Genomic DNA, 72,089 nt, shown 5'->3' with positions numbered 1-72,089 from the left:
TCTATTCTCTCTGGGAGAAGAGAAGAGGCTTTACGGCCCTATGAAATGGTCTCTCCCGCTCCGCTGCCCCATATCCTGACAGTTTAATTGGAGAGGCATAAATCAGTCCATCTGTCAGAGAGAGGGGTAATTATTTCCTGTGTCTCTGCTACCAGCTCTTCCTCCCTTAAATAGACATGTAGGAGCACGCCCACACATACAGTAGAAGTAAATACACACTCGCTAACGTGCACACACACTTTTATAAATGTGTTGAAAATGCGTTTGTCTTAATATTGTGTTGCAATGTATTTTTAACCAATTTTCTCAGGGTCTGTTTCAGAAAACACATTTGGAATACACTTTTCAAGTTTATTGTATATTGGAAATGTACTGAAACCATAACACATTGACAAAAATACATTTTCAATGGGGCGGTTTTCACCCAGCTCTCAAAATCTATGAAAACTCAACCTCAAAGCTGTTAAAATGTAAAAGTGTAAATCCTGCATGCTTGCCTTTACCCATAAACTGACAGGAATTCAAGTCATCACAAGAGCAACACAAATGTACCCATTCATGGAAACACAACCTGGGTGCAATTTACAATACCTCACAGCTCTCTGGAGCAGACTGGAAATATAACACACAATTTCATTTGGCTACTATGTGTGGTAACACATATCTCATTCATGTATTTAAGTGTGTGTCAGGCCTTTGAACAATGGTTTTGTTTTGGCACCATTCGCTGGGCAGTAGAGGTACAAACGAGGAGATATCACTACATATCTCATCCTGAGGTTCCTACTCAACTCACTGGTGGAAAATACAAGTAGTTATATTCTCCCTCTTTTCAGGACCCCCTTCACTGTAACCCCTAATGCTGACTCAGCACAACAGGGCTGTGTTCATTAGGCACCAAATTGAATAAAATGTTCTGAAACAAGGAGAGACTACCTGTACTTGTCTAATGAGAAATGCTCATTTTCATATTATGTTGCAAAATGTTTGAATATGACCCAGGACTCCAATGACCCCTTTAAACATGAAGTGTGTTTGGTGGGTGTGTTTTTAGGTGACTCTGAAGGGGATATGGTCTCTGCATGGTATGGTTGCATGCTTCTGGTCTAAGAGAGGGCATACCACTCAGAACATGAACCATACGCTCCCAGAGACTACCCTACTATAGTAGATATCTTAGGGATTCAATAACCTGCCCTGTGACTTTTGATTTAGGCTTTAGGCTATACCTTAGTAAAGGCAATGGAATAATAAAATGTATGTGTGTGTGTGTGTGTGTGTGTGTGTGTGTGTGTATATATACATTAGTGCATTCTGAAAGTTTTCAGACCCCTTTACTCCACATTTTGTTATGTTACAGCCTTATTCTAAAATTGATTAAATAAATAAAAATCCTCATCGATCTACAAACAATACCCCATAACGACAAAGCAAAAACAGGTTTACATTTTTTGTGCACATTTATAAAAAATAAAAAAAGATACCTTCTTTAAATAAGTATTCAGACCCTTTGCTATGAGACTCGAAATTGAACTCAGGTGCATCCTGTTTCCATTGATCATCCTTGATGTTTCTACAACTTGATTGGAGTCCAGTTGTGGTAAATTCAATTGATGGACATGATTTGGAAAGGCACACACCTGTCTATATATGGTCCCACAGTTGACAGTATGTCACAGCAAAAACCAAGCCGTGGAGTTGAAGGAATTGTCGGTAGAGCTCCGAGACAGGATTGTGTTGAGGTACAGATCTGGAGAAGGGTACCAAAAAATGTCTGCAGCATTGAAGGTCCCCAAGAACACAGTGGCCTCATCATTCTCAAATGGAAGAAGTTTGGAACCCCCAAGACTCTTCCTAGAGCTGGCCACCCGGCCAAACTGAACAATCTGGGGAGAAGGGCCTTGGTCAGGGAGGTGACCAAGAACCCGATGGTCACTGACTGAGCTCTAGAGTTCCTCTGTGGAGATGGGAGAACCTTCCAGAAGGACAACCATCTCTGCAAACCTCTACCAATCAGGCTTTTATAGTAGAGTGGCCAGACGGAAGCCACTCCTCAGTAAAAGGCACAGGACAGCCCGCTTGGAGTTTGCCAAAAGGCACCTAAAGGACTCTCAGACCTTGAGAAACAAGATTCTCTGGTCGATGAAACCAAGATTGAACTCTTTGGCCTTAATGCCAAGCGTCACGTCTGGAGGAAACATGGCACTATCCCTACGGTGAAGCATTGTGGTGGTAGCATCATAATGTGGGGATGTTTTTCAGCTGCAAGGACTGGGAGACTAGTCAGGATCGAGGGAAAGATGAACGGAGGAAGGTATAGAGAGATCCTTGATGAAAACCTGCTCCAGAGTGCTCAGGACCTCAGACTGGGGCGAAGGTTCACCTTCCAACAGGACAACGACCCTAAGCACACAGCCAAGACTACGCAGGAGTGGCTTCGGGACAAGTCTCTAAATGTCCTTGAGTGGCCCAGCCAGAGCCCGGACTTGAACCCGATCGAACATCTCTGGAGAGACCTGAAAATAACTGTGCAGCAACTCTCCCCATCCAGCCTGATAGGGCTTGAGAGGATCTACAGAGAAGAATGGGAGAAACTCCCCAAATACAGGTGTGCCAAGCTTGTAGCGTCATACCCAAGAAGACTCCATGCTGTAATCGCTGCCAAAGTTGCTTCAACAAAGTACTGAGTAAAGGGTCTGAATACTTATGTAAATGTGATATTTCAATTTTGTATTTGTAATACATTTGCAAAATTTCTAAAAACCTATTTTTGCTTTGTCATTTTGGGCTATTGTGTGTCAATTGATGAGAAAATAACACAATTTAATCAATTTTAGAATAAGGTTGTAACGTAACAATGTGGAAAAAATCATTGGTTCTGAATACTTTCCGAAGGCTGTGTGTGTGTGTGAGATACAGTGGGGAGAACAAGTATTTGATACACTGCCGATTTTGCAGGTTTTCCTACTTACAAAGCATGTAGAGGTCTGTAATTTGTATCATATGTACACTTCAACTGTGAGAGACGGAATCTAAAACAAAAATCCAGAAAATCACATTGTATGATTTTGAAGTAATTAATTTGCATTTTATTGCATGACAGAAGTATTTGATCACCTACCAACCAGTAAGAATTCCGGCTCTCACAGACCTGTTAGTTCTTCTTTAAGAAGCCCTCCTGTTCTCCACTCATTACCTGTATTAACTGCACCTGTTTGAACTCGTTACCTGTATAAAATACACCTGTCCACACACTCAATCAAACAGACTCCAACCTCTCCACAATGGCCAAGACCAGAGAGCTGTGTAAGGACATCAGGGATAAAATTGTAGACCTGCACAAGGCTGGGATGGGCTACAGGACAATAGGCAAGCGGATTGGTGAGAAGGCAACAACTGTTGGCGCAATTATTAGAAAATGGAAGTTCAAGATGACGGTCAATCACCCTCGGTCTGGGGCTCCATGCAAGTTCTCACCTCGTGGGGCATCAATGATCATGAGGAAGGTGAGGGATCAGCCCAGAACTACACGGCAGGACCTGGTCAATGACCTGAAGAGAGCTGGGACCACAGTCTCAAAGAAAACCATTAGTAACACACTACGCCGTCATGGATTAAAATCCTGCAGCTCACGCAAGGTCCCCCTGCTCAAGCCAGCGCATGTCCAGGCCCATCTGAAGTTTGCCAATGACCATCTGGATGATCCAGAGGAGGAATGGGAGAAGGTCATGTGGTCTGATGAGACAAAAATATAGCTTTTTGGTCTAAACTCCACTCGCCGTGTTTGGAGGAAGAAGAAGGATGAGTACAACCCCAAGAACACCATCCCAACCGTGAAGCATGGAGGTGGAAACATCATTATTTGGGGATGCTTTTCTGCAAAGGGGACAGGACGACTGCACCGCATTGAGGGGAGGATGGATGGGGCCATGTATCGCGAGATCTTGGCCAACAACCTCCTTCCCTCAGTAAGAGCATTGAAGATGGGTCGTGGCTGGGTCTTCCAGCATGACAACGACCCGAAACACACAGCCAGGGCAACTAAGGAGTGGCTCCGTAAGAAGCATCTCAAGGTCCTGGAGTGGCCTAGCCAGTCTCCAGACCTGAACCCAATAGAAAATCTTTGGAGGGAGCTGAAAGTCCGTATTGCCCAGCGACAGCACCGAAACCTGAAGGATCTGGAGAAGGTCTGTATGGAGGAGTGGGCCAAAATCCCTTCTGCAGTGTGTGCAAACCTGGTCAAGACTTACAGGAAACGTATGATCTCTGTAATTACAAACAAAGGTTTCTGTACCAAATATTAAGTTCTGCTTTTCTGATGTATCAAATACTTATGTCATGCAATAAAATGCAAATGAATTACTTAAAAATCATACAATGTGATTTTCTGGATTTTTTTCCCTCAATTTGTCTGTCATAGTTGACGTGCACCTATGATAAAAATTACAGAACTCTACATGCTTTGTAAGTAGGACACCTGCAAAGTCGGCAGTGTATCAAATACTTGTTCTCCACACTGTATATACACTGCTCAAAAAAATAAAGGGAACACTTAAACAACACATCCTAGATCTGAATGAATGAAATAATCTTATTAAATACTTTTTTCTTTACATAGTTGAATGTGCTGACAACAAAATCACACAAAAATTATCAATGGAAATCAAATTTATCAACCCATGGAGGTCTGGATTTGGAGTCACCCTCAAAATTAAAGTGGAAAACCACACTACAGGCTGATCCAACTTTGATGTAATGTCCTTAAAACTAGTCAAAATGAGGATCAGTAGTGTGTGTGGCCTCCACGTGCCTGTATGACCTCCCTACAACACCTGGGCATGCTCCTGATGAGGTGGCGGATGGTCTCCTGAGGGATCTCCTCCCAGACCTGGACTAAAGCATCCGCCAACTCCTGGACAGTCTGTGGTGCAACGTGGCGTTGGTGGATGGAGCGAGACATGATGTCCCAGATGTGCTCAATTGGATTCAGGTCTGGGGAACGGGCGGGCCAGTCCATAGCATCAATGCCTTCCTCTTGCAGGAACTGCTGACACACTCCAGCCACATGAGGTCTAGCATTGTCTTGCATTAGGAGGAACCCAGGGCCAACCGCACCAGCATATGGTCTCACAAGGGGTCTGAGGATCTCATCTCGGTACCTAATGGCAGTCAGGCTACCTCTGGCGAGCACATGGAGGGCTGTGCGGCCCCCCAAAGAAATGCCACCCCACACCATGACTGACCCACCACCAAACCGGTCATGCTGGAGGATGTTGCAGGCAGCAGAACGTTCTCCATGGCGTCTCCAGACTCTGTCACGTCTGTCACATGTGCTCAGTGTGAACCTGCTTTCATCTGTGAAGAGCACAGGGCGCCAGTGGCGAATTAGCCTATCTTGTTGTTCTCTGGCAAATGCCAAACGTCCTGCACGGTGTTGGGCTGTAAGCACAACCCCCACCTGTGGACGTCGGGCCCTCATACCACCCTCATGGAGTCTGTTTCTGACCGTTTGAGCAGACACATGCACATTTGTGGCCTGCTGGAGGTCATTTTGCAGTGCTCTGGCAGTGCTCCTCCTGCTCCTCCTTGCACAAAGGCAGAGGTAGCGGTCCTGCTGCTGGGTTGTTGCCCTCCTACGGCCTCCTCCACGTCTCCTGATGTACTGGCCTGTCTCCTGGTAGCACCTCCATGCTCTGGACACTACGCTGACAGACACAGCAAACCTTCTTGCCACAGCTCGCATTGATGTGCCATCCTGGATGAGCTGCACTACCTGAGCCACTTGTGTGGGTTGTAGACTCCGTCTCATGCTACCACTAGAGTGAAAGCACCGCCAGCATTCAAAAGTGACCAAAACATCAGCCAGGAAGCATTGGAACTGAGAAGTGGTCTGTGGTCACCACCTGCAGAACCACTCCTTTATTGGGGGTGTCTTGCTAAATGCCTATAATTTCCACCTGTTGTCTATTCCATTTGCACAACAGCATGTGAAATGTATTGTCAATCAGTGTTGCTTCCTAAGTGGACAGTTTGATTTCACAGAAGTGTGATTGATTGGAGTTACATTGTGTTGTTTAAGTGTTCCCTTTTATTTTTTTGAGCAGTGTATATATAGTTGAAGTCGGAGGTTTACATACACTTAGGTTTTTCAACCACTCCACAAATTTCTTGTTAACAAACTATAGTTTTGGCAAGTCGGTTAGGACATCTACTTTGTGCATGACACAAGTAATTTTTCCAACAATTGTTTACAGACAGATTATTTCACTTATAATTCACTGTATCACAATTCCAGTGGGTCAGAAGTTTACATACACTACATTGACTCTGCCTTTTAAACAGCTTGGAAAATTCCAGAAAATGATGTCATGGCTTTAGAAACTTCTGATAGGCTAATTGACATCATTTGAGTCAATTGGAGGTGTACGTGTGGATGTATTTCAAGGCCTACCTTCAAACTCAGTGCCTCTGCTTGACATCATGGGAAAATCAAAAGAAATCAGCCAAGACCTCAGAAAGAATATTTTAGACCTCCACAAGTCTGGTTCATCCTTGGGAGCAATTTCCAAACACCTGAAGGTACCACGTTAATCTGTAAAAACAATAGTACGCAAGTATAAACACCATGGGACCACGCAGCCATCATACCGCTAAGGAAGGAGACGCGTTCTGTCTCCTAGAAATGAACGTACTTTGGTGCGAAAAGTGCAAATCAATCCCAGAACAACAACAAATGACCTTGTGAAGATGCTGGAGGAAACAGGTACAAAAGTATCTATATCCACAGTAAAACAAATCCTATATCGACAAACCTGAAAGGCCGCTCAGCAAGGAAGAAGGCACTGCTCCAAAACCGCCATAAAAAAGCCAGACTACGGTTTGCAACTGCACATGGTGACAAAGATCGTACCTTTTGGAGAAATGTTCTCTGGTCTGATGAAACAAAAATACAACTGTTTGGCCATAATGACCATCGTTAGGTTTGGAGGAAAAAGGGGGTGGCTTGCAAGCCGAAGAACACCATCCCAACCGTGAAGCACGGGGGTGGCAGCATCATGCTGTGGGGGTGCTTTGCTGCAGTAGGGTCTGGTGCACTTCACAAAATAGATGGCATCATAAGGAAGGAAAATTGTGTGGCTATATTGAGGCAACATCTCAAGACATCAGTCAGAAAGTTAAAGCTTTGTCGCAAATGGGTCTTCCAAATGGACAATGACCGCAAGCATACTTCCAAAGTTGTGACAAAATGGCTTAAGGACAACAAAGTCAAGGTATTGGAGTGGCCTCAATCCTATAGAAAATTTGTGGGCAGAACTGAAAAAGCGAGTGCGAGCAAGGCCTACAAACCTGACTCAGTAACACCAGCTCTGTCAGGAGGAATGGGCCAAAATTCACCCAACTTATTGTGGGAAGCTTGTGGAAGGCTACCCGAAACATTTGACCCAAGTTAAACAATTTAAAGGCAATGCTACCAAATACTAATTGAGTGTATGTAAACTTCTGACCCACTTGGAATGTGATGAAAGAACTAAAAGCTGAAATAAATCGTTCTCTCTACTATTATTCTGACATTTCACATTCTTAAAATAAAGTGGTGATCCTAACTGACCTGAGACAGGGAATTCTTACTAGAATTAAATGTCAGGAATTGTGAAAAACAGAGTTTAAATGTATTTGGCTAAGGTGTATGGAAACATCCGACTTCAACTATATGTATATAATGGAGAGCCAGGCTATAAAAAGAACGCAAGTTGAGGAAATGAATAGTTTAGGAATATTTGTATGAATGCCATAGTAACTTCCATAGGATATCAAATTATCATCAGAATTCAAATAACATCACACAACCAATTTTAATATCTCAGCATTAAGAAAACGTGTCCCCCGACTAACTCAATATCTGGGCTATATCATTTTATGACACTACTATGAAATATTTAATGTGTGTTTTTTTAAACTGTCTCCAGCCCATGTTAGTTGTGATTTTATTATTTGGAAATGTTCAACAGGAATAATATTTAGTATTGGGTTGGTGTGTAGTGTAGATAGTGAAGGAGGAAGTGTCTGTGTTGATTTTAATCTGCTGCTGAAGGGCAATATGACTGAATGTGTTTGGAGTGGGCAGTGAGTGTCCATAGATGCCCTGTTGGACATAACTGATTGGTACTGGCTCAGTCTCTCTCTCATATTCTCCTGCTTTCTCCCTGGTTGCCTCTGTCTGTCTGTGTGAGGTAGGAGTCCACTGTATGTCTATGTGTCTGTGTGAGGTAGGAGTCCTCTGTCTGCCTGTGTCTGAATGAGATGGGAATCCACCACCGGACCAATGTTAGTACTGGGAGGGATGATCAGTCCGCTGTCTTGTTAGCTGACGGAGGGGGAAAGAGAAAGAGAAGCATAGAGTGGTTGAGGAGGAGGGGGGACTTCAGTAGAGTATGTAATAGGAAACCAGCCCTTTCTCTCTCTCTCCTCCTCTCTCCCCTTCTCTCTCATCTCTCCCTTTCACTCGTCAAGCCTGTCCTGCAGGCGGTTGGATGGAATAGCAGCAGCGCTGTCTTCTCTGCCTTCTCTCTGGGAGAGTCACCAGGGAACCGTCTCAGTGGTACTTAAATACCTGACGAGGATAAGGACTGGGTCAACACAGGAACAAACAGGGAACCAGGGCTTGGGATCGGGACAGAGACAGAGCAGCAGAGGAAGCCTTATAAGGTGGGTGCTAGGCTGGGTTGTCCTAGGCTGGGTCAGGGGTGTGTGGACAGTCAATCTCTGTGACAGAGAGATCACTCACCGGGGCGGTAGTGGGAGAGAGCTGCATGGACTCTGGCTAACAGGTGCAGGGTCCCACTGGTAGACTGAGACTGAAGGGGAATAAGGGCGGCTGAAAGGGAACACATTTAGACAAGTATGACGAAAAGCTCCAAAAGACTATATCCAAATGTAACTACATTTGTGTCTTGTTAATTTGGATATCTGTTTGATGGTTCATTTTCTCCTCTCTATAATGAATGATAAGGGGTTTTCTGTGTTGAGTTTTGTCACATGATATGTCTGCAATGACATGTTGTGAGGTGTCTGAAAAGTAATGCTGATCATTGAATGTGTTTTTTATTATTCTCCATCACTGATGTTTGCAAACCATACTGTATTTATGTTATTAACATTTACATTGAGTAGAAATAAGTATAACTGTTATAGGACGTACTATTACCAATATATCAGGGTGTACACAAGTGTGGCTCTGCTCTGGGATTGAGAGACTGAGATTCATGTCAGGTTGTCTGACATTAACTATATGAGGAGGTTGTGAGTTTGAGATGATTGACTATAAACCAAACGGATAGTTAAAAAGTATTATACAATTATATTCAACAGGTTACTGTTGAGCCCTGAATCCTCTGTTTTTGTAATACAATCACTCAGTTTTTCTTAGCTTTCCCTAGTCAAGCGTGTGCTTGGCAACGTGTCCGTGTAACCGAGCCGTTGACTGGTGAGTGACAGGGTGTGGTGTGAACACTCGGAGCCCCTCTCTGTTAGATCCTTTAGGCAGAGGGAACACGCCGATACAGACAATTCACACAGAGTTCAACTCTTTAATCTCAGTATATTATTATCTGTTGTTTACCATCCATTTTTATTTATATCCTCTAGGTCTAAATAGCATCTCTGTCTGTCTGACTACAGAGAGACAGTGTAATTTATGTGTTGTAAGTACAGTGTGATTATCTCTATCTAAAGTAGGAATCTTTGTACAAATAGAACCAGGAAGAAGAGTGAATCTAGACCAAAACAATCCATTTATCAAGTCGTAATCCAGATGGGACTGATTTTTCCTCATTAAGTTCGATGTACAGTGCATTCAGAAAGTATTCAGACCCCTTCACGTTTTCCACATTTTGTTACGTTACAGCCTTATTCTAAAATTGATTAAATTGTTTTTTTCCAACTCAATCTACACACAATACCCCATAATGACAAAGCAAAAACAGTTTTTTATAAATTTTGTAAATGTATTAAAAATAAATCACTGAAATATCACATAAGTATTTAGACCTTGTACTCAGTATTTTGTTGAAGCACCTTTGGCAGCGATTACAGCATGGAGTCAAATCAAATCAAATCAAATTGTATTTGCCACATGCGCCGAATACAACAGGTGTAGACATTACCGTGAAATGCTTACTTACAGCTCTTAACCAACAATGCATTTATTTCTTAATAAAAAAGTAAAATAAAACAACGACAACAAAAAAGTGTTGAGAAAAAAAGAGCAGAAGTAAAATAAAATAACAGTAGGGAGGCTATATACAGGGGGGTACCGGTGCAGAGTCAATGTGCGGGGGCACCAGCTAGTTGAGGTAGCTGAAGTAATATGTACATGTGGGTAGAGTTAAAGTGACTATGCATAAATAATTAACAGAGTAGCAGCAGCATAAAAAGATGGGGTGGGGGTGCAAATTGTCCGGGTAGCCATGATTAGCTGCTCAGGAGTCTTATGGCTTGGGGGTAGAAGCTGTTGAGAAGCCTTTTGGACCTAGACTTGGCGCTCCGGTACCGCTTGCCATGCGGTAGCAGAGAGAACAGTCTATGACTAGGGTGGCTGGAGTCTTTGACAATTTTGAGGGCCTTCCTCTGACACCGCCTGGTATAGAGGTCCTGGATGGCAGGAAGCTTGGCCCCAGTGATGTACTGGGCCGTACGCACTACCCTCTGTAGTGCCTTTCGGTCGGAGGCCGAGCAGTTGCCATACCAGGCGGTGATGCAACCAGTCAGGATGCTCTCGATGGTGCAGCTGTATAACTTTTTGAGGATCTGAGGACCCATGCCAAATCTTTTCAGTCTCCTGAGGGGGAATAGGCTTTGTCATGCCCTCTTCATGACTGTCTTGGTGTGTTTGGACCATGATAGTTTGTTGGGGATGTCGACACCATGGAACTTGAAGCTCTCAACCTATTCTACTACAGCCCTGTCGATGAGAATGGGGGCGTGCTCAGTCCTCTTTTTTTTCCTGTAGTCCACAATCATCTCCTTTGTCTTGGTCACGTTGAGGGAGAGGTTGTTATCCTGGCACCATACGGCCAGGTCTCTGACCTCCTCCCTATAGGCTGTCTCATCGTTGTCGGTGATCAGGCCTACCACTGTTGTGTCGTCGGCAAACTTAATGGTGGTGTTGGAGTCGTGCCTGGCCATGCAGTCATGGGTGAACAGGGAGTACAGGAGGGGACTGAGCACGCACCCCTGACGGGCCCCCGTGTTGAGGATCAGCGTGGCAGATGTGTTGTTACCTACCCTTACCACCTGGGGGCGGCCCGTCAGGAAGCCCAGGATCCAGTTGTAGAGGGAGGTGTTTAGTCCCAGGATCCTTAGCTTAGTGATGAGCTTAGAGGGCACTATGGTGTTGAACGCTGAGCTGTAGTCAATGAATAGCATTCTCACGTAGGTGTTCTTCTTGTCCAGGTGGGAAAGGGCAGTGTGGATTGCAATAGAGATTGCATCATCTGTGGATCTGTTGGGGCGGTATGCAAATTGGAGTGGGTCTAGGGTTTCTGGGATAATGGTGTTGATGTGAGCCATGACCAGCCTTTCAAAGGACTTCATGGCTACAGACGTCAGTGCTACGGGTTGGTAGTCATTTAGGCAGGTTATTTTTTGTGTCCTTGGGCACGGGGACTATGGTGGTCTGCTTGAAACATGGTATTGGTTGGTATTACAGACTCAGTCAGAGACATGTTGAAAATGTCAGTGAAGACACTTGCCAGTTGGTCAGCACATGCTCGGAGTACACGTCCTGGTAATCCGTCTGGCCCTGCGGCCTTGTGAATGTTGACCTGCTTAAAAGTCTTACTCACATCGGCTACGGAGAGCGTGATCACATAGTCATCCGGAACAGCTGGTCCTCTCATGCATGCTTCAATGTTGCTTGCCTCGAAGCGAGCATAGAAGTGCTTTAGCTCGTCTGGTAGGCTTGTGTCACTGGGCAGCTCGCGGCTGTGCTTCCCTTTGTAGTCTGTAATAGTTTTCAAGCCCTGCCACATCTGACGAGCGTCAGAGCCGGTGTAGTACGATTCAATCTTAGTCCTGTATTGACTCTTTGCCTGTTTGATGGTTCGTCGGAGGGCATAGCAGGATTTCTTATAAGCGTCCGGGTTAGAGTCCCGCTCCTTGAAAGCGGCAGCTCTACCCTTTAGCTCAGTGCGGCTGTTGCCTGTAATTATTATTGATGAAGCCAGTGACTGATGTGGTGTACTCCTCAATGCTATCTGAAGAATCAGGGAACATGTTCCAGTCTGTGCTAGCAAAACAGTCCTGTAGCTTAGCATCTGCGTCATCTGACCACTTTTTTATTAACCGAGTCACTGGTGCTTCCTGCTTTAGTTTTTGCTTATAAGCAGGAATCAAGAGGATAGAGTTTGGTCAGATTTGCCAAATGGAGGGCGAGGGAGAGCTTTCTATGCGTCTCTGTGTGTGGAGTAAAGGTGGTCTAGAGTTTTTTAACATGCTGGTAGAAATTAGGTAGAACAGATTTAAGTTTCCCTGCATTAAAGTCCCTGGCCACTAGGAGCGCTTTCTCTGGATGAGTGTTTTCCTGTTTAGTTATGGCCTTATACAGCTCATTGAGTGTGATCTTAATGCCAGCATTGGTATGTGGTGGTAAATAGACAGCTATGAAAAATATAGATGAAAACTCTCTTGGTAAATAGTGTGGTCTACAGCTTATCATAAGGTACTCTACCTCAGGCGAGCAAAACCTCGAGTCTTCTTGGGTATGATGCTACAAGCTTGGCACACTTGTATTTGGGGAGTTTCTCCCATTCTTCTCTGCAGCTATTTTCAGGTCTCTCCAGAGATGTTCGATCGGGTTCAAGTCCGGGCTCTGGCTGGGCCACTCAAGGACATTCAAAGACTTGTCCCGAAGCCACTCCTGCGTTGTCTTGGCTGTGTGCTTAGGGTTGTTGCTCTGGAGCAGGTTTTCATCAAGGATCTCTCTGTACTTTGTTCCGTTCATCTTTCCCTTGATCCTGACTAGTCTCCCAGTCCTTGCCGCTGAAAAACATCCCCACAGCATAATGCTGCCACCACCATGCTTCACCATAGGGATGGTAGCAGGTTTCCTCCAGACGTGACGCTTGGCATTCTGGCCAAAGAGTTCAATCTTGGTTTCATCAGACCAGAGAATCTTGTTTCTCATGGTCTGAGAGTCTTTAGGTGCCTTTTGGCAAACTTCAAGTGGGCTGTCTGGCCACTCTACCATAAAGGACTCTAGATAAAGGCCTGATTGGTGGAGTGCTGCAGAGATGGTTGTCCTTCTGGAAGGTTCTCCCATCTCCACAGAGGACAGGTGTGTGCCTTTCCAAATCATGTCCAATAAATTGAATTTACCACAGGTGGACTCTATACAAGTTTTAGAAACATCTCAATGATGATCAATGGAAACAGGATGCACCTGAGTTCAATTTCAAGTCTCATAGCAAAGGGTCTGAATACTTATGTATATAAGGTATTTCTGTGTTTAATTTTTTATATGTTTATATGTTTGCTAAAAAATCTAAAAACCTGTGTTCACTTTGTCATTATGGGGTATTGTGTGTAGATTGATGAGGAAAATGTTTTATTTAATCAATTTTAGAATAAGGCTGTAACGTAGCAAAATGAGGAAAAAGTCAAGGGGTCTGAATACTTTCCGAATGCACTGTAAACACGCTCAATTGTGTAAAATGTTAATAGTCCATTACAAAAGACAGACAGGGGAATTGCTCTCATTCAATAAAGACATTAAGACAGAGCCAGACGATCAGATCTCCTGTTCGGCATCTAGGAAAAACAAATCTGCCTTAAAATGTCATACATTCATCGATATTAGTTTTTTAAAAGAGGGACTCCCTCTGAAGTGGTGAGATGGAAAATTCATTAGGCAAAGGGCCAAGCAACACACAATAAACCCAATTACCGTTATACCCCATCGGTAATGTATTGCTGTATTTATTCAAGTCCACCTGCTTTGTGGAGACTGATTTAATTGTCATCGCCAGGATTCCTGCCAAGGCTTCGACAAGCAGTAGTATTTCTGGACTGAGTACAGTCTCGACAGACAAATTAATGTGAATGTTTATGGCTCTCCATATGGCTTTGCACACTAGAACGTGGAGCATTGCTCCTTATAAGGCTGTTACGTATATCAATGTGGAGCTTGGTTGTGTATATGGAACACTACCATGCTGCCAGACATGCCTTAGGAGGTTAGTCAGGTCAGTTTTACTAGCTAGGTGCCAGTCATATTTGTAGGTATTGCCATGATATCACCTGACAAGGTTATACAGTATGATAGTGGTAGATTTAAAGCAGGGGAGAGTAGTCCCAGTTGTATGTGTCTAATCTTGGTGAGGTGGTGTTTCATGGCAGGCCTGTGTCTTATCTCACAGTAATGACGCCTGGCACTCCGCAGCAGTAGAGGCTCCGGTCTCCAGCGATGGCTTAAGCAGCTGTGAGGCTGACATCTCCAGTCCAGCGCAAGGGCTTCTCTCTCCGGGAACGCACCCCAGTTAGGGAGGGGTGGGCTAGGGCCATGGCCAGTTTAGGAAGCCATGCTGCCAAAGAGATCTTAGCCCTTCTGCACTTTTCCATATGCGTTCTAACGCTTCACACGCATGCACAGCCCCTCTAACGACGACCCTAGCCCCTCATGCAGTTATGGTTACATTTCAGCTCGGTGATATATTGTCCATGGTCCATCTGATCCCTGTGCCTCAACCTTTCAGTCAGCTGCATCCCAAATTGAAAGTTTCATAGATATCCCATATCCCACCCTCTTCTATATAAGCCATCAGAATATAGATCTGCCTTTGTGTGGGTGCATTTTATTGTTTCCCCCATTTTTATTTTATTTTCTATTAAACCAATATGGATACTTTGCGCACAATACATTGAGTTTCGTGGCCATGGGCAGAAGACCCTGCTCAGTTTTTCCAGAGGCAGTGAGAAGCTCAGTCTTTCGTTAGCAGTAAGATAATCTCTCTACAGGAGAAAGTCCCCTGGTAATACCTGTCTTTATCAATAATTGAGCTCCTCTTGTACAATAATGGAAGCAGGGTCAAGGCAGAGATGAGATTCTCCCCCAGCTCTTGTGTAGAAGGATCTCATCCATATTTAACAGTGAGGATATGGTAACAGATGGATTTAACAGTCATGTAACGCTCTGATCTCTTTCCTTTAAAACGGATCCTTATTATTTATTTTAAGCATTACTATTATTAGCAGTAGTAGTAGTAGCAGAGGTGGTAGTAGCAGTAGTAGTAGTAGTAGTAGTAGTAGTAGTAGTAGTAGTAGTAGTAGTAGTAGTAGTAGTAGTAGTAGTAGTAGTAGTAGTAGTAGTGTAAATGGAGGACTGCAGCACTGCTAGTTTTCATCCTACCTTTCTAATCAGGGATTGATTCAGACCTGGGAAACCAGATGAGTGAATCAATCAATTACTGGGATCTATTAACTACTTGGAAGAAGAAAAAAATCCTGCCGTGGTGTAGCCCTCATGGACTGGATTTGAGCATCATTGCCATGACTGTGGTACTGTAGTCTGACCAGTGATGTACCTCTCTCCTCCTCCCTCAGGTCATTTGGACTAGGTGTGGTTCCTGAGGCCTTGCTGTCATGGGGTGGCCGGAGGGGGTCGTGAAGACCCCACCCTGGGTAGGAGTCAGACACACCCTCCTGACTCTTTCTCTCCTCCTCACCTGTGTCTCCAGCTTCCTCCAGCCACTGCCAAGAGTCTTCCTCCCCTTCGAAGGTAAAGAAATGGTCATGTCCGGTTTACTCCAACAGTGAATCCCTAAGCATCGGACAGACATGCCCTCCATCTAACCTTCTACAGAACACCTGTGAAGCGTTACCTCTGGCTTTGTCTCATCCTGGTCTGCTGTGTTTCACCACAGCTGTGATGAGCTTACAGAACACAATTAAGCTATTAGTTTATGGTGTTAATGTCTCACAAATGGCCAATAACCGATTGATGCCCAACCAAAGGATGTACAATCCTCTTTGTCATTTTGAATTAACAAGAATATACTCTATAATGACCTTCTCTGCACTGTCTGAGATGAGATTATAATAATAATGAATAAATAATAATGTTCCCTTAGACGTTTGCGTTTTGATTGACGTTTAACCAGCATTCTGCGTCAGATAGTGTGAGGGCGTCTCTAACCTTTATAGTACCCATGGTGCTTAGACCCTGTGGGCCTTAACATTGTCATGTCCTTGGTTTGGGCCTGCGAGACCCTGAGATCGTGGCTCCATTGTTCAGTTCTGTTCCATGTCAGTGAGGCGGGCCAGAGCCGTACCTCTGTGAGATTGTACTGTACTGTGTCATGACTGACTGCCCTGGCTCAGCCTGTTCCTGGTTAAACTTTAAACACACACAGCGGATGGAGGCAGTGTTCCCTTTGCCTGTGAGTGTTGTTACAGCCTCTGGGTTTGATTCTGTTTTATTTAATTTCCTTGACACATGATGATTGGGTGAATTATTAACTCTCTGAACTAGGAAAGAGTTTGCGGGGGAGGAGGCTGGAGGGGTTGTTTCTTGTTTCTCATGCTTTCAGGAACCACCCACCCCTCCTCATAAGTGGTGTAACTGTACACTGGTGTTGATGTTGTACAGGGACTGCTGGGTATGTTTGATCACCTTTCAGTACCTCCAGGCCGACTATTTTGCCCAATGCAGGAGAGACTGTGTGGCTGTGCTATGTCTGTGTTGCACATGTGTCCGTGCGGCGTCTGAGTGCTCAGACAGTGTGAAGAGGTGTTGTGACTGTGAATCATTGTCTTTGGAAAGGCTGTGATATACTGGGGTCATCTTTTTCCTTGACTCCCAGCAACTTTCTTTTCCTCTCACTGTCTCTCGCCTCTCTCTGTCCCTTTTCTCCTACTATCTCCTTCTTTCTCTCTTCTTCCCTGACTCTTTCTCTCTCCTCTCCCTCTCTCTCTCTCCTCTCCCTCTCTTCTTCTCTCTGTGTTTCTCTGTGATTTGTCTCGTATACCTCCGAGTGCTGTAGCCCAGCTGTCAGACAGAGACAGGCAGTGAAACACCCCACTCAGCAGAGCTGCTAACAGACAGGACCCAGACTGTATAGACTCTTGTCTAGGGGATGTGTGGAGCGTGGCGGGTGGCTTGGAAAAAGCCTGCTCACTCACTGCAAACAGACCAAACCACTCAAATACCTCTGTGGCTTTTACATACAACCACGGAAGGCCTATTCAATCCTGCCCTGTTAAAATGGCTGACCTCCAGGATTCAAGGTCAACATGCTGGGAATGAATCTATCCCTATTGCTGATCATGGGATTGGTTAATCCCTTTTCCATGTGTGGATTTGATTTGTCCCCATTTCCTGCTTTAGTTCTGTTCTACTGTATCTGAGTGAAACGTCGAGGGGAGCTATTATCAGTAAAAATAGTTTATAAAGTGGTTCTTGGTTGGGTAGCTCTGGTTTTGTGGTGGACCGGTAATAGCTCGGTCTTCAAATTTGAAAAGTCAGGTGTGTGTCTGTCACTTAGGATGATCTATGTGGGTGCTTCGCTGTGCTTCGTTCCCATGGGACTCATTGGATTGAATTAGTGGGAAAACAGAAGCGGAGGGGATTTGGCAGTGACTGGAAGGACATTTCAAGGTAAAGAAAGGAATGGAGATTTGATTGGGAGCCAAGATTGCAGGTGTGGGTTAGCTTCCATCCTGTGATTTTAGAGCTATTCTGTCCGGGATGTTAAGCAAAGGGGGAGTTGAGCTGAACTGATCTTTGATGGTGGAGATGGAAATAATTTGCCGTCGGGGCGGACAGGCTCCATATTTCTCCCTGCCTTCAGTGGAGCTTCTGTCTGGGAGAGATCCAGATGTAGGGAGCTGGAGACTCCTCTGACCCAGGGAGAGGGCTCTTCTCTCCAATAAACTCCAGTGTGGATGTCCTCACTGAGGGAAGTATTTGGGGTGCATGGTGTCTCTCCAGTGCCAGGGTGGGGGAGAGGAGAGGTGCAAGGCCCAGAGAGGGTAACAGGTGGGGGGTCCAGTCAGCAGCAAGTGTAAGGGTGTGTGTCAAAGGTTCTGTACTGGAGGCGAGAAATACTGTAGTTCCCTAGGGTAAAGACTCTTTATTATTACAGCCTAAACTCACTAAACCAAAACAAGAGAAAATAAACTCTGGGAGGAGGCTTGGGTCAGTACACAGTATCTCACTCTCTCCCTCCCTCTATCTACCCATCTTTCTTTCCCTTTCTCCTGAAACTCTAGCTGAGGGTAAGGCAGGTTCACATGGCTGAGTGAGTCAGCTCTCGTCTCCAGGAGAAGTTGCTGTCACTGACATTCCTGCTCCCTCACACTGCTTAATCTTGTCTTGGAGAGGCAAATGCAACGGGACGGCAACCAAAACACAATAATAAACCGTGAGAAACACAGGCCCCAGAATGCAGCCCTATATAATAAACAGTCAAATATGGACATACGTTTCAGTAAAGCTGGAAAATAAACGGGGGGGGTTCCATTCTTAGCAGAAATCATTGTGGATTTACCAGCATGATAAGAGATTTGTTTTTAAACTTTTGTTTTGAATCACTTTTATTTTCCCCAATATTTATTCTAGTGTCCCCTTTCATTTAACATATTCCAAACCACAAACTCCATCTGTTGTCTCAGTGAAAGTTAAAATAATGAATTGCGGAGCGCTCCGAAGTCAGTGTTTTGTCAACCACGGATAAAAGAAGATTAGGGCCATATTTCCCCATGAATCATTCAAATGTGGGAATGGCACAAAGCCCAGGACTAAGGACTGAATAATAAACCACTAACAGTCAGGCATCCTATAGCTTTCTCTGAGCAGGTGAGGTGTAGATTAGACTGGACTAGGTCTAATCCTATGGCAGGATTCAGTCAAACGCAGAGAAAATGTAATAGCAAAAAAAGACTTTCAAACATACAGTATCTGGAATTCATCTCAGTTTATTTAGCCAAATGACTGAGCATAGAAGAAACCTTGGATCATCAGTTTCTTCGTCAGAAAGACTGAGGGCCTTGTGAGGCCTGTCTCACATGATAGCATGCCATGCTGATACTCTCTGTTGTTTGACCCAGGTGAAACAATTCCCAACATTTCACAACCTTTGTTAGGCTGCGTTCAGCACCTGCCAGTGAGTTTACAAGCCAATACGACAATGTTTTAGCCCTGATCTAATTGTTAGGGGGCCATTTTAACGAGGTGCCTGCCCAGAGCTATGGCTGTATGGTACTTACCACACATCTAAGGCTGTCTGTATATGGTCTGGTAGGATGATTTGTATTTTGTTTCTCTCTGGGTGATTGTGAAGAGGATTATACACTAACACAGTGGGTCATGGTCACTGTCACCGCTGACAGGGTACGTGTGGCTCAGGGTGGTTGGTGGTCTTTGTTTAAGATGTCATTAATGTCCTTCTCTGTCCTGGTAAAACATTGCTGGTGGTCAGGGTGTCACTGTGTTTAAGAAAAGATATTAAAGTATTTTGTAAAAAATCAAGTGTGTGTGTGTGTGTGTTTATAGCAGGTGTCTATTTGACTCCTCCAGTCTAGTCCTTGGTAGAGAGCCTTGGTCGCGTAGCTGCAGTTTGAGACGTGTGGGAGATTGATTAAGGTAGTGTTCCTGTAATGAGTGTTCCCTCTCTCTGGGAGCTGCTCCTGTTCTCAGCCAAACCCTGAGCGGAACCAGACGTGTCACACACACAGCCATCTGTCTCACAGCCTTTCACCTTAGAACGGATGCTCTGATTCCCCAGCTTCCACGGATTAGTTCTTACTTTTATCATGCGTCATTAGAATCTCCTCTTGCCCCTCATTATTCATAAAGGATGAATATCAGGTGGTCGTCCAACTGTGAAGTATGTTTATTTAATTGTGGGATGGTGTGTGGGTGTGTGCGCATGCAAATTCTTCACATTTGATTACTTTCTGGTGGCATAACTTTCTGCTGAATCCCCTGACTCTTTTTTTCCGTCCCTCTTTATAAAACAAATTTAGCCTGTGAGCTGTTAAGTGAATGTTTGGAATACTTCAGGTCTCCTGGAAAAGTATGACCCCTTTCAGATTTAACCCTAAAGACACTCCTCAGCGTTTTACTGAGGAAAATCAAGAGTTGCATTCAGTGAAACTGAAACACAGCCAAGGTAAAATATTTTCTGCATTCCTACGTGAAGGGATCATTTGGAAGATAAACAACAGAGCTTTGACAATATAACATTCACCTCCTGTAAGATAATGTCTCAAACTTTACATCTAATGGGATGGTCAAAGCCAGTGATTTGATGTTCAAGGTTTTATCCTTGCTGAATCTAAACCTCTAAACCTGACCATAAATCACCTAACTTGCCCCAGATCTCATGGTAATGTATTCTCTATGGGTTTGCCCTTCTGTCTTCTATCCCTGACCCCTCCGCCATTATGGGACCTGGATAGGTCAAACAGACCGCTGCCTGCAGGGTCGTCAGCAGGGTCAATAGGAAGTTAAAGGTTGTCAAAGGTTATGGACAAGGCTGACACGGGGCAAAAGTGGACCAGTGTGTCTGCATTAGTGCTCAGGGGTATGGAAGTAAAATGCTTATAATTTGACAGAGCATCCCATATCTGCTTTACATTCTACATTATTTTTACCAGAGTGCATCTAAACTTGTAATTTTCAATATAATTTGCCTTTTGAAGTGAAATCACAAATCCGTGATGGTATGCTCCAGGGAGTTCAAGGCTATACAAACCAGAGACCTGTCAAGACTGTCGACGGAGAGATATTTAGACATACAAATAACCAGGATGACTGTGTTAATTTTTTTTTGTGTGTGGTTGTTGTGTCTCCAGGCATGTGTCCTATTGCTAGCCAAGCTAATTGATTGAGTTAGAACCTGGACCTTATCCAGTAAAGGTTAGGCTAAAGCAAAGCCTACAGCTGCTGTGTTTGCAGAATGTGTTTGACAAGCCTTCTGTCAGTCATACCTTTTCTCTCGTTTCTCCTCGTTTCTCTTCCTGTATCTGTGTTTTGACATTCCTGTCTTTGACCTTACCGCCCCAGATGAATGTTTTAGTGTTCATCCCGTGCACTATGTTGAAAGGTAATCAATGGCCATCAATATGAAAGAGACAGTGTCTTTCTGCAAGATACACAACTTCAAATGGAAATGGTGACAGTTGGTCTTTGGGAATTTAGGCTATTGATTCGGTGAAATGTATTCTCAACGTTGTTTTTCTGTCTTTTTTACAGCTGTATCATTAAATATTTTATTTTGCACACAGAACTATTCTCATAATGGCTTTGAGCTTTAAGTGAGTTTCCATAGAAAAGGCCAAGGTTCTCTACATAACAAAAGGGAAAAAGTTAGACTATTACATACAGTGCATTCAGAAAGTATTCAGACCCCATTTCTTTTTCCACATTTTGAAACGTTACAGCCTTATTCTAAAATTCCCAAGAACACAGTGGCCTCCATCATTCTTAAATGGAAGAAGTTTAGAAACTGAGCAATCGGGGGAGAAGGGCCTTGGTCAGGGAGGTGACCAAGAACCCGATGGTCACTTTGACAGAGCACCAGAGTTCCTCTGTGGAGATGGGAGAACCTTCCAGAAGGACAACCATCTATGCAGCACTCCACCAATCAGGCATTTATGGTAGAGTGACCAGACGGACGCCACTCCTCAGTAAAAGGCACATTACAGCCCGCTTGGAGTTTGCCAAAAGGCACCTAAAGGACTCTCAGACCATGAGAAACAAGATTCTCTGGTCTGATGAAACCAAGATTGAACTCTTTGGCCAGAATGCCAAGCGTCACGTCTGGAGGAAACCTGCTACCATCCCTACGGTGAAGCATGGTGGTGGCAGCATTATGCTGTGGGGATGTTTTTCAGCGGCAGGGACTGGGAGACTAGTCAGGATCAAGGGAAAGATGAACGGAACAAAGTACAGAGAGATCCTTGATGAAAACCTGCTCCAGAGCAACAACCCTAAGCACACAGCCAAGACAACGCAGGAGTGGCTTCGGGACAAGTCTTTGAATGTCCTGACTTAAACCCGATCGAACATCTCTGGAGAGAATTGGAAATAGCTGTGCAGCGACGCTCCCCATCCAACCTGACAGAGCTTGAGAGGATCTGCAGAGAAGAATGGGAGAAACTCTCCAAATACAGGTGTGCCAAGTTTGTAGCGTCATACCCAAGAAGACTCGAGGCTGTAATCCCTGCCAAAGGTGCTTCAACAAAGTACTGAGTAAAGGGTCTGAATACTTATGTAAATGTAATATTTCATTTATATATACAGTGAGGGGGAAAAAAGTATTTGATCCCCTGCTGATTTTGTACGTTTGCCCACTGACAAAGACATGATCAGTCTATAATTTTAATGGTAGGTTTATTTGAACAGTGAGACAGAATAACAACAAAATAATCTAGAAAAACGCATGTCAGAAATGTTATGAATTGATTTGCTTTTTAATGAGGGAAAGACATATTTGACCCCTCTGCAAAACATGACTTAGTACTTGGTGGCAAAACCCTTGTTGGCAATCACAAAGGTCTGACGTTTCTTGTTGTTGGCCACCAGGTTTGCACACATCTCAGGAGGGATTTTGTCTCACTCCTCTTTGCAGATCTTCTCCAAGTCATTAAGGTTTCGAGGCTGACGTTTGGCAACTCGAACCTTCAGCTCCCTCCACAGATTTTGTATGGGATTAAGGTCTGGAGACTGGCTAGGCCACTCCAGGACCTTAATGTGCTTCTTCTTGAGCCACTCCTTTGTTGCCTTGGCCGTGTGTTTTGGGTGATTGTCATGCTTGAATACCCATCCACAACCCATTTTCAATGCCCTGGCTGAGGGAAGGAGGTTCTCACCCAAGATTTGACGGTACATGGCCCCGTCCTTCGTCCCTTTGATGTGATGAAGTTGTCCTGTCCCCTTAGCAGAAAAACACCCCCAAAGCATAATGTTACCACCTCCATGTTTGACGGTGGGGATGGTGTTCTTGGGGTCATAGGCAGCATTCCTCCTCCTCCAAACACGGCGAGTTGAGTTGATGCCAAAGAGCTCCATTTTGGTCTCATCTGACCACAACACTTTCACCCAGTTCTCCTCTGAATCATTCAGATGTTCATTGGCAAACTTCAGACGGGCCTGTATATGTGCTTTATTGAGCAGGGGGACCTTGCGGGCGCTGCAGGATTTCAGTCCTTCACGGCGTAGTGTGTTACCAATTGTTTTCTTGGTGACTATGGTCCCAGCTGCCTTGAGATCATTGACAAGATCCTCCCGTGTAGTTCCGGGCTGATTCCTCACCGTTTTCATGATCATTGCAACTCCACGAGGTGAGAGATCTTGCATGGAGCCCCAGGCCGAAGGAGATTGACAGTTCTTTTGTGTTTCTTTCATTTGCGAATAATCGCACCAACTGTTGTCACCTTCTCACCAAGCTGTTTGGCGATGGTCTTGTAGCCCATTCCAGCCTTGTGTAGGTCTACAATCTTGTCCCTGACATCCTTGGAGAGCTCTTTGGTCTTGGTCATGGTGGAGAGTTTGGAATCTGATTGATTGATTGATTGCTTCTGTGGACAGGTGTCTTTTATACAGGTAACAAACTGAGATTAGGAGCACTCCCTTTAAGAGTGTGCTCCTAATCTCAGCTCGTTACCTGTATAAAAGACACCTGGGAGCCAGACATCTTTCAGATTGAGAGGGGGTTAAATACATATTTCCCTCATTAAAATGCAAATCAATTTATACATTTTTGACATGTGTTTTTCTGGATTTTTTTGTTGTTATTCTGTCTCTCACTGTTCAAATAAACCTACCATTAAAATTATAGACTGATCATTTCTTTGTCAGTGGGCAAACGTACAAAATCAGCAGGGGATCAAATACTTTTTTCCCTCACTGTGTATATGTGTGTGTATATACACACTATATATATATATATACACACACACTACCAGTCAAAAGTTTGGACACCTACTCATTCAAGGGTTTTTCTTTATTTTTAAAAAATTTTTTATTGTAGAATATTAGTGAAGACATCAAAACTATGAAATAACACATATGGAATCTTGTAGTAAACAAAAAAAGTGTTAAACAAATCCAAATATATTTTATATTTGAGATTCTTCAAATAGCCACCCTTTGCCTTGATGACAGCATTGCACACTCTTGGAATTCTCTCAACCAGCTTCATGAGGTAGTCACCTGGAATGCATGACAATTAACAGGTGTGCCTTGTTAAAAGTTAATTTGTGGAATTTCTTTCCTCCTTAATGCGTTTGAGCCAATCAGTTGTATTGTGACAAGGTAGGGGGTATAGAGAAGATAGTCCTATTTGGTAAAATACCAAGTCCATATTATGGCAAGAACAGCTCAAATAAGCAAAGAGAAACAACAGTCCATCATTACTTTAAGACATGAAGGTCAGTCAATCCGGAAAATCTCAAGAACTTTGAAAGTTTCTTCTTGTGCAGTCGCAAAAACCATCAAGCACTTTGATGAAACTGGCTCTCAAAGGAAGACCCAGAGTTACCTCTGCTGCAGAGGATAAGTTCATTAGAGTTAACTGCACCCCAGATTGCAGCTCAAATAAATGCTTCACAGAGTTCAAGTAACAGACACATCTCAACATCAACTGTTCAGAGGAGACTGCGTGAATCAGGCCTTCAAGGTCGAATTGCTGCAAAGAAACCACTACAAAAGGACACCAATAAGAAGAAGAGATTTGCTTGGGCCAAGAAACACGAGCAATGGTCATTAGACCGGTGGAATCTGTCCTTTGGTCTGATGAGTCCAAATTTGAGATTTTTGGTTCCAACCGCCGTGTCTTTGTGAGATGCAGAGTAGGTGAATGGATGATCTCCGCATGTGTGGTTCCCACCATGAAGCATGAGGAGGAGATGTTTTTATTTATTTTTATTTAACCTTTATTTAACCAGGTAAGCCAGTTGAGAACAAGTTCTCATTTACAACTGCGACCTGGCCAAGATAAAACAAAGCAGTGCGATAAAAACAACAACAACACAGAGTTACATATGGGGTAAACAAAACGTACAGTCAAAAACACAATAGAAAATCTATATACAGTGTGTGCAAATGTAGTAAGTTATGGAGGTAAGGCAATGAATAGGCCATAGTGCAAAATAATTACAATTTAGTATTAACACTGGTGTGATAGATGTGCAGAAGATGATGTGCAAATAGAGATACTGAGGTGCAAATTAGCAAAATAAATAACAATGTAAATAACAATATGGGGATGAGGTAGTTGGGTGGGTTAATTACAGATGGGCTGTGTACAGGTGCAGTGATCAGTAAGCTGCTCGGACAACTGATGTTTAAAGTCAGTGAGGGAGATAAGTGTCTCCAGCTTCCGAGATTTTTGCAGTTCGTTCCAGTCATTTGCAGCAGAGTACTGGAAGGAATGGCGGCCAAAGGAGGTGTTGGCTTTGGGGATGACCAGTGAGATATACCTGCTGGAAAGCATACTACGGGTGGGTGTTGCTATGGTGACCAATGATCTAAGATAAGGCGGGGATTTGCCTATAAGTGATTTATAGATGACCTGGAGCCAGTGGGTTTGGCGACTAATATGTTGTGAGGGCTAGCCAACGAGAGCGTACAGGTCACAATGGTGGGTAGTATATGGGGCTTTGGTGACAAAACGGATGGCACTGTGATAGACTACATCCAATTTGCTGAGTAGAGTGTTGGAAGCTATTTTGTAAATGACATCGCCGAAGTCAAGGATCGGTAGGATAGTCAGTTTTACGAGGGCATGTTTAGCTGCATGAGTGAAGGAAGCTTTGTTGTGAAAACGGAAGCCGATTCTAGATTTAACTTTGGATTGGAGATGCTTAATGTGAGTCTGGAAGGAGAGTTTATGGTCTAACCAGACACCTAGGTATTTGTAGTTGTCCACATATTCTAAGTCAGACCCGCCGAGAGTAGTGATTCTAGTCGGGCGGGCGGATGCAAGCAGCGTTCGATTGAAGAGCATGCATTTAGTTTAACTAGCGTTTAAGAGCAGTTGGAGGCCACGGAAGGAGTGTTGTATGGCATTGAAGCTCGTTTGGAGGTTTGTTAACACAGTGTCCAGTGAAGGGCCAGATGTATACAAAATGGTGTCGTCTGCATAGAGGTGGATCTGAGAGTCACCAGCAGCAAGAGCGACATCATTGATATACACAGAGAATAGAGTTGGCCCGAGAATTGAACCCTGTGGTCCAGACAACAGGCCCTCCGATTTGACACATTGAACTGTATCTGAGAAGTAGTTGGTGAGCCAGGCGAGGCAGTCATTTGAGAAACCAAGGCTATTTAGTCTGCCAATAAGAATGCGGTGGTTGACAGAGTCAAAAGCCTTGGCCAGGTCAATGAAGACGGCTGCACAGTACTGTCTTTTATCGCTCGCGGTTATTATATCGTTTAGGACCTTGAGTGTGGCTGAGGTGCACCCATGACCAGCTCGGAAACCAGATTGCATAGCGGAGAAGGTACGGTGGGATTCGAAATGGTCGGTGATCTGTTTTGTTAACTTGGCTTTCAAATACTTTCGAAAGGCAGGGCAGGATGGATATAGGTCTGTAACAGTTTGGATCTAGAGTGTCACCCCCTTTGAAGAGGGGGTTGACCGCGGCAGCTTTCCAATCTCTGGGGATCTCAGATGATTATACGAAAGAGAGGTTGAACAGGCTAGTAATATGGGTTGCGACAATTTCGGCGGCTAATTTTAGAAAAAGAAAGGGTCCAGATTGTTTAGCCCAGCTGATTTGTAGGGGTCCAGATTTAGCAGCTCTTTCAGGACATCAGCTATCTGAATTTGGGTGAAGGAGAAGCGGGGGGGGGGGGCATGGGCAAGTTGCAGAGCTGGTGGCGGGGTAGGGGTAGCCAGGTGGAAAGCATGGCCAGCCGTAGCAAAATGCTTATTGAAATTCTCGATTATTGTAGATTTATCGGTGGTGACAGTGTTTCCTAGCCTCAGTGCAGTGGGTAGCTGGGAGGAGGTGCTCTTATTCTCCATGGACTTTACAGTGTCACAAAACTTTTTGGAGTTAGTGCTACAGGATGCAAATGTCTGTTTGAAAAAGCTAGCCTTTGCTTTCCTAACTGATTGTGTATATTGGTTCCTGACTTCCCTGAAAAGTTGCATATCGCAGGGGCTGTTCGATGCTAATGCAGTACGCCACAGGATGTTTTTGTGCTGGTCAAGGGCAGTCAAGTCTGGGGTGAACCAGGGGCTATATCTGTTCTTAGTTCTGAATTTTATGAATGGGGCATTATTTAAGATGGAGAGGAAAGCACTTTTGAAGAACATCCAGGCATCATCTACTGACGGAATGAGGTCAATATCCATCCAGGATACCCGGGCCAGGTCAGTTAGAAAGGTCTGCTCGCTGAGGTGTTTTAGGGAGCGTTTGACAGTGATGAGGGGTGGTCGTTTGACCGCGGACCCATTACGGAGGCAGGCAATGAGGCAGTGATCGCAGAGATCCTGGTTGAAGACAGCGGAGGTGTATTTAGAGGGTAAATTAGTCATGATGATATCTATGAGGGTGCCCATGTTTACGGATTTAGGGTTGTACCTGGTAGGTTCCTTGATAATTTGTGAGATTGAGGGCATCTAGTTTAGATTGTAGGTTGGCCAGGGTGTTAAGCATATCCCAGTTTAGGTCACCAAGCAGTACAAACTCTGAAGATAGATGGGGGAAAGCAATTCACATATGATGTCCAGGGCACAACTGTGGGCTGAGGGGGGTCTGTTGCAAGCGGCAACAGTGAGAGATTTCTGGAAAGGTGGATTTTTAGAAGTAGAAGCTCAAACTGTTTGGGCACAGACCTGGATAGTATGATAGAGCTCTACAGTAGATTGCAACTCCGCCCCCTTTGGCAGTTCTATCTAGAAGGAAAATGTTGTAGTTCGGGAACATCAGGGTTGGCAGAGTGTGCTAACGCAGTGAATAACTCAAACTTGGGAAGGAGGCTTCTGATGTTAACATGCAAGAAACCAAGGCTTTTACGGTTGTGATGGTGTGTGGGTGCTTTGCTGGTCACACTGTCAGTGATTTATATAGAATTTAAGGCACACTTAACCAGCATGGCTACCACAGCATTCTGCAGCGATACGCCATCCCATCTGGTTTGGGCTCATTTGTTTTTCAACAGGAAAATGACCCAACACACCTCCAGGCTGTGTAAGGACTATTCTACCCAGAAGGAGAGAGATGGAGTGCTGCATCAGATGACCTGGCCTCCACAATCACCTGACCTCAACCCAATTGAGATGGTTTGGGATGAGTCGGACGACAGAGTGAAGGAAAAGCTGCCAACAAGTGCTCAGCATATGTAGGAACTCCTTCAAGACTGTTTGAAAAGCATTCCAGGTGAAGTTGGTTGAGAGAATGCCAAGAGTGTGCACAGCTGTCATCAAGGCAAAGGGCTACTTTGAAGAATCTCAAATATATTTTGATTTGTTTAACACCTTTTTTGGTTACTACATGATTCCATGTGTTGATACATAATTTTGATGTCTTCACTATTATCCTACAATGTATAAAATAGTACAAATAAAGAAAAACCCTTGAATGAGTAGGTGTGTCCATACTTTTGACTGGTACTGTACAGTTGTAAACATTTCTAAAAACCAGTTTTTGCTTTGTCATTATGGGGTATTGTGTGTAGATTGATGAGGGGGAAAAAACAATTTAATACATTTTAGAATAAGGCTGTAACTTATCAAAATGTGGAAAAAGTCAAGGTGTCTGAATACTTTCCGGATGCACTGTATTCAATAACAATAGAACAAGGCTCAGAGTGACTCTTTGGAATAACTTTTTATTATACCATTGAAAATGTTTGCATTTTATTGTCAGGATCAATGACAAAATGTTAGTTATTTTAGCCTTTTGAGTTCAAGATCATTTCTGACATCCTGGTCATAACATATAGGTTTTGAGTGAAGGTTAAAATAAACTGCAGGTCTGTAACCAGCTACTACTCTCTGTACCCTCACCATCATTTAACAGCACTGAGATTACCGTTTGACTTGCATGATGTCAGCCAGGAAATATTGACTTTTTAATCCAACTAAACGACGATCTCAACGTCACCTCCGCCCCATTCGCCTAAACTTTACTCTGCTTCTCTTTCAACTCCATCACTAATACATCAGAGATTCCCATGGCCCAAAACTGTCCAATAAACCTGCCCTAGACCTGACAGTTTCAAGTTTTATTAGTCGTATGTACGGGATAAACATGGTATAAAGTCGTGGTCAAAAGTTTTGAGAATGACACTAGTATTGGTCTTCAAAACGTTTGCTGCTTCAGTGTTTTTAGATATTTTTGTCAGATGTTACTATGGTATACTGAAGTATAATTACAAGCATTCCATAAGTGTCAAAGGCTTTTATTGACAATTACATTACGTTTATGCAAAGAGTCAATATTTGCAGTGTTGACCCTTCTTTTTCCAAAACCTCTGCAATCCGCCCTGGCATGCTGTCAATTAACTTCTGGGCCACATCCTGATTGATGGCAGCCCATTCTTGCATAATCAATGCTTGGTGTTTGTCAGAATTTGTGGGTTTTTGTTTGTCCACCCACCTCTTGAGGATTGACCACAAGTTCTCAATGGGATTAAGGTCTGGGAAGTTTCCTGGCCATGGACCCAACATTTCAATGTTTTGTTCCCCGAGCGTACTTAGTTATCACTTTTGCCTTATGGCAAGGTGCTCCATCATGCTGGAAAAAGCATTGTTCGTCACCAAACTGTTCTTGGATGGTTGGGAGAAGTTGCTCTCGGAGGATGTGTTGGTACCATTCTTTATTCATGGCTGTGTTCTTAGGCAAAATTGTGAGTGAGCCCACTCCCTTGGCTGAGAAGCAACCCCACACATGAATGGTCTCAGGATGCTTTACTGTTGGCATGACACAGGACTGATGGTAGCGCTCACCTTGTCTTCTCCGGACAAGCTTTTTTTCTGGATGCCCCAAACAATCGGAAAGGGGATTCATCAGAGAAAATGACTTTACCCCAGTCCTCAGCAGTCCGATCCCTGTACCTTTTGCAGAATATCAGTCTGTCCCTGATGTTCTTCCTGGAGAGAAGTGGCTTCCTCGCTGCCCTTCTTGGCACCAGGCCATCCTCCAAAAGTCTTCACCTCACTGTGTGTGCAGATGCACTCACACCTACCTGCTGCCATTCCTGAGCAAGCTCTGCACTGGTGGTGCCCCGATCCCGCAGCTGAATCAACTTTAGGAGATGGTCCTGGCACTTGCTGGACTTTCTTGGGCGCCCTGAAGTCTTCTTCACAACAATTGAACCTCTCTCCTTGAATTTCTTGATGATCCGATAAATGTTTGATTTAGGTGCAATCTTACTAGCAGCAATATCCTTGCCTGTGAAGCCCTTTTTGTGCAAAGCAATGATGACGGCACGTGTTTCCTTGCAGGTAACCATGGTTAACAGAGGAAGAACAATGATTTCAAGCACCACCCTCCACTCACCTGTGTTAACGAGAGAATCACTGAAAAAATGTCAGCTGGTCCTTTTGTGGCAGGGCTGAAATGCAGTGGAAATGTTTTTTGGGGATTAAGTTCATTTTCATGGCAAAGAGGGACTTTGCAATTAATTGCAATTAATCTGATCACTCTTCATAAAATTCTGGAGTATATGCAAATTGCCATCATAAAAACTGAGGCAGCAGACTTTGTGAAAATTAATATTTGTGTCATTCTCAAAACTTTTTACCATGTCTAACTAAATGCTTACTTGCATTCTCAACATTGCAACAAGAATAAGATATACAGTTGAAGTCGGAAGTTTACATACACTTAGGTTGGAGTCATTAAAACTCGTTTTTCAACCACTCCACAAATGTGTTGTTAACAAACTATAGTTTTGGCAAGTCGGTTAGGACATCTACTTTGTGCATGACACAAGTAATTTTTCCAACAATTGTTTACAGACAGATTATTTCACTTATAATTCACTGTATCACAATTCCAGTGGGTCAGAAGTTTAAAGGCACAGTCAACTTAGTGTATGTAAACAGCTTGGAAAATTCCAGAAAATGATGTCATGGCTTTAGAAGCTTCTGATAGGCTAATTGACATCATTTGAGTCAATTTGAGGAGTACCTGTGGATATATTTCAAGGCTTACCTTCAAACTCAGTGCCTCTTTGCTTGACATCATGGGAAAATCCAAAGAAATCAGCCAAGACCTCAGAAAAAAAATGGTAGACCTCCACAAGTCTGGTTCATCCTTGGGAGCAATTTCCAAATGCCTGAAGTTACCACGTTCATCTGTACAAACGATAGTATGCAAATATAAACACCATGGGACCACGCAGCCGTCATACCGCTAAGGAAGGAGACGCGTTCTGTCTCCTAGAGATTAACGTACTTTGGTGTGAAAAGTGCAAATCAATCCCAGAACAACAGCAAAGGACCTTGTGAAGATGCTGGAGGAAACAGGTACAAAAGTATCTATATCCACAGTAAAACGAGTCCTATATCGACAAACCTGAAAGGCCACTCAGCAAGAAGAAGCCACTGCTCCAAAACCGCCATAAAAAAGCCAGACTACGGTTTGCAACTGCACATGGGGACAAAGATCGTACCTTTTGGAAAAATGTCCTTTGGTCTGATGAAACAAAAATACAACTGTTTGGCCATAATGACCATTGTTATGTTTGGAGGAAAAGGGGGAACGTTTGCAAGCCGAAGAACACCATCCCAACCGTGAAGCACGAGGGTGGCAGCATCATGCTCTGGGGGTGCTTTGCTGCAGGAGGGACTGGTGCACTTCACAAAATAGATGGCATTATGAGGAAGGAACATTTATGTGGATATATTGAAGCAACATCTCAAGACATCAGTCAGGAAGTTAAAGCTTGGTCACAAATGGGTCTTCCAAATGGACAATGACCCCAAGCATCCTTCCAAAGTTGTGGCAAAATGGCTTAAGTACAACAAAGTCAAGGTATTGGAGTGGCCATCACAAAGCCCTGACCTCAATCCTATAGAACATTTGTGGGCAGAACTGAAAAAGCGTGTGCGAGCAAGGAGGCATACAAACCTGACTCAGTTACACCAGCTCTGTCAGGAGTAATGGGCCAAAATTCACCCAACTTATTGTGGGACGCTTGTGGAAGGCTACCCGAAACGTTTGACCCAAGTTAAACAATTTAAAGGCAATGCTACCAAATACTAATTGAGTGTATGTAAACTTCTGACCCACTGGGAATGTGATGAAATAAATAAAAGCTGAAATAAATCATTCTCTCTAAAATTATTTGGACATTTCACATTCTTAAAATAAAGTGGTGATCCTAACAGGGAATTTTTACTAGGATTAAATGTCAGGAAATGTGAAAATCTGAGTTTAAATATATTTGGCTAAGGTGTATGTAAACTTCAGACTTCAACTGTAGATGTTAAGAATACGACTGCAAAGTAAATGGCCGTAGAATAGAATAAACATTTTAGCATAAGTATAATACATGAAGGCACAATTTATAGTCCAATATTGACACTCCCTCTGGTCTCATGGGGCCTGTAGTCTGTAGCTGAACTGACAGTAAAAATACATTGATTTAGTATCTGCGGGCGGGGTGAAGGGGTAACTGGAGGACTGGTTAGTTGAAAGGTCGTGAGAGGCCCTGGGGGGGGTTGGTGGGATGCTGTGGCAGGTGAAGAAGAGGCCAGGTGCTAATTAAGGCTAACGCTAGATAGTGTGATGGACAGGTTGGTTGGCGTCTCCGGTTTCAGACTCCTGGAGGGAATATTACACAACTCCGCTGCAGCGCAGGTCATCCGTGTAACGAAGACTGCTCTGACGCTGGTGCTGGTGCTGAGTAACCTCACCCTGCAGAGTCTCAGAGAACCACACTCTCACTGCCAAGGAGAAAGATTACTATATACCCTCCTGTCATTCCCTTGTGTCCTACCCTTGTGTCCTACACAGTGAAGATGGAGTGGCCTCTGCATAAAAAGTCAATGATAGAGAAGTCATACCAAAAGCTAATAGGCGAATAGGCATCCTACATATGACCGTGAGATTCCCATGACATTATGTCTGGAGACTGGTAGATAATGCAGTAACTTATAGACAACTGTGGGAAGAGGATGATGACATTGGATGGGATGAGAGTTAGTCAGCCGAGTGGTTGTCCCTCTTCCTGACAAGCAGTCACTGTATGTCTATGGAGAGGAGTGTGTTGACGCTTGAGCGGTGAGAGTGTGTGCTCCTGCTCCTCTTGCCTGGCCGAGAATGTGGAAAATGTCAGTTAGACAGACAGCCAGACGACTCTGTCGCCCTGCACTGACCACTCTGGGTGGTCCCTCTCTACGGGGGGGGATGAGGAGGAGACCATGCGCTGGCACGATACCCAACCCATCCCCTCTGCTTTACCTGCCTATATACCACCTGCCAAATCACTGTATACAGTAGAGGTACTATAGTCTAGGCCTATATCCCCATGGAGATGGAAGTAATGTCCTAGTGCGAGTCAGCGCCATTTTGTGTCCCCAGAGCCAGATCAAAGTTTTTAGTTGCCAGGATAAAGGTTGTGAGTGGCGCAGTATGTGTGAATGTACCAACATTGTATTAGAGGAGTGTAGCCATGCACAACTGAACCCAAGGAGCTGTGGCATTGTCCTCACAAAGAGCACCGACATTTGGCAAGACGTCTAAAGTCAGACCTTTATAAAGAAACCCACTCCATCTTCAGTCGGTACATGAATCAGTGGGCGGGGGTGTACTAAGCCCATGCTTCAATATTTATCAAGGCGAGTGATTGGGGTTCGCCAACTCCTGCCCCTGACAACAGTTGAACACAGGTCCTATTTGCCAAAAATAGACGATGCCTCATTTGCATGTGGTTAATTAATTCATGATGGCCTTTGAGGGTGCGGCCCATTGAAAAGGACTGCATTGAATCTGAGACACAAAGGGAGGTTTGTGATTGGCCGCCTGCCCAGCTCTGTGGTGTTAATGGCGTCTTAAGACCTCTGGGCCTTTGGCTGAGGTAGCCAACATCCAGCAAGAACTCACACTCCACAAGCCTAGTTAACCATTTAACCTAGTCTAGCTTTTCAGTACTCCTATGAGTAGAGTGGATTAAATCTTGGTTGAGTAGACTTGGTTCTCTAAACGGCCCCAGATAAAGCCTTGGCTCGAAGCAACCTGTACCATGTACAGCATCCACATTAGGAAGTTGTCAGTTGTCACAATGCCGTAATCCTGATCCTTTGATACCTCTCCTGCCTCTCTGTACACCTGACCGTGCCTGGACACAGCTGGACTACAGGTGTCATGGCTCAGTACAGTCTGAAGGTGTCAGTCCCCAGCTGGTGCCCCCCACAGAGAGAAAGGGAGAGTAGAATGAGCCTGTCTGGGTGTCTATGTGGACCAATCAGCACAGACTGCTAGCTCCACGTCCTTAAACCCAATCTTGGAGGGGACCCACATAGTCATCGCTCTTGTAAAAGCCAGAGAGCGTACTTTCCAGCAGCGCTGAATCTCTCTTTTTACGATCCTGCAATGTGATAAACCGCTTCTTGTATGGCGAGCCAAACCCAAAACACCACTGGCTTGTTTACTGGTGGGGACCATGGTGGAGGCCCGCTACTTTGATCAGCCAAACAAATGGGAGAGTTAGTCTGTCATTCCGTGTTATGGGTTTTCACTTCGCCGGAGGGAAACTTCTTATTCTCTGTGGTGGCACCATTCCCGTCTCCCTCCCCCTCAATGTAATCACAGCACCATGAAACAAGACAAGGCCTATTCCATCTACATTTTAAAAATTGCGAAATGAACACTGCAGTCTCTTCCAAGATTTTAATTACAGTAAAAACCATCATGGGCGGAATCACAAGTCCCTGCTGCTGCCCAAATCGTTCACTTAGATTCTACAGACTGACATCACAACTGTTTTGTTCCTTTTGTACAGTACTATGTGGTATGCAGGAGGGTTGTTGCCTTTCTCTCCTAGCATACAAAGACGTGTGTTCTTGAACGATCAACTCCTCCCTTAGTTTACAGAAGACTCATTTATAGGGAATTATGATCAAAGCTTGTAATCGAGTCATATCACGAGACGTTCCTGGTGGGTACATTTTAGACTAGATTAAAAGTTTGCTGTCTAAAACAGCCTTGGATTTGCCCTCCGTGCAGGGTTAACTGGACAGGGGATCAATGCAAATGTGAATCGAAGGTGTGTTAATAAGATAATGAAATATAGATCATCTGAGATCCTGCTGTAATGTCAAGGTGAATGTGTATTCATTAGTTACATTATCACCACCGAGGATCTCTGACCTGCTGTCTTGGGTGACCTCTAGTATGGATTTATGTATGGGTTTTAGTCTTGCATGCGAAATATGTAGACAACACTCAGACTAGATAACATCTGCGGTTGCTCTGCGGCAGTGTACGACCATGCGAAGACCGCAACCCACCACCACTCTTAAATATTGAATGACCGTTGTGGTCTCTTGGCCCCTACAAAAGGTTTTTGTGCCGGTTCCGCTTGACCAAGCTCTCACAAATGAAGCACTCTTCAAAGGGGACTAGAGGTATTACGGTGCAGTCACCTGCAGCGGTCGGCTGCTCTGCCAACCTGCTGTCCACTACATGGATGACCGCTCCTGGTCAGAATGCTATACCTGCACAGCGGAGCCCCCATGGGTAAACGCTCACAGTTAAAGTGAACTCGGGAGTCCTACCAGGAGGCACATGGGGGAAGGTGCGGCCCACCTGCCCACATAAATAATAGACTACCCACTATCCTCTACTCTGTCCTCACCACTGTTCTGCGTTCTCCTCCTGTGTTCTGTAATGAGGGCAGACATGTTTTTGTATCCTGTCCATGATGCCTAAACAACAGGGGATACACCATTTCATCATCACAGTCATCACCACAGCAGCTCAACCTACATACCAGACCTCCCCAATGTCTAACTGTTAAGGGTGGTGTCCTCCCATTTTACGATCCCCTGAATACTTAAACCGAGCCAATAACACTGACCAACATTCTTACTCATTTTGTTTAACAGTCATAGCCAGTTTATCCTCAAGCCACATCTGAGTGTACATCAACGGCACCACCCATAGCAGACTGGACCGACAAGGACGCTTTAGCCAATGATATCCACAAACACTTATGATATACTCAGGATCTCTGCTGGTGATGGCATCACAGTGGAACGCAGGCTAAACCCATGACTAATAAATCACATGTGGCTAGTGAATATTAGTACAACCTCATGGATTTATAATTCATTGTGATGAGAGAATATGGGAGCTCCCATTTCATATGTTGGTTTTGAATAAAGAGCATGGGTTTGTCAACCAAATGATTTATATGGCAACAGACAGTACTGTACATGTATCACCCACTGTCCTCAAATGCTTTATAATAATAATAATAATATGCCATTTAGCAGACGCTTTTATCCAAAGCGACTTAGTCATGCGTGCATACATTTTTGTGTATGGGAGTCCCCCAAGCAATACTTCTGGGACTCATTATTACTAAAGTATGACAGCCATTATATTGCTTAAGGATTGCTTTGATTAAATAGCATTCTTCATTTTTCTCAAGAAAATAATTCCACAGCTACGTATTAATGTTATGGTGTCAAAAGCTTAACTCGTCCCACAAGGATGACCTCCGATCCCATCAGGTCAAAGGTTAATGGCTAGTAGAATAAACATCCACAGACTTGCCTGCCACCATCTCTCTTTGTAAGCCTACCTCATTATAAATTAGACACATGTTAAATTGTGCAAATCCAATGTATCTCAGGCAGCAAATGGTAGAGAAAACACTTGAAGTGAGTCTTGATGTTTCCCTCAGAGAGTGCAGGTTCACTACACTAACTGCTATTGTGACATTGTGATAGAAGGCTGTAATGCTTACCCAGGCATGACTCATGTGTTTCCTGCTGGGGTCATGATGAGCAGACAGACACTGGATCCCATGGTATGCACCAGAGGCTCGCCTCACCGTGGATCAGCTGGGTGGCGGGGTCATATGACACACGCCTGCCGCGCTGTTTCCCCCCAAAACAGTGGACTTAGTTAGGGCTTCCACCCACGGGAGGAAACATGAGTCTCCAATTCCTCCACTGAGAAAACAATAGAGTTAATGATAATAATAACAGTTATTTCACCCGGGCCGCCTCAACCCACACCCCTCTGAACAATTTGTTCCCCTTGTGGAATGTTCCAGAGGGACAATGTGGATAGAATCAGACTGTACCAAGAGCATTGACTTTAGGGGGGATTCCAGATCCACATTAAGCAGAGCTACAATAAACCCTTCTGTAAACAGGCATAATTAGTAAGTGAGAGTCAGCACCTTTTGCTCCAGGAAAAACAGAAGCAGGAGCCCGCAGGCTTGTAAACTGAACTCTCCTTTCCCTCAAGCATAAGAAAAATATAAAATAAAACCCTTTCCAAGAAGGTCTTTAAATCTCTCCCCTGCCTGCTTATTCTGGAGGGGTGTAGGTAAGAGAGTGGTTTTGCCTGTGGTTTGGAGTAAAGCATGGTTTTAATTAGTTCTTATAGTTACTCCTTCACGGTCCTCTGTAGCTCAGCTGGTAGAGCACGGCGCTTGAAACGCCAAGGTAGTGGGTTCGATCCCCGGGACCACCCATACACAAAAAAATTTATGCACGCATGACTGTAAGTCGCTTTGGATAAAAGCGTCTGCTAAATGGCATATTATTATTATTATTATTATTATTATTCACCCCTGGTGACACGCCTGGCTTCCCTGTTCTCTGGCTGAGCTGCCGTTGAACATCTTTAGTCCTGATGAGCCGAAGGCTTGAGCTAACCTAATATCACCCTGAGCCCAATGCGACGCTTGTCACGATCGTCGGGAACAGAGGACCAAGGCGCAGCGTTGAAGGCGAACATAGTTTTTATTTAATGATTACACTAACAAAACAACAAACGATAACGTGACGTCCTCGGTCTAACACAAACCACACTGGAACAAGATCCCACAAACACTGTGGGAACACAGCCTGTCTAAATATGGTTCCCAATCAGAGACAACCAGCAACAGCTGACACTCGTTGCCTCTGATTGAGAACCACTCTGGCCAACATAGACATACATGAACTAGAAAAACAAAGAACACTCACACCCTGGCTCAACATACAAGCCTCCCCAGAGCCAGGGCGTGACAACGCTATCTCCTAGGCTCTAAAGCTTTGGAGATGTGATGTTCTCCTTCTTTGTCGAGAGGTTCCCTTTATTACATGCACGTTGGCTTATTAGAGTTTGACAAGGGCCTTCGTATTAGATTTGAGTCTGGTGGAAACAAAGCATATTTTGTGTGTGTGTTCTTCATTAGGCGCTGTGAGATGATGCTCATGCCTAAAATTATACATGATTCACCAACCGACTGCTTTCTGCTTTTTTAACAATATCGCCTAAGTTGATTTATCTACATATGATTGGGGCGTATGATATGAGGATGCTTATAGAGGTATGTTAAGATCAATAGAGTGAAGAGGCGTGGGAAATTGTACTTATTCATGTAAACAACTCTATTTTTATTCCATACTGCAACAGCACTAAATACACATCCATGACCAGAAAGAGAGGGGGAGGGGAGGCACTGAAAAACAGCTTTCATTCAGGATAAAAGGGCCTCGACCTCAAAAGCAATGTGCGATACTATTGAATAGAATAATAGAAGTGACTTTAGCCTGGAGGCCTGAAGGAGAGCATAGCCAACCTGTTTGTAGATTAGCGAGAGAAGACAGAGGAAGAAGGGGATAAAAAGCCTGGATGAACTTGCTCTCAACTCCTCCACTCCTGCCCCCTCTCAATAGTGATTGAAAAAGTGATGAATATGCATGAGTTTGGCATAGACAGTGAAGGCCTTTGATGGTTTGGGTGGAGAGCTCTCCCTCTCTGGATGCTTAGAGACAGGGGATGTTTACTTCATCCTTCTAGCTTTAGGACAATAAGGGCTTTTACAGTAGCTGGTCGGTCAGAGAGACAACCAAGTAAATGGTTTTTCCACAGATCTCTTTTGCTCACCATGACTGTCCAGTGTTCATAAAGTGGCTGGACTTGAGTGGAAAGTTGAAAGTTGTTTTGTGTGGTATCTACTGCATGCGTTGCAAAATGGATGCAATCACCTTTATGCACTTGTTGTTTAGTCAGTGTTAGCTGACTTGGTATAGTCCTACTGTAAATGTTACAGATTCCCCATTATTTCCCACCGTAACATTTTCCCTCTGTTTGTGTATCCCCCAGACCTGCAGGCGTCCCAGACGGTGGAGTTCTACAGTCTGTCAGATAAGGCCATGGACTACAGGATCCTGTTGATGGATGAGGACCAGGACAGGATGTATGTAGGCTGTAAGGACCATGTCCTGTCCATGGACATCAACAACATCACCCATGGGACACTCAAGGTGAGGTCCTCTTAGCAGTCCATTAAACTGCTAAGAGGATTTTTCCTTACAGCATCAGTGAAATGTTTAGTTGATCATTGTTTGTTGTGATAGTATTGTAAGTAGAGCATGAATATACCGGGAAACTGACTTCATCTGCCTTACTATATGATAGTATGATGATATGATCGTATGATGACTCATAACTCCCTGTCCGATGCCAACATGACTTCCATTACTTTCCATCCTATTTATCAGGCTCTCACTAAAGGAGACAAAATGACGTTGATCTCATTTAGCTTTCCTTGCATGTGACAGATCATGGCTGAATACATTATGCTAATTATTCAAGAACAGTAATGGTGGTAATTAAATTATGATAAAGTACATTTTCTATGCTAGATCACACCCATTTCATGGAGCAAAATGTATGACATATATCAGTGGTGTTTGATGCAGTTATGTGATGCAGTAGCAGAAGTTCCCTGCTAATTGTATCTCTGTGTGCAGTGAGGGAGCTACCCTGTCTATAACTGACAGGCGTGAAGAGGAGAACAGATAGGAATGCATTTAGTTCACCCCAGAGAGTGCTGTAGCACATCCATTTGCAAAGTAATTGCCTGATACGTTCCCAGCATTAGACCCTTCAAGCACCTCACAGGTTTGGAAATATAGCATTTACTGGAGACAAGTTATCATCATTATTGGGAAGTTCACTACAGAGTAGGGCATCCATATTAGGAAGTCACTACAGTGTGTGAAGTTTGTCAGTTTGCTTCAGAGTCTGTTTATTTCTGTTCAATATGTTCTCATCTCTTCCTTCCTTCTGCTCCCACAAGCTGTCCCTAGTTTCTGGGTAGTTTTTTCCCAGCTTTCCAAGAAGACCAGGATGTGCAATGGTCCCTAATGAAGCTGTTTTCTGTGTTTCTCACCAGGTGTTTTGGCCTGCATCTGTTAGCAAGATTGAGGAATGCCAAATGGCTGGCAAGGACCCCACGGTAAGAACACTAACACTCAATATGTAGCACTAACCGCTAACTAAATCCACTGAAAGTCATGTGTCATGCTAACCGCTAATTAAATGAATGAACACACTGTTCAGATGTCTCTGGTCCTTTTCCATGAGCATGTGTTAGCATGTTAGCATCCTGGGTTCCAAACACGTGGGGCTGCAGATGCGGAGTTGAGGAGAGCCATTGACTCCTCCTGGCATTCCTTATGTTAGTCGATAGGAGAATGAGGTGTAGGAGTGCTCAAATCCACCCCAGAGAAAATATACAAGCATCAAAGCAGTACGCTAACCACTGTGACTGACAACAGATCTCATAACCTGGCCTAATCCCTTACTGCTTGTCTTTTGTATTAGCGTATAGAACATTGACAACCTCAAAACTCCTGAGTGGCGCAGCGGTCTAAGGCACTGCATCTCAGTGCTAGAGGTGTCACTACAGACCCTGGTTCGATTCCAGGCTGTATCACAATCCGGCCGTGATTGAGTGTCCCATAGGGGGGCGCACAATTGGCCCAGCGTCGTCCGGGTTTGGCCGGGGTAGGCCGTCATTGTAAATAAGAATTTGTTCTTAACTGACTTGCCTAGTTAAATAAAGGTTAAATAAATAAAAAATAAATAAATAAAACAACAGCAGCTGGTGATTCAGTTTTCTGTAACTAATTAGGCTGTTTTGCATGTCAGGACAAAAGTTCTGTAATTCATCTGTTTAGACTGTTTTTGTTCCATTGTTTTTATTGGACTGTGTTGGCCTGTTTTTATATGGACTGTGACTTCAAAGGCATGCATGTGGTGTACTGTTATGGAGCTAGTAGCTGTAGTTAGTAACAACAGCAACCATGGCAGAGAGCTGTGGTCTTGTACAGTACTATAGTGTAGGATCATAGTCTGGTGCTGTAGGAGTAGAGAAGAAGCTGTTTCCAGTCAGTGGAGGGTGATTAGTGCTGCCTAGAGTAATGGCTCCAGCTCTGTGGACAGCCTCGCACAAATATTTGGCTGAGCCGTCTCTGTCCCTGGTGGTCGGCTTACCTCCCTCCTCCTCTCCTCCTCCTCGACTCTGTCATCCCTCTCTTCCACAGCCCTGCCTGGTCTCCCTCTCTTCCACAGCCCTGCCTGGTCTCTCTCTTGCAGTTTCAGCCTCTCCCCTCTCTCTCGCTCTACTCTTACTGTCTCGCTCTACCCCTCACTCACTCTTTCTTTCTTTCTTTCTTTCTTTCTTTCTTTCTTTCTTTCTTTCTTTCTTTCTTTCTTTCTTTCTTTCTTTCTTTCTCTCTCTCTGTTTAAACTCTGTTTTTATAATGCCGTTTCTCCTGGACATTTTATTTGTGTTCCTGAATCGCAGCCCTTGTCAGTTTGTTATGGTTACCCTCCTGATGTGTATATATTCAATTCCTCCTTTAGGATAGAATCTGGGGGTCACCGGGCCTCCAGACTACGACCACACATTGTTAAGCACTCCTCCAGTGCTTAACAATGTGTGGCATTTGGGGAGGAATATTCCTTTATTGTATGTATAAAAGCTTGAGATTGATTAAATCCATGTTTAAAAGTTCCCTCACTGTGTGATCCTCTCCTAAAGGCCATCCTCCTGGTTTTAAATCCCCTACTACAGTTGCTCTGATATGAGCAGACAGTGGGGGGTGTAGAGTTGGAGGGTGTCGTCTGAGGGGTGTTTATATGCTAGGAGGAGAGAAAGAGGGAATGAAAGAGAAAGTGAAAAAGTGAGAGAGGGAATGAAGGGTGTGTACTGTTGGACGTATCGTTGTTTTTCTCGGTGGAGTTGGTGTGCGGAGTGTGAGCGGCCGCAGCTGCCCCGTTTCCGTGGGGATGGCCAAGTTCCTAATGGCTCCCCGGGTGCTCCTCACTCCTCTCCTCCACTGGCTCGCTCCGCAGTCTGAATTTTTATTACGCACAAAGCCCAGTGCTCCGGCCACTCCCACCTCGTGCTGAAGAGGGAAAGATCTCGATTGGATCTGTAATCAGATCACAGGGCTGTGTATACTCAGCCCTGGAGACGGGGCTTTGACAAAATATCAATTTCACTGTTGACACGCTTTTTTCCACTCTACCAGTGCCAGGGAGCAAACTGGAAATAGCTATTCTGATTGTGCTTCATGACAGTATATAAGTAGCAAGTGAGGAAAGTTGGAATAACATTGGTAGCTAACCAGTTGGAACTGTGTAATTGTTCTTTATGAATCATAGGCCCTGATCAATCAAAACTTGGCCACTTAACTTGACCATTCTCAACAATTGCAGTCTGGAAGGATTTTGCTGTTGAACATGCAATATTGCATGATAGATTGATTTGACTGATGTATGGATACTTTGGTGATTTCATACATGTACTAACCAATTTCCTCACCACCCCTCTGCAGCATGGATGTGGGAACTTCATCCGGGTGGTCCAGCCGTTCAACAGAACGCATCTGTTCATCTGTGGGAGTGGTGCCTTCAGTCCTGTCTGTGCCTTCATCAACAGGGGCAGGAGACCAGAGGTTAGTATGCTCCTTGACCTATAGTCAGATCATGACCACGATGCTAGACTTCACCTACAGTACAGTCTCTACCACCATATTCTCATACAAATTGACATTCCTGTGGTGATATGTGGTTATTGCTGAAACTAAAGCTTGGTAAGTTTACGGCTGGGCGTCTGCTTCTGAAACCAAACTACAGGATTTGTAATGTTTCATCTGGGGCAAGAGGAAGTCTGTCTCGATCCAAGACATCCTCAGGAAAGCAGCCATGACAGTTGAGGTTAGCCTTGTGTGTCAGTCTCTCTGAGACAGAGAAGAGAGGGATGGAGTAGAAGAGGAGGAGCTGTCTGCCCCGGTCTCTGGTCACCCGGCCCTGGAAACGAGAGCGGGAAACCCCTCCAGGAGAAAAGCGCTCACTGAACTCACTGGCAGTTGCAGCAGTCTGCAGCGCCTGCCAAACGCTAATCGGCACAGAGCTCTTTCTGCAGTATGGTGTCTTTGTCATTAAAGCAGCATTGCTCTGTTTTTCCCCTCAGCCAATGCTTGGATGTGTCAGTATCGTGTCTCAGACTGGGTCTGCTAACCGTAACAAGCTGCTATTGTGGGACTTTGACACGCAACTCCCTGGGCTCTTTGGCCCCTAAGCGTGTGTCACGTTGCATGGGAGCCTAGTGAGGAGGATGTCAGTGTCACAGACAGGTCACCCTTGTGTGAGTGTGTTGCCGTTCAGACCCTGTGATGAAAGGCCACGGTTCGCCGCCAGAGCCAAAGGGAATGAGGCAGAGTCCAAATCTTCACGCACCACTTGGAGAGCAGCCGCGCTTTTCTGGAGAACGTCCCTGGGCTGACAGCGCCTCCTTCCACTTCATTCCCCCAGTCAGAGCTGTCGAAGTGTGGGTCGAACCAAACCGGGGGATGGGACGGGGGGATTTTCCGCTGACCGCAGAGATTGTAATGCCGGATTATCCATTTCACTGTGAGGGGTGGCAGAGGGCCAGGTCTGAGATGGAATCACAGCATCTCTGCCCATCGGAGGACATTCCTCCCTAATGGAAGGTTATTTTAATGTCGCAGACAGATCAGTAAAGGTAAAGTCCAGCGCAGGCTTTGTAACTCTTTAAACCAGAGGGAAAAAACCTTAAGAACATTTGGAATGCTCATAATCTCATATTCGTTGCTAAAAAGAACGGAGGGTAGAATTCCGCCAAACTCCCATATAAAATCTATTATTTACATTTTCTTTTCCTGCAGGAGCAGGTGTTCCACATTGACTCCAGAGCGGAATCTGGGAAGGGAAGGTGCTCCTTCAATCCTAGAGTCAACACCGTCTCCGTCATGCTTAGTAAGTTCTCTCTCCCTCTGTTGGCTCTATGTATGTCCCTGCAGCACGCATCATACAAAAACACAACCCGCTATACTTCTCCACCCTATGGTTAACCAAACTCCCAACCCCACTTATCGGTGACCCTGCCGTGGGTCGGACTGCACACCCTCGTCACTCTGTGTCATCCTTTGGTCTCTGATTGGTTGCCTGGTGTCAAGTTGCTGACGAAACAGCCCGAGTCACCGCGTCGCACGCACAACATGCCTTTCTGACACCCGAGCGCCGTGGCGTCAGCAGCCTTACCCATCATCAGCCCCTCAAGCCCAGCCCGGGAAATCTGGTCACAAGGAGAGGGTTGGCAGAGAGGAGGGGTAGTGGTGGCAGAGAGGAGGGTTAGTGGTACCAGAGAGGGGGACTCTGAGTCACACTAGGGGACAATCAGGTCTGTGTCTGGGCTAGATTAAAGGCTCTATCTCCATACTGAACCCCTCATATAAGCCAGTGCTGTCTGGGGGATGTTGACACCACTGCTCCACTCAGAGCAGTTAACCACATACATATACATACACACACTCACACTTGGACCTGAGCCATACCGCCAGAGTACAGGCTGCTGCATACTGGGCTGATGGAATGATGAAGTGACAGAGTAATGGAATGATGAAATGCACAGAGGGTATGGAGAGAGGAAACAAAGAGAGAGGGAGAGAGCGGGCTCACAGCCAGGGTCATTAGCAGAGTACAGGGAGATCAAATACTATGGCTGTATATCCACTGTTGGCTCCATTACTGTTTAATGTCACCATTCCCTCTCCACAGTGATGTACTGTCTCTGGTAGATCAATCCATCACCATTGAATTCACTATTGAATATGAACCCAGAATTTCCATTGCTGTCAATGGAAATGGACACAGGCACATCTTTGTTCCATTGGCTGTTAATAGTCAGGGATTGATCTTGTCTTGCCAAGTCTTTAGGGTCAGGGGCTTGTGTGTGTGTGTGTGTGTGGGGGGGGGGGGGGGGGGGGTTCTGTTTGGTCAGATGGGAGTGAGATGGTTCAGCTGTGAGCCAGGGTTGTGTTCATTAGGGCACACCAAAGCAAAACTTTTCGCAATGGAAAATGTAAACAAGCTTTTCTTTGTGGACAAGTTCAGGTAGTACCTCCCCTGTTTCACTTCGTTTTCTTCCATGTTGTGCCTTAATGAACACAGCCCTGTAATGCGTCTCTGTTGTGCTCCAGACCAGGAGCTGTTCTCAGGCATGTACATAGACTTCATGGGGACGGACGCTGCCATCTTCAGGAGCCTCACCAGGAGGAACGCAGTGAGGACAGACCAGCACAACTCCAAGTGGCTGAGTGGTGAGCACATACAGCAGAAACATATGAAGTACATATACTCTACACCAGAGGTCTCCAACTGTGACCCTGAAGAGCTACAGGTTAGGCAGGCTTATGTTCCAGCCCTGCACGAACACATCTGTGTTAGTTGGAGACCCCCATTTAGTACATCAAATGTACTTCAACTACTTTGATACTGGTGCTGCATGTAAGGAAGATGTTGAGACATTGGACAGAATATGTTATGCTATAACATTTTAGCCTGTTAATTTATTTTCCATAGAACCCATCTTCATAGATGCCCAGTTAATCCCAGATGGATCGGATCCCAACGATGCTAAACTGTATTTCTTCTTCCGGGAGAGACTGACGGACAACAGTGGGAATACCAAGAACATCCACACCATGGTGGCTAGAGTGTGTCCTGTAAGTGTGTGTCCAGGAAGTGTGTGTGTCCAGGAAGTGTGTGTGTGCGTGCATGTACGTATGTGTGTGCGTGCATTGCAAATGTGTGCATGCATGAGACATTAACATGCATCTCTTTCGATGTCTACAGAATGACATAGGTGGCCAGCGTAGCCTGGTGAATAAGTGGACCACGTTCCTGAAGGCCCGGATGGTGTGTTCCGTTCTGGAGGAGGACGGCACCGAGACACACTTTGACGAGCTCGGTGAGGAATACGCCAACACCTACTTACTGTATTTACCAAGGCCTGGAACATTCTATTCCAACCCAAACCACTTTTCCTGTTTACCTAGAACTAAACATCTCCCTGGCCAGTCTCTACAAATACCAATGTATTTCAGATTCTCAGGTGTTTTGGATTGTTATTGATTATAAACAGGGTCTTTACACACATTTCTTGACCTGCTCCTCAGTATTGAAAGAACTCATGGTAGCACTTTATTTGGATTGTCCATCTGTGGATGCTCCACAGACTATTAGTAACATTTCAACTAACTATCTACTAACCATAGCCCTAACCTGAACCCTAACCCTTATTCTAAACCTAACCCTAACAAGCAGTTGCTTAGTAACAGATAGTTTGTTGATAGTATGATAATCCGAAATATCCAAATAAATAGTGACCCAATTCATCCCTTGGTATTATTTTAGTCTTCTGTGAGTCTATGGAGGTCTATCAACATGGACATTCATTAAATGAATCTCCACTTCAGACTCATCTATTCCGGGAATATTAAACGATAAGGTGCATGATTAACGTTGACTCCATAACACAACGTTGTGTTTTCCCTTCCAGAGAGTGTGTTTTTGCTGGAAACTGATCACCCCAAGAGCCTCCTGGTGTTCGGCGTCTTCACGTCCACAAGGTGAGGCCAACGGTAATATTGCTCAAGCATTAGTGACTATGCTGACTGGCGGGCAGCACCGGATATCACTAGGAATGATGCAGACATGACAGTAGCTCCTGGATAGAGACCTCCAGTATCACCTTATTGTAGCATACTCTAGTGATCTACATATAGCACCAGAGGAGGCTGGTGGGAGAAGCTATAGGAGGATGGGCTCATTGTAATGGCTGAAATGGAATAAATGGAACGGAGTCATACATGTGGTTTCCATATGTTTGATGCGTTTGATATTGTTCCATTTATTCCATTCCAGCCATTACAATGACCCCGTCCTCCTACAGCTCCTCCCACCAGCCTCCTCTGGTACTACAGTATTTGGCTCATTGACAGAACTTTACCATACCGTTCACATTACATTTCCTGATGTCCTAGCAATACAGTTAGTGAGCTCTGTTTCCTTCCACAATGTTGACAGCAAGTTCATTATGCATGCGTATCACCATGTAGTACCCTGTTGGTTGCTATGGTCTACTATTACTGTATGTGGTAACCCAGACACTGTGTTCAATTAACTTCAGTCAACTTTATTTATTCTCAAGGGCTTTTGCAGGATGGCTACACGTGCCTGTTACCGTGTACTCACTGGTTTGCATCCACTAGGAACTAAACGGAAGCAAACACGCAGAAACAGGAAGGGAACTATCAATAAGAAACACTTGTTCTTTTTTACATTACAAAACGTTTTGCTACGGTGTGCACTAATGAATACAACCCTGGTTTCTTCAATCATCAAGGCTAATTGGGCAGCATCTAGATCAGGGTTACTCAACCTTCTGGCTATTGTAACCATGTACAGTGACCCTTCCATAAATCCCCATGATCCACTTGTAACCTAAGGAAACACTTGTAACCCAAGGAAACACTTGTAACCCAAGGAAACACTTGTAACCCAAGGAAACACTTGTAACCCAAGGAGCAGATCAAGAGTAGATTAGCTTGACTCTCTGGCTGCGTCTCAAATGGCATCGCATTACCTTTATAGTGCACATCGTTTGAGCCGGCCCATAGGGCTCTGGTCTAAAGTAGTGCACTAAATAGGCAGTAGGGTGACTTTTGGGATTCATATTCTCTCTATAGCCAACACAAACAGTCTGTAGTCTCCATGCAACGTTGTCATTCTTATCAGCACAATGTGTTTCTACCTCTCGCTCCTTCAGGCCTTCTCCTCTGTTTCCCTCACTGAACAAAGGCTCTCTCTGTATTACTTATGGTCATGTGGTTTTTAGGTCCGGTCCAAACCACATCATATCCTCATATCCTTCTGGGAATGGAGCAAGAATGGGGGAAGAGGGGCAAGTTGGGGTAGGGCAGACTAAGGTGGCAGTAAGCTTCACCCGGATTGGATGGCTTGGATATCCTATGAACAGCAAGGTTTAAAGGACTGTGATTTTTTAACTGGGTGGATCTGGGGGCTTCCTGGATGTCAGTTCTCCACATCACACTGACCGCCGGAATGTGTTTGTGTCGTTTCCCACAGCTCGGTGTTCAAGGGCTCGGCCGTGTGTGTCTACAACATGGCGGACATCTTGACAGTCTTCAACGGCCCGTTCGCACACAGGGATGGGCCAAACTTTCAGTGGGTGGCGTACCAGGGACGGATCCCCTACCCCCGGCCTGGAACAGTGAGTTTAGGGTCTAATATCCGTATTGAAATCAAAATAAGACAATTGCTCCAATGCAATGTACAGTTCCTTGTTGTTCTCCTGTATCTACAGTCGTGGTCAAAAGTTTTGATAATGACACAAGTATTGGTCTTCACAAAGTTTGCTGCTTCAGTGTTTTTAGATATTTTTGTCAGATGTTACTATGGTATACTGAAGTATAATTACAAGCATTCCATAAGTGTCAAAGGCTTTTATTGACAATTACATTACGTTTATGCAAAGAGTCAATATTTGTGTTGACCCTTCTTTTTCAAGACCTCTGCAATCCACCCTGGCATGCTGTCAATTAACTTCTGGGCCACATCCTGACTGATGGCAGCCCATTCTTGCATAATCCAATGCTTGGAGTTTGTCAGAATTTGTGGGTTTTTGTTTGTCCACCCGCCTCTTGAGGATTGACCACAAGTTCTCAATGGGATTAAGGTCTGGGGAGTTTCCTGGCCATGGACCCAAAATGTCGATGTTTTGTTCCCCGAGCCACTTAGTTATCACTTTTGCCTTAAGGCAAGGTGCTCCATCATGCTGGAAAAGGCATTGGTCGTCACCAAGCTGTTCTTAGATGGTTGGGAGAAGTTGCTCTCGGAGGATGTGTTGGTACCATTCTTTATTCATGGCTGTGTTCTTAGGCAAAATTGTGAGTGAGCCCACTCCCTTGGCTGAGAAGCAACCCCACACATGAATGGTCTCAGGATGCTTTACTGTTGGCATGACACAGGACTGATAGTAGCGATCACCTTGTCTTCTCTGGACAAGCTTTTTTTTCCGGATGCCCCAAACAATCGGAAAGGGGATTCATCAGAGAAAATGACTTTACCCCAGTCCTCAGCAGTCCAATCCCTGTACCTTTTGCAGAATATCAGTCTGTCCCTGATGTTTTTCCTGGAGAGAAGTGGCTTCCTCTCTGCCCTTCTTGACACCAGGCCATCCTCCAAAAGTCTTCGCCTCACTGTGTGTGCAGATGCACTCACACCTGCCTGCTGCCATTCCTGAGCAAGCTCTGCACTGGTGGCGCCCTGATCCCGCAGCTGAATTAACTTTAGGAGACGGTCCTGGCGCTTGCTGGACTTTTTTGGGCGCCCTGAAGCCTTTTTCACAACAATTGAACCTCTCTCCTTGAAGTTCTTGATGATCCGATAAATGTTTGATTTAGGTGTAATCTTACTAGCAGCAATATCCTTGCCTATGAAGCCCTTTTTGTGCAAAGCAATGATGACGGCACGTGTTTCCTTGCAGGTAACCATGGTTAACAGAGGAAGAACAATGATTTCAAGCACCACCCTCCTTTTAAAGCTTCCAGTCTGTTATTCTAACTCAATCAGCATGACAGAGTGATCTCCAGCCTTGTCCTCGTCAACACTCTCACCTGTGTTAACGAGAGAATCACTGACATGATGTCAGCTGGTCCTTTTGTGGCAGGGCTGAAATGCAGTGGAAATGTTTTTGGGGGATTAAGTTCATTTTCATGGCAAAGAGGGACTTTGCAATTAATTGCAATTCATCTGATCACTCTTCATAACATTCTGGAGTATTTGCAAATTGCCATCATAAAAACTGAGGCAGTAGACTTTGTGAAAATTAATATTTGTGTCATTCTCAAAACTTTTGACCACGACTATCAGTGTCTATCAGTGGAGGAAACTAGGTTAGAGAAACATTATGCAATGAGGATGAGGACAGTGTCAGCAGAGTTCAGGGTCAGGGGTAGGCTTTTCCTTTATGTACCTTTGTCACAGAGCTGAGTGGTAGGGCTTTATTCACCTTTATAACAAATCTCTCTCTCTCCTTCTCTCCGTCCCCCTTTGCCTCCCTCGCTCCCTCCAGTGTCCAGGCGGAGCCTTCACCCCTTACATTCAGAGCACCAAGGAGTTCCCTGACGACGTGGTGTCGTTTGTCAGGAACCACCCGGTCATGTTCAATCCTATCTACCCCGTGGGCAGGAGGCCCCTGGTGGTCAGAACGCATGCTGACTACAAGTACACCTCCATCGCTGTGGACCAGGTGACCGCCGCAGACGGGCACTACCAGGTCCTCTTCCTGGGCACAGGTTTGTACTCAACAATACATCTTTATTGTTCCATTAGAGACAACTAGCACCCAGTCCAACCACACAACATACACACACCACAGGCTGGGAGCAGCACAGGGCCAAGCCTATACGTTGCCTACATCAGCACCTAACTAGCTGTTCAGGATGCCTGTTCAGGATCTCTCCTTCAGACTAACATTCTCATATTCCTCGTCTCGCCACTTGTGTTCAACAATCATCAGAGATACGCTTTAAAGAGCTCTGACTAATGCGGTGGGTTACATGAGTGGGATGCTAAGTATAGAGCGTGACATCGTCAATGATAGAGCATCCATGTGCGCTACAGTTGCTAATAGACCTCCAGCCCCCAACATGACAGCCTAAACAGCCTGTTCTCTCTGTCACCAGGGGGTGGCGTTACCACAATGCCCTCACCATAATGCCCTCATTATACATAAACCACTTAATTCCATTATATTCTATGTTGTAATGATCCATCTCTGCTCTCTCGTGCCATAACGCCGGCGTTTCATAAGCAAATGATTATATAGGGGATATGAACTCTGGTCGTGCTGGGATACAAGATAAGTTGTCTGTCTCGCTCTTCAGTGAATAGAACAATAGACTACGCTGTAACGAGCTGCAACAGAGACAAATAGACGTCCAGGAGGGAGATGCAGCCCACTGGGTAGAGGTAGAAGAGGAATTGTGCAGGTCTGAACAACACAGAGGGGAGTGTGGAGCTGGCTGTACGTCCTGCATCCCAGGGAGCCTCTCTCCTTTCTCTCACTCACAGCTGTTTGTTTATCAGCCTCCCAGTCCTCCAGGATTCCTGAAGACATGCCAGCAATATCAGACTGCAGGGCGGAGAGGCAGGGTCTTTGTTTCAGGGATGTGGAGAGTTTTTTTTATCAGGGATTTCCAGGAGATCTTGCTGTAACTCTCCTCTCTCCTCCCTCTGCTCGCTAGCTAACTCCTGGACAAACAGAGTTCCTCCCCTTTCCATGGCCTCTGTCTGTTCTCCTCTCTGTGGGTTCTAAAGCTCACACACCCACAACTGACTTTACTGTGGATGCCGGTCACAGCAGTCGTGTTTCATTCAAACCCAAATATGTGCGAGGAGAATAAAGAGCCAGAGCTGTGTTCATTTACTTTTCCATTCTAATTTCACTAGCCACTCTAATTTGGGTCTGTGGTGAGGTTGGTGTGTTTAGTGTGTGTAGGGGTCAGTGCCTGTGAACTGGTTGTCTAATGACTGTCTCCATTCTCTGACATGTATATGGAACTGATAGATGCACACACATACTAAATTACATGTTAATGTTTTAAAATGTATGTAAATTGTAAAGTATTTTGTCTGTAATGTCTTTTTCGTTATGTGTCAAACCGCAGTAAGACTAGCTGTCAACATTGGCGTCGGCTAATGGGGATCCTAGTAAATCAAATCAAAATCTGTGTGTGTGTGTGTGTGTGTGTGTGTGTGTGTGACCCGTGTCCCCTCAGACAAAGGGACAGTGCAAAAGGTCATCGCTCTCCCCACAAACCGCTCCCTGGACCAGGATCTGATACTAGAGGAGCTGGAAGTGTTTAAGGTTTGAATTCTCTCTCTCTCTCTCAAACACAGACAGACATCAAAGGCAGACAGACTAGGGGCTCTTGGCTTCTTCACAAAGGGTTGCAGACTGTACTCCTAAGGAAGGGGCATTCAGGAGAGTGATGACCCGGGCACTAGACCACCACACAAGACTAATGGGAAGCATATGGACATTAGAGGGCGATGCCAGTCACCCATACCAACCCTCACACGCGCTGTTTTATCTTAGCCTGATAAACAAAGCAAGTCCTCCGTGTGATCAAGGCCCAACCAAGCTTTAATCTCGCTCTGCACCTGGACTACATCGGTCTCCCAGTCTCCCACTAGTGTGGTTTGATGTGTCATAGAGATCTCGCATAGTGTTCCTACTAGTGCTGCGCAGTGGAAGGTTGTGTGGTATTCAATAGGATGTTAGATGACCTGAGTGTGAGATGTGAGAGTGTTGATAAAAAGATCCCTCCACAGAATGTAAAGGACCAAAAAGGAATTGCCTAAGATTTACGGTGTGCAACAAGACTAGCTCAAACACACCTACAGTCTTATGTAATATGATAAGATAAGAACACTATATAGTCCATTATATTTATGACATAGGGTCACAGCATTTGTTACATAAGATGGTTGACATTTTGGCATGTTTCTCTCTTTTCCAGAACCAAGCTCCAGTGACAAACTTGAGAATATCTTCCAAAAAAGTAAATATATGCTAGCAGTGCTTAATGCATATCAATATTGTTTCAAAATGCTTCATTTAGCTCATTGCTATTGCCTAGTGCAACAGTTTATTTTCTGCATTAAAATTGTGACTCAGCTGGAAAGCCAACTAATAAGCCATAATTGTCCGTGAGCTTAACTTAAGTCACTCGTCCACTTATTAAAACAAACAGTGTGGTTGACATTTGAACTGTTTTGCCTTGCAGCAACAGCTGTACGTAAGCTCCGAGCATGGCATGTCCCAAGTGTCTCTGCACCGTTGCCATGCCTATGGCTCAGCCTGCGCCGACTGCTGCCTGGCCAGAGACCCCTACTGTGCTTGGGACGGCCTGAGCTGCTCCCGCTTCTACCCCACCGGCAAGAGGTACGGTACTACAGTCCCTGGTTTGGGTCAACAGTACAATACTAGCTGTGAGAAAGGAGCACTTTAAAGCAAACCGAGTGGCAATATTAACATTTTACAGTGTTATTCCATTCTATGGTGCAGTGCAGTCTTCTTTTAACCATAAAACATTGGTGCTGAGGACCCAGGTTGTTAAGGGGTCCTTAACACTTCACATAGTTTAGGTGTTTTTCATGGGGAATTAGTGGGGAATAAGTACAAGTAAATATACAGCTCTTAGTTGTTTGGTTTTCCCCAAAATACCAAAGGTTTTGAGCTAAAGATATGCATACTGCATGCACGTCCTAGCCTGTTACTGTAATTACATAGCTAGGTTATTCCACTGGTATAAGGCAATGTATTAGGCTGGTTATACAATGTATCTGCAGGTTGTAATGATATTATACACTGAGTATAGAAAACATGCTCTTTCCATGACAGACTGACCAGGTGAATCCAGGTAAAAGCTATGCTCCCTTATTGATGTCACTTGTTAAATCCACTTCAATCAGTGTAGATGAGAGGGAGGAAATGGGTTAAAGAAGGATTTTTATGCCTTGAGACAATTGAGATATGGATTGTGTATGTGTGCCATTCGGTGGGTGAATGGACAAGACAAAAGATGTAAGTGCCTTTGAACGGTGTATGGTAGTATGTGCCAGGCGCACCGCTTTGTGTCAAGAGCTGCAACACAGCTGGGGTTTTCACGCTCAACAGTTTCCTGTGTGCATAAATAATGGTCCACCACCCAAAGGACATCCCAAATGACTGTGTATACACCATGTATTCTTGAATTGATCCAACCATAGCCATAACACAGCCGTAGCACAGTGAGTGATAACTTTCTACTTTGAACAGTCCCTTCCTCTGGTTTCCCTTCTCGCCGGCTGCTCAGCTGCCATTACAGTCAACCGCAGTTCAAGTTTAGCTTGGTTAGGGAACAGAGGCTCTGCCCCCTTACTCCTCAGAAAATCTGCTGGAAATGTGCCTGCTGTTGAAGCTCTCTCTCCCTGTAGATGTTGGATGGGAGACGACTGAACCATACAGTGGAATAATACTGTCAAATGTTCCTCACACCGCTGTGTCTGGCTCAAAGTGGTCCTTCCTAACTGTTGATATTATGGGATTTTAGAGATTTTCATAATGGGCTGGAGGGTTGGAATAACAGGGTTTCAAAGCTACTGGGCTTTGTGAAATGTATGTATTCTCCAAATAGTTTATGTAGGCAATGAAACTAGATATACAATATATTTGGCAGGATTCAACGGTTAACCCACTATATAGGGTACTCTATTGTGGCATTGGAAATATTTATGGATGGTTATGGTTTCTATACAGAAGGAGCAGAAGACAGGACATCATCCATGGCAACCCACTGACTCAGTGCAGAGGATTCAACCTGAAAGGTATGACAACATCCAGCCAACGTGCACCAAATGTCTGAGAAGCCCACAGCTCTGTTGAATTGGCCAACAGAGGGCATTGGTGTGCTGACTCATTTGCTAGTCTATACCAGCTGTACTCATTTTACTCTAAAAGGGTCTAACATAGATTCTGTTGGTTTATGGGTCATTTGAGTTCAGGCCCTCTCATGGTTCAGCAGCCGGTGCATAGTGTTTTACTGTATAGTCCCTGTGTGTGTGTGTGTGTGTGTGAACAGACTGTACAGAGATGATTCACACAGTCAGCTGTCGGCAAGCGGTCTAACAAGGGGAGGAGCTACGGTCCCCAGAGTGCTACATTCCAGTATAAGTCTGTGTAAATGAACATGTGTCATGGGACTAAACCATATGGTCATTGGTGCTAATTAGTGTATACCCTGTCATCCATCAGGCATGGGGATGAGCTCATTGGCTGGAACATAAACATCAGATGACAATGCTGACAGTTAAAGACCAAGCTTGTTCTACTATACAGATATGAAGTGCATCTCAGTCGGAATACAATCTGACAAACAAGCATGCTTGGGGGATAATCTTAACTTGAGTGAAATGTTCACTTCGTCATACATTGAAGTCAATGGGAGACTAAGTGAAAAGTTAAGTTAGGATTCTCCTCCGAGTGACTGGGAGGGTTTGGTTGTACTGCAGGTGTCCCTAACCCTCAGGTCAACTTTTGACCCTGACTGTTGGAAGTCTTGGGACGTACATCATCCAGCTGTGTGGTTTATGTCTGTCAGTGAATTGATGTGTGTGTGAACCGCCCTTGTTTCAGCGTACAGGAACGCGGTGGAGATGACCCAATATGGGGTGAAGAACAACACCACCTTCCTAGAGTGTCTTCCTAAGTCCCCCCAGGCCTCCGTCCGCTGGCTCATCCACAGAGACAATGACAGGAGGAAAGAGGTCAGACAACTTCCAGAGTCAAAGTTAATTGAGAAGCTGGGTTGAACCATAGAAATTGAATGATTCATTCTATGTGTTGAACATCAGAGCTGGCTCAATTGGTTAAATTCCGAGGCATCCTTTTTCCTCAGTCAGTAACACACGGGACAGACTGAGTCCAAAGGCTGTTGGTGGTCTATTACGATATCAAAAACGTCATCACAATCAAATTATTGTGTCGAATACCTTGATCTAGTTGGATCTACACTACCAGTCAAAAGTTTGGACACATCTACTCATTCAACGGTTTTATTTTTTATTATTTTTTACATTGTAGATGTATGAAATAACACACATGGAATCATGTAGTAAACAGAAAAATGTTAAACAAATCAAAATATATTTAATATTTCAGATTCTTCAAATAGCCACCCTTTGCCTTGATGAAAGCTTGGCACACTCTTGGCATTCTCTCAACCAGCTTCATGAGGTAGTCACCTGGAATGTATTTCAATTGCACTGTCGGAGCTAGAAGCACAAGTATTTCGCTACACCCGCAATAACATCTGCTAAAATTTGATTTGATTTGAATTAACAGGTGTGCCTTAAGTTAATTTGTGGAATTTCTTTCCTTCTTAATGCGTTTGAGCCAATCAGTTGTGTTGTGACATGGTGGGGGGGGTATACAGAAGATAGCCCTATTTGGTAAAAGACCAAGTCCATATTATGGCAAGAACATCTCAAATAAGCAAAGAGAAACGACAGTCCATCATTAGTTTAAGACATGAAGGTCAGTCAATCCAGAACATTTCAAGAACTTTCAAGAAGTTTCTACAAGTACAGTTGCCAAAACCATCAAGCGCTATGATGAAACTGGCTCTCATGAGGACCGCCACAGGAATGGAAGACCCAGAGTTACCTCTGCTGCAGAGGATAAGTTCATTAGAGTTACCAGCCTCAGAAATTGCAGCCCAAATAAATGCTTCACAGAGTTGAAGTAACAGACACTTCTCAACATCAACTGTTCAGAGGAGACTGTGTGAATCAGGCCTTCATGGTCGAATTGCTGCAAAGAAACCACTACTAAAGAGACTTCCTTGGGCCAAGAAACATGAGCAATAGACAGTAGTCCAGTAGAAATGTGTCCTTTGGTCTGGAGTCCAAATTGGAGATTTTTGGTTCCAACCGCTGTTTCTTTGTGAGATGCGGTGTGGGTGAACGGATGATCTCCGCATGTGTAGTTCCCACCGTAAAGCATGAAGGAGGAGGTGTTATGGTGTGGGGGTGCTTTGCTGGTGACACTGTCTGTGATTTATTTAGAATTCAAGGCACACTTAACCAGCATGGCTACCAAAGCATTTTGCAGCAATACGCCATCCCATCTGGTTTGGGCTCAGTGGGACTATCATTTGTTGTTCAACAGGACAATGATCCAGGCTGTGTAAGGGCTATTTTACTAAGAAGGAGAGTGATGGAGTGCTGCATCAGATGACCTGGCCTCCACAATCCCCCATCCTCAACCCAATTGAGATGGTTTGGGATGAGTCGGACCGCAGAGTGAAGGAAAAGCAGCCAACAAGAGCTCAGCATATGTCGGAACTCCTTCAAGACTGTTGGAAAAGCATTCCAGGTGAAGCTGATTGAGAGAATGCCAAGAGTGTGCAAAGCTGTCATAAAGGCAAAGGGTGGCTATTTGAAGAATCTCAAATATAAAATATGTTTTGATTTGTTTAACACTTTTTTAGTTACTACATGAGTCCATATGTGTTATTTCATAGTTTTGATGTCTTCACTATTATTCTAGAATGTAGAAAATAGTAAAAATTAAGAAAAACCCTGGAATGAGTAGGTGCCCTTGAGCAAGGCACTTAACCCTAATTGCTCCTGTAAGTCGCTCTGGATAAGAGCATCTGCTAAATGACTAAAATGTCAATGTAAATGTGTGTCAACTTTTGACTGGTACTGTATATCAAGGCATTCAAAACAATCATTTGACTGTGATGACGTGTTTGAAATAGCATCAGACCACTAACATGTCACGCCTCGGGGATGACATTGCAAAGTGTTTTATTGCCGGTGTAGCAAGACAATGAGTAGTGATATACTGTAGATCAGATATGATATGGGACCTAATTAATGAGTCCATTCTCAACAGGGGAAACATTTCACAAATAACTGACACCATCTAAAACTGTTACTGTTCCCAATCAGGCCATAAGAAATGATATGGGGCTGCGCAAAGAGAGCACCTGCTCTTTGATAAAGATTCACATATTTTACAGATTTGACTGTTGTTTGTAGCTCATGCATAATATTTATATCAGAGATTCTATGAGAATGAGTATTCCAGGTGAACTGTTTAAAGACGTCCTCCAGCTATTTTTGACCTTTTACTATTAAAAAGCGATATCCCCAGTATACATACAGTAAAGGACACATTAAAGGGTAAAAAAATAATTGACCGACCGGCTCGATTCGGTCTTATGTAGCAAAATTTGAAATTGTGTTTTTTACATTGGATAAAACACTACAGTTGAGGAACAATGGGAAAGTAATTCTGCTTTGAAAGTTGATAAACTTGTAACCTCACTTTTGAGAAAATGGTCCTTGAATGTTTTGGTATCTACTGGAGAGCTCTTCTTTGTCTACACCCATTCAGCATCGTTCACACCCTTTTAAGCTTTTGACCCACCCATCTCTTTAAGGATTCACATGTGAGGCTATGTACTAAACAACCAAGATTTCAAGACTAAAGGCTGGTTTATACTACGGGTGTGTTCGTAAATTTAATCTGGAGTGCCAGAGTGTGCTCTGGATGTTCGCAAACTCAGAGCGTTGTCAGATTGGCCGTTTTGTAAATTCAGAGCGTTTCGCTCTTGGAGCGCACACTGGACACTCTGGCCGAAAAGTAGGGTTGATCCGAGCATTCTGACCTAACAACAGCAGTCAAGCACCCAAGCTAACTGGCTAACGTTGGCTAGCTTGCTAGCTACTTCCAGACACAAATGAGAGAACAGCTCACTCTGACCATTTTACTCACCCTAGCAGAGCTGGTTAGGCTGTCTTTATGTTATCCGGAGTGTTGGTGACTGCAACTGTGCTGCTGACAACAATTTAATTATGCTTTTTTTGCCAACGTTTACTGACACCGGCCATATTCAACAGGTGTTGAGCGTTCATACATTTGTCAGTTACTTTGTTATGAAGGCACATGTAAGTTCACATCCAGTAAATCCAGTGTTAAATTAGGTGAAAAGGAGACTGGAGTGCCACTTTAAGTCGATTTGTTTTGGCTCGATTTACTTGACTATAGATCATGGTGTGGTATAATGTGTTATGATATAGGTAATTTAAGACCATGCTGCTGACACCTCTCTTTCCCCCTTCCAGGTGAAGCTGGGTGACCGTTTGGTCACCACTGACCACGGCCTGCTCATCCGCTCCGTCCAGCTGTCCGACCAGGGCCTGTACTACTGCCTGGCCACGGAGAACACCTTCAAGCGCACCGTGGCCAAGATCCGCCTGCGTGTCCTGAGTGAGGCCATGGTGTCGGTGCTGATGGACAAGCAGCAGTCTCCTTGGGCCTGGGCCAGCACCCTGCACCCCAAGGCCCTGCTCTCAGCCTTCAGCCCTGCGGAGAGCCTGGCCATACAGCAGTACTGTAAGGAGAGGAAGCAGCTTCAGAGCCTGCAGGGGGCCCAGCAGCAGGGGCCGAGGGGAGGGCCTCCTCTCCGGGGAGACATGGCCAAGCTCAAGCCCCTGCTAGACCGCAGGAAGAGCCGCAACCGCAGGAACCACCTGGAACTGCCTGATGATGTCTGACTGGGGGAGACAAGGGGTTAACAGGGCTGTGGAGAGGGGGGTATACATGAACACACACACCTGGCCACACACACACACACACACAACCCCCAAGCTCCTGCCCTGCCCAAAGGCAATGGACCTGAACTGCACGCTTCCCCAGCTCCACCTAGGCTACTGCAGGTTTACAAGGAGGAAGTGGGAGTGGGACTCACCCTGCCTGGGGCTGTCTGTATTCTTATATGCATGAGGTACGCTGACCAGATGACTGTGATATACATACACACCTCACATCCTGTCACACTCGCCATTTAGACAGCGGTGTAAGCACTGACCCTGGATCAGGACACATGAAGATGTGTGGATTTAGACATCAGGTTCAGGTGTTGTAGGTTACATACACAGGATGACTTACTGCATTCACTGCTGCTCCCAAAGTTGTATGATAATACTTGCCACACATATATACTGTAGTCACGCTATACAGTAGGCAATGGTCTGATAGCAGTATTGTAGTGTATTGCAGTATAGACATTTACAATGGTCTAATAGCAGTATTGTAGTATATTGCAGTATAGACATTTACAGAATGGGGAAATGTATCAGGCAGCATGTAATGGCTTAATATGGATGGATGTCTGGTCCAAGGAGAACAAACCTGGAGTTACACATGGTAAAGATTGTGATTGAGTAGGGAAATCATTGGCATATTAATTTGCATATCCGAGAAGGATGTTTTATAGGGAGCACCCTAGCTGTTTACACTGCTCTGCAACTATACATTGAGTCATATTCAGATAATATTCATCTATATGAACACTGTTTACAACTAACATATATTACAGTTTTACATTTGACAAAACGACAGGGCTATCATCAAGATCAAAACAAATCTCTCATCGTATGAACCATTTCTATGTACACATTGTAGCTCTGTCTCTATGGAGAAACTCTATCCCTTCTAACACCAGATAAAATAGCAGCACTGTCTATACAAAGGGCATATTGTCCATACTAAGTGGTCCCAATAAAAATATTCCAGCCTTGGAAATTAAAACATAGTGGCTAGGCCAAAGTACACCTCCAGCTCAGCTGCCACCCATATGGACAGTACCATTACACTAGAACATGTAGCGCTGTGTGAGCAAAGATACTTTGTTGGGAGAGATTCTGCTCAATTTATTACAGGAACACAGGCAAGACCACCCTGCATGTTCACAATCCTTACTCAGTCATTTTATAAACATCACGTTTAATAGGACAAAGGTAATGTAAAATGTTAGGTCACAGCATCCGTCTTCTTTCCTGTATTTATTCACCTTACTTGGAACATTATGATGTCCTTAAATGGTACGGGACATTGACAAGAAGTGTGCCATACAGTACAAGTATCTCTTTCATAGTGTATGATACTGTGTTGTGTTTTCAGCACATAAGCATGTTAATGTATATAAAATCCTTCTAAACTTTGTGGCTATTTGCAATACATCGCTGGATTGGTTTTATACCACTGGAGTATAGCAGTCACAGACATCCTAGCTTTTGTATTCAGGTACAGACATGTATACACACCTGACTTTGGGGTTTGCATTTTCTTGATCCATGATTTGATAAAGAGATATATATATATCATCTCCTTACTGAGTTTTAATTTCACGTACAGCAAGGCAGACATGCATGATCAAAAAGAATCATGATGACCATTTAACTTGAATATCATTTTAATCATTTTGAATAATGCATTAAATTCACAGTTTGTGAGATGGTCAGATTGGCGTTCTCTGTTTATATAGTGTGAATATCTCTTTCCTGTTTGTCTCAGAAGTATAGTCTGTGTAGATATAGTCATGGTTGGTACAGAGATTTTCATTCTATGTTTTCATCATTGTAACTTATGTCATTGTGTTTTTGTGGCTCTGTGCTTTTGAATGTGACCCTTGTGTATATAATTACATATTTCATCAAATATTATTGACCGTATCTGCAAATCGTAGAGATATATTTTCGTTTTGACAAAATATTTTTTGAAGGTCTGGCTTTTCCTTAACATAAATCTCTCGACTGATGACTCATTTTAAGTTTTGAGATCAATTCAACCTTTTAACAAATAAGTTGAAGTGTCGTCTTAGTGAATGTCTATGTTCAATGTCATTTCCATGTTATCATGAAACTTGTGTATGTCTATTTATTGATGTAATGACAGCCTGAATAAATGCATTTAAAAACTACTTTGAATTTCATACATTCTGGTTGTAAGTAGTCCTAGATTAATCTGACAGGGGAGTCACTATATTTCACTTCAGATGTGATACACTTTCACCGTCTACAGTCATGCTTAGGAATTACATATTTATTTAATGTATGAAATTCACAGGAGGTTGGTGGCACCTTAATTGGGGAGGACGGGCTTGTGGTAATGGCTGGAGCGGAATATGTGGAATGGTATCAAATGCATCAAACACATGGTTTCCATGTGTTTGATGCCATTCCATTCACTTCATTCCAGCCATTATTATGAGCAATCGTCCCCTCAGCAGCCTCCACTGATGAAATTGCATTATGAATTTAAAAAATCACATTACTGTACTATTGGCTAGATTTTTGCTGTGTTCATGTGCTAGTCGGAACTAGGAAACTTACATTTCCGTCTTGCTAACTGGTTGACCGCGCACGTGCATAATAACTACAACCAGTTAGCAAGTCGGAAATGTCAGTTTCCTAGTTCCGACTAGCACGTGAACGTGGCATTAATACTGAGAATGAGGTCAGGGGTCACTTCTGAGGAATTCTAGGTAGGAAGAAGCTGCCCATGCAAACGGAGTGGATCTGGGAAACGGAAACGGGTAAGAATTCTGGGAAACAGTGTAATGACTCCAAGTGATGGCTGAATATATTTACAATGTGATTTATTATGTACCCACAAGTTTAAATACTTGATAAATTATACTTAGGCCTGGCCTACTTTCCTTCAGAATATTTCAATGAAGATATCAGTAGCTGCTGTTGAAACTAGCATTGAATATTGGTTAGTTTCCGTTTGTAGATTCGTATTCAGCATTTAATATTCATTTTCAAACAGCCACACATCTTAGAACATATGGCTTAGAAAGAAAATGGTCGCCTTACAGAGTGCACTGGTGCAGAGAAGGCGAGAGAGCTGAGGAGTATGAAGGCAAGTAAAGATGTCTCCTTCAATCTCAATGAAACACTTTCCTCTGTTACTGTACTCTCCAGACTAACAGAGGTATCAAAGAGCCCCGGGAACTGGCAGATGGTTATTTAAAACCCCATAAAACTAAGAGAGGGTTCCTGCTGGGCAAAAACAGTGCTTTCTCACTAAACAAACCCAAGTGCCATGCAGAAATCACAGAATAATCATCCGTATGGGGGTGTTTTCACTATCATTTTGATTTACAGGCCACATGAGGTGAAAGGGAAACAGAATAATTTGGCTTCAAATGTACAATAGAGCGGTTTATTCCAGCAATGAGAGAACCTATGCTGGTTACTTCCCATGGGGATGTGGACCGGTTTTGCTAGACTCATGCCATGTTCATAACCCTAGTTAAGACCCCTTGAGAAGCAGGGTATCATTTAAAAAATAACTTGACTTCCTCCCCGTTCCTGCCTCCATTGATATTCATAGCTCAACTTCAGTGTGAGCCAAGATTAAGCTGAATACATTTGAATCAGCATTTATTTATTTTTATTGGAGTCATGAATGTTAGCTACATGAATGTTACAGCAATTTCAACCACTGTATATTCTAGCTTTCAAGATCCCTGACCAAAATCTAGCAGCGAGGTGTGTGCAAATCAAATTACAATTACATGAAAGAACAGTTTATAATAATTTTTACAAAATAATGTACATTCTAACTCACACAATGCCTACAATATATATTTACATTGTAAATAACATTGAAATTAAGAGATATTAAAAGTTACAGTACACTGATATCCGTGTACCCGCGCTGTTCCTCTGTTGTACAGCTGCATTGTCCCTCTCACACAAGCTTGTTGTCGTTTCTGCTTACCAAACAATGGGCCACTATGCAGAGTACAAAGGCTGATAACCCTAAGCCTATCAGTGTGAACTGCACCGTCTCAAGCATGTCAATACGAGATAACAGCTCCTTCTTAAACCTGTCTGCTGTCTCGTCATCCAGGGATGCCGTCTGCAGAAACAGACAGTCATTGAGGTATAGCATGTACAGAAACGAGAGGTTATATACTTAGGAAATACTTTGGGAATATGCAATAACAAAGGCAAGTTAAAGCTTTAGAAGTAAGACCTGGCAGCAGTAAGTACAACTCAAATGACTTACCTCGTTTAGCCAAACTATAGGGAATATGGTGTAATCCTTCACTTTCTTTAACACACTGGAGAATATGTAATGAGAGAGAGATGTTATTGGATGAGTGTCTATATACAATAGTAAAGTACGGAAAATAATAGACCAAGACATTAAACCTACGTGATGATCTTGGAGGGGCCATACATCATGTTCACCTGCAGTCTCTTAGCGAACCTCAGACTGAACCCAGTGGTCTGACAGAAACAAACGAACACCAAATCAAATCAGACTCACATTTATTCCCACAGAAATTAGGCCTACTGTACTGTACACGCCAGCAACAGACAATTCCAGCCGCAATTCCAGCATTTAGCCCACACAGCATGTTACAGCAACCCATGGTGGTGTGTGTTTCTGTCTGTGGGTGTATGTAGGTCCCCTGTCAAAATCAAAATAGATGCAAATGCAAAAGGGTGTAGCTTATTAAGAGGCCAGCACATGAATACCATGCGTTCTAAGACTTGCTATTTTTGGGGGGAGCGTTAGCATATTCACAGATGACTGCATAGTTGGGAAGGTCATTTAACATATCCTAGAGGTCAGAGGTTAAAGGTGAATGGATGCAGAGCTCTCACCGGTTCCACATCCAGGAACGTGACGTGATGCTCCTCACTAGGACTAAGGCCCTCCACATCGTCAACCAGGTATGGACTACCATGCAGGAAGTGGGGCAGGGAGATGTAGACTGGTTGTCCTGGTTGAGAAGATCAAAGATGGACCTGGTACTGTATACAGTACATGCATACAGTATGTGTAGAACCAACAGTTTCCCTGACCAGGAAAAACTCTGGGACCTGCTTGTAGTCCAATGGAACTGCAGTAAATGCTATGTGCTATTAACCCTAATTGCTCATGTAAGTCTCTCTGGATAAGAGCGTCTGCTAAAATGACTAAAATATAAATGTATTAGACTTCTGTGCCATTCATACAGTGCTAATAGATAATTAGATCATATTATGATATTTATTCGCTGATGCCCAGCAGTGCAGGAACCAGTTAGTGATTGTTGCCTGTATCCCTTACCGCGAGCGGCGCTGATGTCCAGGACTCCGGCCAATGTGCAGTTCTTAGTGACCACAGAGTCCGTGCAGAAGCACTGGTTGTCTGGGTTGACTGCAGGGGAGGCTAAGGTGAGCGGGGGTAGTTTGAACCGGTACACCTCGATCCCCTTCAGGTTCAGGCTCCTCTCATACTCAGCCGACACAGACCTGAAGACATTGAAGAACAGTGCTGTTAGGAGACAAGGCTCTTTGTTTTTGCCGGAGCCTGACCTCTTGTGATCATTATTAGAACTACTCTGAGATGCTCGATGCAAATGGCCCCAGATCTGACTAAAGTGTATGTGAATATTAGGCCAAAGGACATAGTGAAGAGTCCCTTCCAGACTTCAAGGGGGATGATAAACAAGTAGTAAATGCTTATTGGCTGTATGATGGCAATGAACAGGATTAAAGCTGATAAAATTTGCCTTACAGATTAGGGCCACTGCAAAACATAATCAGTTATAATTTCCACTTGTCTTCGTAACACCAGTCTACATTAGATCTGAACATTACTATCCACCCCAATATGTAAATGAAGATCACTCCACCTGGTGATGTCAGAGGAGAAGAAGTACAGAGGCTTCTTCTTGTCCAGGAAGGGAGAGAATGACGAGCCATCTGGTGAAATATATAAGATAGTCAGAACGGTAAAGAACATCATTTAGAATTAACCATGAGAGTATGAGATGACTTAGTAATGATTCTCAAGTATTCTTAATTGGTTTTAAATGTTTTGGTTACGTGATGATAGAGTAAAATGTAATTCAACAAGACAGTGATGCAATGCAAGTTGTCTGCTGCCTGGCTATTTGGGTGACTGTACCTGTGCCGTTGATCATGTCGCAGTATGTGTCCTTCCAGAAAGACACCTTCCTATTAGAGAGAAATGGGCTCATCAGTAAAGCCATCAGTTATTGGGTAATATGACCCAGACACACAACTACCTACAATCAGGGGCGGACTGGGACAATAAATTGGCCCTGGCATTTCAAACACAACGGCCCATTTATTTTCCTTGAGGCCCCCATACCAACAAAATGTTTTTATTTGAGGCCCCCATTATTAGTCAGATAATTATTTTGGGCAAGAAAAACTAGTTAGACAGGCCCACTAGGCTAAAAATTGACCAGCCCATCTGGCATTTGCCCAAAATACCAGATGGCCAGTCCACACCTGCCTACAATCACCAAAGACCTGTGGCTTTACATGGTTTGCCGGGAGAGTTCTACAGATGATGCTGCATGACATAATGTCATTAGACTAAATTGACAATATTGGCAATTCCACAGTAACAGACTCAGATTTTACACTTTAAAATGTAGGCCAAACAAAAAACATTGATTTAAAAGTTTAACAAACCATGCAACTCTATGCACAAGGACTACTTTGAACAATGTATACAGAAAATGTCACAAAAACACATTTACTAGAAGAACTGTGCAGATGCACATTTTGGTAACAGAATTACGGTAAAATGTGGCCACTTTTTCCAAAAAATATGTTATATATCAAAGATGTCTGCAGAAAGAATGGGGTGTCAGCTATGACATGACACCTGGAGTTTATTTATTTTTTATTTGGGTTATTGAAATTACAGTAGATTAAGTGGATTTACATCCGGTTACGGAATAACGGTAAGATAATTACATCATGGGCCCCTGTTATGATATGGGGGGGAGGTTAGTAAGTACTCATTGCTCAATTTTCGATTCCACCCTCACAACTCTCCATCAACTTTAGTGTGTTGAGGTTCAAGAAAGACTCACTTTTCCCCCTGCCAACTGTCAATGATAGACACTTTAGAGATGTCATCCTTGCCTGTGAAGACCCTGTATGGCCCATCATAGGTACCATTGTACTGAGGAAACAGCACACCACATCATGGAACAGTTAGGTAGCTACAACTCAAAAGGGTTTTACAACAATACATTTGATTAAGTTATTCTCACATTTTCAGTGAATGTCACATAAATAATGTAGATTAGTATTTTGGAATAATGTACATATTCAAATAAATAAAGGATTTGTATTATTCTATATAGGGAAGGTGTATGAAAATGATATGCAGGTGAGCTTACAGGAAAAAAGAGGCCCAGTGTCCCTTTCAGAATGGGGTCTTTGTAACCCCAGAGTATTTCCCTCACTGTGCGTCGCTGGAACAGTGAGACATTGTTTAACTTTATTGCAGCTTCCAGTACCCATGGGGGAAACAACTTGTACCCACCCTGAAAGGAAGGAGAAGAAAAATGAAGTTGTATTTTCATTGTTCAAAACGAGTACATTACACAATGTCAGTACACGTGCATATTACTGCTTCCCCAGCTCATACAGATAGAGGATTACAACAACAACGTTTTATGACTGATATGGTGACATGCGAGAGAGGGCTGTGTCCTACAAATTGCTGTATTATTGCCTCTAGCATTATAGAGCATTGAACATATAGGATACAAAAGTCCCAATCTGGTACAGTGAGGGAAAAAAGTATTTGATCCCCTGCTGATTTTGTACGTTTGCCCACTGACAAATAAATAATCAGTCTATAAATGTAATGGTAGGTTTATTTGAAAAGTGAGAGACAGAATAACAACAACAAAAATCCAAAAAACGCATGTCAGAAATGTTATAAATTGATTTCTATTTTAATGAGGGAAATAAGTATTTGACCCCTCTGCAAAACATGACTTAGTACTTGGTGACAAAACCCTTGTTGGCAATCACAGAGGTCAGACGTTTCTTGTAGTTGGCCACCAGGTTTGCACACATCTCAGGAGGGATTTTGTCCCACTCCTCTTTGCAGATCTTCTCCAAGTCATTAAGGTTTCGAGGCTGACTTTTGGCAACTCGAACTTTCAGCTCCCTCCACAGATTTTCTATGGGATTAAGGTCTGGAGACTGGCTAGGCCACTCCAGGACCTTAATGTGCTTCTTCTTGAGCCACTCCTTTGTTGCTTTGGCCGTGTGTTTTGGGTCATTGTCATGCTGGAATACCCATCCACGACCCATTTTCAATGCCCTGGCTGAGGGAAGGAGGTTCTCACCCAAGATTTGACGGTACATGGCCCTGTCCATCATCTCTTTGATGCGGTGAAGTTGTCCTGTCCCCTTAGCAGAAAAACACCCCCAAAGCATAATGTTACCACCTCCATGTTTGACGGTGGGGATGGTGTTCTTGGGGTCATAGGCAGCATTCCTCCTCCTCCAAACACGGCGAGTTGAGTTGATGCCAAAGAGCTCCATTTTGGTCTCATCTGACCACAACACTTTCACCCAGTTCTCCTCTGAATCATTCAGATGTTCATTGGCAAACTTCAGACGGGCATGTATATGTGCTTTCTTGAGCAGGGGGACCTTGCGGGCGCTGCAGGATTTCAGTCCTTCACAGCGTAGTGTGTTACCAATTGTTTTCTTGGTGACTATGGTCCAAGCTGCCTTGAGATCATTGACAAGATCCTCCCGTGTAGTTCTGGGCTGATTCCTCACCGTTTTCATGATCATTGCAGCTCCACGAGGTGAGATCTTGCATGGAGCCCCAGGCCGAGGGAGATTGACAGTTATTTTGTGTTTCTTCCATTTGCGAATAATCGCACCAACTGTTGTCACCTTCTCACCAAGCTGCTTGGCGATGGTCTTGTAGCCCATTCCAGCCTTGTGTAGGTCTACAATCTTGTCCCTGGCATTCTTGGAGAGCTCTTTGGTCTTGGCCATGATGGAGAGTTTGGAATCTGATTGATTGATTGCTTCTGTGGACAGGTGTCTTTTATACAGGTAACAAGTTGAGATTAGGAGCACTCCCTTTAAGAGTGTGCTCCTAATCTCAGCTCGTTACCTGTATAAAAGACACCTGGGAGCCAGAAATCTTTCTGATTGAGAGGGGGTCAAATACTTATTTCCCTCATTAAAATGCAAATCAATTTATAACATTTTTGACATGCGTTTTTCTGGATATTTTTGTTGTTATTCTGTCTCTCACTGTTCAAATAAACCTACCTTTAAAATTATAGACTGATCATTTCTTTGTCAGTGGACAAACTTACAAAATCAGCAGGGGATCAAATACTTTTTTCCCTCACTGTATATACATGTGCACTTCAACCAAACATTCACAATAACAACACTGGAGTGTTGCGAGACCACCACAGCCAGACTCACAACAAAATAAGTAGTGGTTTGTAGAAACAGTAAACGCTTGGGCCCCATAACTGTGCTCATACAATCCAGACAGTCGGCTCCCTTCAACCCCAGCTCCCCTTATTCTCCTTCTTCTCTCCTCCAGACAAAGTAACCCTGACAGAGGTGGAATACACAACATCCACTCAGACAGGTGGAGAGCCATCACATGGTATTGAGGAGTCACCCACTTACAGCCACAGCCAGGTTGAGAGAAGTGACACTGTCCTCCTCAGACCCCACAGACATGGACGGCTCAAATATGGCCCCCGCAGGGAGCAGGAAGGAGATGGTGTGGTTCTCTGGGTTGGCCGTGATGTTCTCTTTGGGCAGGTACCGCGTCCTGATTGGTAGAGAGAGACACACGGAGGAGTGTCACACACCCTTTCGTCTCCTGCTTTCTCACCCAGTGACTCTCTTGTACATTGTATCAGATTAGATTAGACTCTAGATTAGATGTATTAAAATAGAGGTGTTTTCTCTTCATCTATATTAATTGTAGATATTAAAGAGCAATTTATAATTCAAAGTCAACCAATTATATTTAGAATACAAAGCGGAGATTAACAACACCATAGGTTTTGTTTCTCTATACAGGGTTGAAATCACCTAACAGAGATTATGCACATCGTATATACATCATTTTGTTGATCTTTTAGAGACATTTGAGTGAGCAGAGACCTACTTGTATGTGTAGGGCCCTTTCTCCACCAATTTTGGCTTTGACCCATTCTCCACCACGTCCAGTGGGTTCTGCACGTCAAAGAGCCAGAACTGTCTGTACACAGGTACTTCTGCAGACACCCAGTTGTCCCAGGCTGTGGTCCCAGGCTCGATGACCGACTCCTGCATTCAGACAGACAGACAGAAACACTTTCTATACAGTGCCCTGGTTTTAAGTAAAGCAGCAATCTTTTCACTCATTTATTTAAGTTATGTCCAAAGTGGCTGTCAACTTTTTAGATGCATTTGGAAAATATGACCTGGGACCTAGTAACACAAGAGATTGAACAAATGGAGAAGTTTCCTTCACTTACTATTTCTAATCTACTCTCATGTCCCTTTCTTGCTAGCATCAAACCACTTTTTCCTAAATGGACCTCTCAGAAATCCTCTATGCATAGCCTATTTCAATTTTTCTCTTGACCACCTCTCATGCTTTGATTAACCTCCACAATGTTTACACCTCTAGCAAGCTGACACTCACCGTTGTAACAGTCTCACGGATGATATTGTTCCCCACAGGGATAAGGATTATACCTAATATGGCCACCGCAATTCCAGCCGCAATTCCAGCCTTTAGCCCACACAGCTTGTTACAGCAACTCATGGTGGTGTGTGTTTCTGTCTGTTGGTGTATGTAGGTCCCAGCAGCAGCCGTGCCAGTGGAGAGACAGAGAGACTGAGACTGAAGGACAAGTACAGACAGACATAGCTGGTCATAAACCAGGCAGCCCACTGATAGGAGGTATATAATAATGTGACAACTGGGGGTTGAAGGTTGGTGATGATGGCTCCTGGCCCACAGGTATCACTGTACTATATGACAGCTGATTAGAGCTCTGCTTAACTGAGGAGGAGTCTAGAAGGAAGGAGATGCTCTGAGAGGCACTGTGATTTATGTACCTTTAAATACAGAGCAGGTGTCTTTATATCGTGTTGTGTTAACTGGATATTCTATTCTATTCTAATATTATTTCCTGATGGGGTGAAGATTGCTTTAAACTCTCCCCCTGCTTAGTGGAAGAGATGAGATGGTCACTGTTGGAGGTGTGTCAGAGGAGACGAATTGGGTACTTTTCAGATAATATATCCACAACTATATGTTTTCATGGGAATTTGCAGAGCTTTATCAATCCCATGCTGATAACGAAGAAGAAGATACATTATCTTGATTATGGCAAACCATGCTTATGACAGCCATACATTTGAGTGATATTGGAGTTATCTTCTCCCTCAGTCTGGTCATATGTCAGGTCATACAGTATGTGGGTGATTCTGTGTCACAAATATGCCCCCTGGTGTTACAAATATAGACATACATCTTTTGTTGAACAGGTGTAGTCATTATTGCAATACCGTACTGACGTCTGTTATTCAGATGTTGTTATCTTAAAGTTCATAGGTTCCTCCTCTTCCCTCCAGGTGACCTTCAGTCCAATATCCATATCTCTACTTTATGAACCACCCTGACCCAGAGGAGGCTGGTGGGAGGACCTATAGGAGGACAGGCTCATTGTAATAGTTGGATTGGAATTAATGGAACGGATTCAAATGTGGGGTTTCCATATGTTTGATACCGTTCCATATATTCCATTCCAGCCATTACAATGAATCCATCCTCCTATAGTGCCTTCCACCAGCCTCCTCTGCCCTCCTGACCTGCCACACCCTGTTGTTCCCCTTTACGGGCAGCAGGTAGTCTAGTGGTTAAGAGCGTTGGGCCAGAAACCGAAAGGCTTCTTGTTTGAATCCCAGAGCTGACTAAGTAAAAAATCTGTTGATTTGCCCTTGAGCAAGGCACTTAACCCTAATTGCTCTGGATAAGAGCGTCCGCTAAATTACAAATTTTTATTTAAATGTATTTAATCCACAGGAGGGCATCAAACTCCACCTGAAGAATCACTACAACAGGTTCACAAAGCTGGGCCAAACATGAATAAAGCTTATGTGTGATTCCTTTTTCAATATGCCAAAGCAGCATATGCATTCCACATAATAAACTGCTGTCTGAATGAGGGTGTTCAAGCAAATGTTAATTGTCAATAAAAAATTAATACTGTCAGTAAAATATTGGTTGAAATGACTGGTCTTTCACACATTGAGATACTTCAGGACGACGCCATCACCACAGCAGCCTACCACAGCTATGTGTTATTACCCTACAGTCTGCTTGGCTTCCTCCCTTCCAATTTTAATTCTCATCTTCACAATAAAAGTTCTAAACCCATTTCAATTTTTGTTCCTTGCTTCGCAAACAGGCACATGAGCATGCCTCTCTTCATGTGAAACCTATTGGAATAGTTACAATATATTAGGAATTACATTACAAG

General features: G+C 44.0%; 2 protein-coding genes across 2 annotated transcripts; one reads left to right on the top strand and one right to left on the bottom strand.

The window, feature by feature from the left end:
- Nucleotides 1–15,636: 15,636 nt before the first annotated feature.
- LOC311139532 (semaphorin-3C-like) lies at nucleotides 15,637–61,680 on the top strand (the record flags this gene model as incomplete). Its single annotated transcript, XM_084174417.1, has 17 exons — nucleotides 15,637–15,772; nucleotides 39,295–39,455; nucleotides 40,370–40,432; nucleotides 42,822–42,941; nucleotides 44,175–44,265; nucleotides 45,489–45,608; nucleotides 45,871–46,013; nucleotides 46,144–46,258; nucleotides 46,850–46,919; nucleotides 48,439–48,583; nucleotides 50,447–50,669; nucleotides 52,155–52,243; nucleotides 52,899–52,940; nucleotides 53,166–53,323; nucleotides 54,680–54,747; nucleotides 55,556–55,686; nucleotides 59,056–61,680. The coding sequence occupies 17 exons, from the start codon at nucleotides 15,637–15,639 to the stop codon at nucleotides 59,485–59,487; spliced, it is 2,307 nt and encodes a 768-aa protein (XP_084030543.1). The 3' UTR covers nucleotides 59,488–61,680.
- A 1,792-nt stretch (nucleotides 61,681–63,472) lies between these two features.
- LOC311139782 (platelet glycoprotein 4-like) lies at nucleotides 63,473–70,366 on the bottom strand (the record flags this gene model as incomplete). The annotated part of the gene is made up of 12 exons (XM_084174730.1): nucleotides 63,473–63,643; nucleotides 63,794–63,848; nucleotides 63,944–64,017; nucleotides 64,399–64,517; nucleotides 64,847–65,031; nucleotides 65,415–65,484; nucleotides 65,690–65,739; nucleotides 66,633–66,724; nucleotides 66,945–67,091; nucleotides 69,232–69,379; nucleotides 69,722–69,882; nucleotides 70,244–70,366. 12 exons carry the CDS (start codon nucleotides 70,364–70,366, stop codon nucleotides 63,473–63,475), a joined length of 1,395 nt encoding a protein of 464 aa, XP_084030856.1.
- Between the last annotated feature and the right edge of the window lie 1,723 nt (nucleotides 70,367–72,089).

The sequence above is a fragment of the Coregonus lavaretus genome (assembly GCF_964263955.1).
Source record: "Coregonus lavaretus genome assembly, chromosome: 13".
In the NCBI taxonomy this organism is placed as follows: domain Eukaryota; kingdom Metazoa; phylum Chordata; class Actinopteri; order Salmoniformes; family Salmonidae; genus Coregonus; species Coregonus lavaretus.
Note: the sequence above shows the minus strand (reverse complement) of the source record. Positions and strands in the feature narration are given on the sequence as shown.